Here is a 72,089-nt window from a genome sequence, read left to right on the forward strand (position 1 = left end):
TTTTTGGCATTCCTTTTCAAGTAAATTTTGAAGTGTAAACTTTCAGTTGAATTTTTCATTTAGGCTATGCGAGTGTATTTTTGCAATGGAAAAGCTTCTCATTAGCTCCCCATAAAAAACACATCTGCGGCATAAAACTGTAGGTCCCTTCATTTGTGGAGCAACATCAAAAAGGGTGTAATCGTCAATTATATATATGTATATGTAAGCATATATATTTATAAATCCAAAGGATACCGTAAAATGCAGTAATCTTTATTCAGCAATTGATTGAGATTCGGTACTCGGAAACAAAAGAAAATAAGTTGAGTGGTAATAGAAATGTGACAGAAGCCCTACATATATTATATGTATGAATGCCTTTATTGATTTATTTCATTTCAAAGGCCTCGACTACTTGAACTTAGGCGCATCTTTAGCGCATTTGTAAGGCAACCATGTATGGAAAAAGAGTTGGCCAACTTCACCCAATTTCAACTAACAAACAGGGACCGGAAATAAATAGTGCAGAACAGTCCCGGGCTCTTTATGAATCCCTTACGATTTAAAGATTTTTGGCCGATATCTATACAAAATAAAGGCTATTTCAAAGGACGCGTCTAGATGCTGTTTTAAAATAAAACATTAAAATAAAATTAAAATTCTTTCAGGTTTCACTATTTTTGTTCAAAATACAGCTCTTAATAATTATATGTGAAAAATGACGTAATTTAAAATCCATCAAACAGTGCATTCATGAATGCCTAATTGTTGAGAACGTCGAGATATCGATGTTGAAGGTTGTTCATCAATACTTTGCGCTACAGCAGCAGTATTCTCAACAGAACAACCAGTTTTTTGTCCGTCAGTCCTGTTTCTATCCTCGTTTCAGGAAATTTTTTCACAAGCCTGTGTGTAGTCGACTCATTCAAGCGATTATTTGCACCGAAAAAACTACGAATGTTATTGTTAATGAATGTCCATTTTCATAACAAGCTTCATTAATTTAAACGTGTTTTTCTATCATGTAAACTTGTGCAAATGTCAAAGATGGCATAAAAAAGAAAAAAGTACGGTCTATGAATTATTCACGACTAACATCGAAGCGTCACTTTTGAAAGACTTTTTTATTATTAAGAATCACATACCGATTTTTGATTAATCACCCAGAACATACAATAATTTAGTAATTTCTTACTCAAAAATAAAACTTATTTTTCGAGCGTTATTATCTTGCTCTAAAATAATTATTTTTCTGTGAGTTGCCTTTTTTTTTGAATCAGAAAGGATCATAATTTTTTCAGTTTTAAACTTTTTATCAAAACTAATGATTCTTTTATTATTATACATGAGCAAAGGCGCAAAATTAATTATCCTATTGGAAGATTTATAATTTTTGCAAAGAGCGTCGTAAGTCAATCAAAGGTAAAACTAATGATTTCCAATTATGTATTGAAAATATTTATTTTATTTAGTAATGCAAAACCAAAATTGATTACTATTTTGCGGCACTTTATATTATTCTGTTATTATTATTACATTATTCTGGCCCTACGTTGCAACCGGAGCTGGAGTTATACATATGTATATGTATGTATATGTATTATTTTTTCATTAAAAATAAATACAAATTCATTTTTATTTCTAAGAGAAAAAACAACGCTCTATAAATCAGTATTATTTTCGAAAAAAGTCAGATAATCATTATTTTTTATTAAAAATTGAAAATTCTAAAAATAATGATTATTTCTGAACAAAATAATAAGAGCCCAAAAAAACATTATTTAAGAGCGAAAAAGGATCACTCGAAAAATAAGTTCTATTTTTGAAAAAAAAAGCAACGCGTCCAATGATTACATTTTCAAAACAATTTAAAATCTCAAAATAATGATTAAGTATCAATTACGGTCCCTGCTAGTAAATGTACTAAATTTAATTTAGATTTTACGTGGATTATACCTTGCATAGATTGGCGGAAATTGCACTTTTAAAATCGTGCTTCATAAAGTCAGATAAAGAATTTTCTCAGATATGCATGATGGAAATTTTATCATTCTTGACTCTCGCTGAGTGTGTGCGATGTCGCACTTTTCCAATTTATTCGTGATTTGTTTGTGTAACTGCGTGATTGCGCACTCTCTAATGGGCGCAATCTTGTTTATATCACTCTAGCATGTAGTCACATACCCCTGCTCCAACACCAACAACACACACTTTCTTACTCACTCTCTTCTTACCTCTCCTACTTATATTCTCACATCCCCTCTTCACGTTTCTTAATTTGCTCATCTACTAACTGATATTTTCTTTAATGAGATGACACCTATCGTCGTGCCGTTACTTTGCTCTCAGCGAGTTTGACAATGATTGACGTCATATTAGCACCAGTATAGCCAGATGACCATTTTCGTAACTTGATTTAGCATTTTTGTGTTATTTAGTCTCGGAGTTTTAGCTCTTTCTTCAAGAAATTTTTCTAGACTGTATACATATTTTTAAAATTAGTTCAGTATTTCACTCAGTTTATTTAGCTTTACTTTTTTTTAACATCTGGTCATATTGCCCGCGATTGCGCTTATTGTTGGTGTTCTTCGCTTCCAGCAGTCAAATCTCTCTCTCGCTACTGCAGTGTTGCCTAGCTTTGGATACAAAAACGCAGTAAAATGTCCATTTAAAGAAAATAAAATGCCAAATTTTTATGGAATTACTTAAAGAACTTTGTATTCGTGACAAATTGTCTTCAAAATGTGCGGTTTTTTTAAATAAATGTGCTATGGTTATGTACAATTTAATTTATGAGTTTTTTGTTAAGAGATTCTTTTTTATTAAGAGAACGACTTTTTTGCAATATTTGAGGTTATGTTACAAGATAAGGTACCTTTTTTGTAAAAATACTGTAATGGTTTCTTCACTATCTTCTGGTATTTTTTTTTTTTTTATATTTTTACTATGAATACACCTCTTGATGCCCTATGCCCCACTAAGGATTGAAGACCGGAAGAAACGATTACACCTCTATGGTTTTAGTTCGCGTTCAGTAAATTCAAACGCTTTTTAAAACGTGTAAAAATGTTTTCAATGTGAAGTTTAGTTGAGAGAACAAGATTTAAAATTCTTGCATAACCTTAAAAGGAGCAAAAAATTATTTAAATTTGTACTTTCAAAATATAAAAATTTTATAAGAATCAACAAATTTTCATTAGCACTAAAATCTTCTCAAAGTGACCTTTTTTAACCTGCTTTTGTCTAATAATGCAGTTTTTTTTAACTTACAGTTTCGGTAGCTTTAAATTAAAAAAGAAACAAACACCAAACTTAAAAATTTTGGCATTTTGGGTATACAAAGCACTAAATTTATTGCGAAGAGCAAATGGTCGGCAACACTGCACAACTCAGCTAATGTTACGTCACGCACTCTCTGATGGGCGCAATCTTGTTTCTATCGCTCTTGGGTATTATCTACAACAATATCTTTCTCTTTGTTACAATACAACAACAACAATTCACATTTTGACTCTCTGTTTTAATTTTAAGCTCATATTTGGAATTTATTAAGAAAGCTTGCAAAAGAACGGAATTACTATTATATACCTATACTCTAAGTAGGCGGTATCGCGCCCATTTTACGAATTTTTATCATCAAGTATACAACAGCCGCCGCCGTAGCCGAATGGATTGGTGCGTGACTACCATTTGGAATTCAGACAGAACGTAGGTTCGAATCTCGGTAAAACACCCAAAATTAAGAAAGTTTTTTCTAATAGCGGTCGCCACTCGGCAGGCAATGGCAAGCCAACGAGTGCATTTCTGCCCTGAAAAAGCTCCTTATAAAAATATCTGCCGGTCGACGTCGGCTTGAAACTGTAGGCCCCTCCATTTGTGGATCAACATCAAAACGCACACCAAAAAAAACAGGAGGAGCTCGGCCAAATACCCAAAAAGGTGTACACGCCAATTATAAATATGTATTTATAGAGCAGATTACACCGATTCATTCCATTTACTAATTACGGAAGTATTGATTTTTTGCTGTTTGCAATTTTGAAAATTAGAAGGTAGACGCTCGATTGTTAGTTAGGCGTTCGATTGTGCTCATTTTCACCAGTAGCGTACATTTGCTTTCCATTATACAGTTGTGCACTCGACTATAAAACTGACAGCTCAAACGTTCCTCCTAAAAGTCCCTTTAGTTAAAATGCAAATTTTCAGTAATTACATTACTGTATTGGTTTCGTATTTTGTCGTACTAAATTCCGATTTAGCGGTTATATTTAAATTTAATTGAATGTAATTACTTTTAATGCTCTATCATTTCAATTTGATTTAACTCCTACGTGAAAGGCTAAAGTGCTCACCTGCACAGAGAGAAAATTAATGTGCGCAATTTCTAATGTTGCACAGAATAATTAAATCGTGGTTATTTAATGCATTTTTTTGATGTCCGAAATACTCAGTTAGTTTGCCATATAATTATCACTACCAATAATTAATCGTTACATACGAGTACATACATACGTACATATGCATACATACGTACGTTATGCATTTGCAAACTTAATATGCAATAAGTTAAAGCTTCTCATACTAATTGGTTTATTTATTTACGCACATTGCCCACAAAATCATTTTATGTATAATATTGTACATACATATACACACTATATGTACATATATGAAAGTACTTATTAGTATAAGTGCACTTTGATACTCTCTTCTATAACCACATAATTACCAATTAGTGATTAATGTGAGAAATTTGAGAAATGATTTACTTGTATGTATTTACCTTATGAACGAGTACTCTGCTTAAGTAACGCATAATTGTTCGTTTGTATGTTTGTTAAGTGTTCACTTATTTAATATTCAAATTTAATACTTATTGAACTCAGGCATACACGCTGTCTTGTTCCGTTTTCCTGCAGCAAGTTACAAATATAATTGAATTCATTTGTAAGCTGTCAAAATCGTTTAAGTTGAAATAAAGTCATCAAGTCAAGCAAATTCGGATTGAGGAATTAGAGCTTCATGCGATTTAATTGAAAGTATTTTTTCATGAAAATTTGTCCATGTAGTGCATAATATTTTATTATTCAACTATAATCATTGTATCATAGCAGATATTTGAAGCTTTACCAAAGTCTACCTGCTACTAGCCCAATGAACCATTCAGTTTCTCTACTGTAACAGATGACGATGAGTTGAGAAGCATTTATTCCATAAAAGCGAGAGCTACAGGTGAGGACTACAAGTGCTTAAGGTACTTGACCACCTTGGAAAGCTAAAAAGTACAACATATTCAATAATTTTTTTTTCATGTTCTGTATAATATATTAAAATAAATTTTTTTTTAAATTTTTATTTAGAGCTTATATAATACAAAAAAAAAATGATTTATTAAAATTTCTTTTTTAACATATATCCAGGAGGCGCCAAAGTCGAGGCCTGAAGAAAATCATGTCTTGCGGCGGACAGTTAATCTTAGAAATGGTAATTCTAAAACAAAAGAGAGAAACAAAATTTTCAAAAGGAAGGTTCCTTGCGTGAGAATTTACCACAAACTGACAAAAAAAAAAATAATAAAAAAATGGCGGATGTTTGAAAAAAAGTTAAGAAAACACCCCTGTTTTTCACAATGTTATGCTTAAAAAGCAATACTTTATTAACTTTTTTTTTGCAAAATGTGGTAAATTGGCATACAAAACATCTTAACAAATAAAACAAGACCAAAATCATTAAAATCGGCTAAGCAGTTTCGGAGATAAAGTGTCCGCCATTCGAAAAAAAGTAATTTCTGGAAAAACGCGTTTAAAGTTAAAACTTGCTATTTTCTTTCCGCTGAGTCAGCAAGTAATGAGTGCAGGATGCGCCTGCACATTTTCACTGATTTCACTTTGTTAGAATTCGAATTTAAAAAAACAGTTTCAGGTGATGATTTTTAAAAGTATAAGGATTGAAAAAATGTAAAAAAAAAATTTAATTTTTTGAAACTTATAAGGTACCTTAAAGATCTTAAAAATTACTATTCAATACATACAATTTCTCCTTCACTACTTTAACAGTCCCAAACGCTTGGATGATAGCTAGGATTACTTCAATTTCCAAAAGGCGCGTGGTTATTTTATTATGGAATTTCCGTCCGATGGCCTTTTGTCCAACGTCTTGAAGGAGCTAATGGTAAAACGCATGATCAGTTGTCTAGGCAAGGACAAACTCGTCAGTCTGGATATATCAGGTCAGCCTACAAGTTCGTGCGCTTTTTAAAGGTGGTTTTAAAATTAATAAAAAAAAGATGTTTAAAGTATTTATTAATCAATAATATATTTTCCTTCATTATTTACAATGTCTTCAAAACGTTTAGGCACATTTTTAATTCCCTGCTCAAAAAATTGTTTGTCCTTGGAGCCCAAATACGCTTCGATATCCCTTTTTATAGCTTCTTATGAGGAGTAGTTCTTGTTACTCATATGGGATTGAAGTCCACGGAAAAGGTGATAATCACAAGGTGCAATATCCAGAGAGTATGGTGGATGCGGCATCTGCCGTTCGGAGTCGGCTTAAAGGAGCTCGGCCAAACACCCAAAAAGGGTGTACGCGCCAATTATAGGTATATATATGGTGGATGCAGCTTTAGATCCCATCCGAGCTCGTTCAGCTTGCCTAATGTTTGCCTTGCGGTATGAGGTCTTGCGTTGTCGTGGTGAAACAAAACTTTGCGTCTATTCACTAAAGACGGTCGATTTTTTTTAAGTGCCTCATTCAGGTTTGATAGCTGATGGGAATAATAATCACCAGTTATCGTCTGGTTTGGTTCCAGAAGTTCATAATAAACAATACCGGCCATATCCCACCAAATACAGGTAGGCAGGAGAATCTTCTTGGGATGAAGGCCATCTCTAGGCCTCTCTGTTTCATATTTATCTAACTATTGGCGTTTGCGAACAGAATTATTGTAAAGCACCCATTTTTCATCATCAGTAACGATACGGTTCAAAAAACTTTCATTTTCAAGCCGTTGCAGCAGCTGAGAACAATCATTCACTCTCTGCTGAAGGTTGGCGACGGAAAGTCTATGCGGGAAACCCATTTTCCAAGCTTTGAAACCTTTCCCAATAAAACTAGGTGCCTGTGAACTGTTCCATACGACGAATTTAACCTCTGAGCTATCATATCGACTGTCAAATTTGAGTCAGCTTCCATGAGTTCGAGCAAGGCGTCGGAGTTAAAGACTTCAGGACGACCAGCGCGCGGGGCATCCTCCACGTCGCAGTTACCACTTCGGAATTTTGAAAACCACTTTTGCGCAGTCCTTACGCTCACGGTATCCTCTCCGTGAACAGTGTTAATTTCTGCAGCAGCAGTTGTTGCATTTTCACCACTTCTATAAAAAAATACAAAATATGCCTCTTATACGTGTTCGAAGATTTCATTTTATTTTTGAACAACACGTACTTCTATCCGCGATTAAAATCACTTCTTGAATGCACAATATATCAAAAAAAATATAAATAGTTCCGTTATATTCCGCGAATAATATTTTGTATGCAAAAATCGTATAAAAGTGAAATTATGGGTAAAATACGCCCGAATATATGGACTGACCTGATACTATAGAAGTGGTCACAGTTGTGCTACAGCTATTCTAAAAGTAACCAAAAATATTAGCTCGGCATTTTATAGAGATGAACTGACTATTTCAACACTGTTTGACTAAGCCTTTCAATAAAAAGTTGATCACAAAATACCTTTACTTAAACTAGAAACTATTTGGGATTTTCTGATTGTGCGGTAACCGCAAAGCAAAGTTTTAGCTAAGAATAAAAGCTCTGAGCTAAAGAAAATGTACTCGAGGATGACACAGGGGTCTGTAGTAGGTCCATTTTTGCTGTAAAAACGTATCCATCCATATGCGGATGATGCTCAAATTTACCTCTCTTATTCAATTGGTCTTTAGAAAATGTTCCTTCTATATGTTCATTCTTCATCCTATTTCTGGAACTTGAATTCAACAAAAACCAAAGGTTAATGTATCTGACCCTTTTTAAATAAACAAGAATGCAATCCAACATAAGAAGGCGAGAATCATACATCTATAAAATTTCAGCCAATTCATATATGAAAACTATAAGTCACCTTACGAAAAATATATTTCGTACTAAGAAAGTTACAGCGCACAGCGGACTTTATACATCAAGCCAGCAAACTACGCTTGGTGTGAACTTTTATAGTTCCACTAATTTCAGTCGCCGTAACAGAATGGGTTGATGCGCTATACTGCATATTTTTAAAACTAATTTTATTTACCATTTAGGTGACATTCCGTCATAGTAGCTCTCAGCCAAGTATTTACTCTTTCTAGAGTGATGGAAGAACGTTGTAACTGTAGAGCAAGGCACTGCAAGTAAGATTCCAATCGCTTGACTTATTTTTGAATGAAATTCCGTTCGCTCAAAGGCACTGCTCAGACCTTCATATACATATGTTATACACTATTACCGTGCAAAAAAAGCCTATTCTCCAAATATTCTACAACATAATAAAGTTTCATCAAGTTTAAGAAAGGTTCCAAGTGTTTGAAGAAATGCTTACATATGGAAGATTACTTAAATATTTCGTAGCATCTCCTCTCTTCTCATCTTCGATGTATTGCATTTACTAAATTTGCACATTTATCCGGGAAACTAGAATACCAAGACTTTTGAATTTGGTTCCACATTTCCTCCGTATTTGGGGCTTTGAAAGGCACAATTATAAAAATATTTTTTTTAATGCTCGAAAATGAAATAAAATAATTCGAACTCAGCAGCCCCAAAAACGTATACATACATATTTCATTTTTTGAAAATTTTGCGGTGAATATTTTAGGTTTTTCCTTGAAAAAAAAAATTATTTTTAAGTTTTTACGTAGTTAGAGGATGAGTTCACTTCTTAAGGGGGTTTGGAAATTTGCATACTTGCCGGGATGTATTAGCATTGATTAAAGCTACAAGAAAAAATGCGAAGATGAATTTGAATAGATACAATTTTTTTAATTTTTAAAGTGGGTCTGAATTTTTCAAATACCCCTATTGAGGGATGTGCTTTAATATAATAAAAAATTAAATTGGAATTGTGGCCCAGACAAGTTCTTCCAAAATCATTAAAGAGCATTTAAGAAAAAAATATTGAAATCGGGCAGAAATTGCATTCTCTAGGATTTATGAACAAAATTTGTGAACAAGTACCCATTGTGCGCTGTAGCCGAATGGATGAATAGCCGTGCATGAAACACCAACTGTTAGAAAATGTGTTTTCTAATAGCTTGGCACGCAATGGGAGGCACTGAAAAACCTCCGAATCTATTTCTGCTATGAAAAAGCTCTTCATAAAAAGTATCTGCCGTTCGGAGTCGGCTTAAAATTGCGGGTCCAATTATACACTTAGATGGAAATAAATCTATCGAGTTAAACGATATAATTTAAAATAATATAAATAAATATAAAAGTATAATTCTATATAATAAAAATCTGTTAATAAGTACATTTATTCCTATTAGCATAAAATTAATTAAGAATTGGAAATAAATTACAAAGGTGTTAATTAATTCAAATATGTGTTGCTATTTAATACACCCATACAATTGCACAAATTATTTGTGCATATTTTCTGCTACAATTTTCTCTTTATGCCGAAACCAAACAATACTTAGTTATCAATTGTCTCAATATTTGTAATAAGCATTCGAGTGTCAGATTTCGTCTAATCAAAGTACACAATTCTGCATCCCAAGCTGTAACACGAAAGCTTTAAGATATATTTACACATTTACTGTTCCCTACGACTATCTAACACCTCACTTAGGACGACTGTATAGTATAAGTAAATACATATGTGCTTGTGTAATTCCAATTTATTTTTGCCAATCTGTATTTAAATGAAATGCGTAAATTAGCCACTGCACACAACCGGCATGCCCAGTCTAAGTGCAGACTATAATTCCTTCCTTCTATCATTTCACAGAGATACTTGAAAGAACAAACAATGAATGACGAATAAATGAATAAGTGTTAAAATGTATGAATGAGAGAGCAATACATAAATAACAATATAAGAAATGAACAAATGTCATTCATTTTTAGTGATAAATTGCTAGCAGGGAGTGAAAAGAAGAAAAGAAAAAATGCGTTGCTAGAAGTGTTTCCTTGCAGTCCTTTCTAGTACTAAGCATAACTAAGAACTAAGGAGAAGCAACGCAAAATCGAAGTGGAAGGCGTAGTTGGTGTCTGAAGTAGAGACATAAAGCGAGGTATCATTGATGCTAAATTAAATTTATACCGTCGAACTCAAGAACAAACGTTTTATGTCCGCCCACTGTGGTTAGAACAATAAGAAAACAAGCCGAAGGACGTCGAAAACAAAATCAGCACGCCCGTTCGGAAGTAAACAAAGCAGGCAAATGTAAATGGAACAGTCACTGCCGCTGAGCAGAAAACAACGAGCGGACAATCCACACCGGCATTGGTGGGGGTATTGGTGTTGGCATTATCGTTGTCGGCAACGATAGCATAGGGAGTGGGCGTGGGAGCAGGAGCGACAACCACGTAAAAGCAAATGTGTAATAAATTGCATGAAAAACTCAATCATTACACCAGCAGCTGGGAGTTAATTTAGTTAACGCTACCAGCCAATCTCCAACGGCCCGCTGCCAGCAGCCAGCAACTAAATATCTACTAGGTGCGTAACCAGCGAAGCCAACTTTTCAACTAGAGAACTGCTGGTTAGTAATTTTGGGACTGAGATTGAAGGACTTGCCCACACTGCTGTTCGTCACCAACAACATCATCGCCATCAACATCATCACCAAATAGCATTTGGATTTGCATTTGAACTCACAGCATTGTGCAAACCACGTAAAAGTGAAAGAGGTGGAGGGAAGTGCAAAGAGATACTCTCTCTGTAACACTAAAGCAGTAGTGGTACCAGTAAGAAAGCTTTCACTATAGTCGCCTTTGTATCACTTAAAGTTGCCACCATCGGAATAGCAACAAATCACTGTCAAAGGACTCATTGTCATAGTGCGCATCAGTCGGTTGAAGTTGCGTTCGTTCGGAGAGTGTATTGGTGGTTTGTCGATCTGACGCTTGGCAAGACGTAACATTTTGTGACAGTACGCATCTGGCCGTTTGCCGTTTATCATTCGTAGTTCACAATCCGCAAAGACATTTGTTTGGGCGTTGGGATTGTGGGTGGGTGATGCCAACCCACTGAGAGCGAATTATGAAGCACCAGGGTTCCAGTCATTGCTGTTGCTGGTTCACACTTTTCTTGGTCGCTACGGGCATTGTTCTTGGTAAGTATTGTCTACGCTCGCTTTGTTTTATTTTGTAAGCATTTAATGAATTTGCTAAATAGCCCATTTAATTGCTGCTTTGTTAGTGATAATAATTAAAAGTAATGAAGAACAAATCTTCGAGTAATAAAGTTTGTCGTTGATCTTTAGAAATGTATTTAAGATATACGGCAATAAATAATAGTCGGAAATTGGGAACTGAGAAGATTTCATGAGCATAATTAATTACATAAACATGCAGTATAGTGTAAGACCTAAGGAAATTTTTTTACTACAGCCAAGAAATATCTAGTACAGTAATTAGCATTTGGTGAACGTTGGATCGAGTTCTGCCTTGCATGAAAATAAGGTCCTTTAGGGCCATCTTTACAGTAACACGGCGCAAACCTAAATAATTAACTACAATTTGCTGAATGGATCCATAAGCAATGTTTAAGTCCCCTGCCTGTTCTCTGATGGTTAATTTGCTGTTATTGATCACTTTCACTTTATTGAGATTTTCACCAGTTTTCGATGTCGACAAGATTGTGGCGTGTGAGTGCTAATAATAGCCCATTCTCGCTGTATTGCCACGTTTTGCTCTTTTGGCGTGTACAATTTTTAAATGCTCAAGTAGATAGCACTAAAACTCAAGCCCTCTATTTTGTAAAAATCCGCACTTTTTGCTGCCCAGTGCAATAGTGGTACTTTTCTAGATTCAAAAAACGCTTTACTAAAAGCTGCAATCGGTTGAATTGTCCAATTATTAGCAAAAAGTTGGTCTGCAAATTCTATAAGTTTACTATCAAGCAAGCTAAATTACTTCGATGCATTAATTTTTGTCGATGTGGCGATGACGGCGGCCGCCGTAGCCGAATGGGTTGGAATTCACAGAGAGAACGTGGCTTCGAATCTCGGTTAAACACCAAATTAAGAAAAACATTTTTTTAATAGCGGTCGCCCCTCGGCAGACAATGTCAAACCTCCGAGTGTATTTCTGCCATGAAAAAGCTCCTCATAAAAAATATTTGCCGTTCGGAGTCGGCTTGAAACTGTAGGTCCCTCCATTTGTGGAACAACATCGAGACGCACACCACAAATAGGAGGAGGAGCTCATCCAAACACCCAAAAAGGGTGTACGCGCCAATTATATATATATATAATAAATAGAAGTTATTCCTTTATAACAAAAGGCTGCTCACCTCATTATTGAACTTCCACCGTGAATGGGGCGGAAGCAGGAGCAAGAAACGTTTTGTGTATGGTACCAATACTGCTTTTAACCATAAAAGATCATCGAGGTTAATCTTTTCTCGTCGCGCTTCGCCAGTCCTCATCATAACATTGATACTTGTCGGCAAATGCCAAACGCATGCTTATAGATCGAGGCAAATGGTCTGGTTGTCGTACCATAGAAAGGTATTTTACGTTAAGGTTTTCAGGTGCGAAAAAACTGCCTATGATTATTTAAAGACGGCTCAAAGCTTGACTTCTACTGAAAGAAGCCTCATCCGCACACAACTATCAATTTAAATATGTTTTTGTTAATATTAATTCAAGTATAAAACCAAAGGACTTGCTTTGCTAAATTGGTAGAATTTACAATTTCTGATCTTGTTGAGCAAAAAGTGTCATTCTCTCAATTTCTATACTGCCTGCATTCAAAGAATTACAAAAAAATTACTTTTATTTTGAATGTGTTTTAATTTCAAAACTATTAACCACACACAAGCGCAATTTTTTTAATTTTATATTTTAATATAGTTTTAGTTTTAGTTTCTGGTTTTAACGAGCTTGTAACTAATAGTGCCCAGCACATAAGCGGAATATGTACGAAGATGATCGTTAATTTAATTTTTTTTTAATTTTTAAATCTCAGCCTCACCTAATGAGTGAATTTTTTCCGAAAAGATTTTCCTCGTGTAACACCCGGTTGTTTTTTTAACTGCATTGGAACTATCGATATCGATAACTTTAGTATGACAGCTGAAAATGGCAAACTGTGTTGGTATTTCTGTTCAGTAAGGTTTGGCAAGTCATCATGAATCATTACGTCAGAACCATGCTTTCAAATTGTGGAAATTTAATTAAAAAAAAATAAATCTGTTCGCGAAGTTCATAGAGCACTGGCCGCGTAATTGGTCCTTATTTCTTTCGAAAAGAGGAAGCAACTGCAGTTACAGTGAATGGCGAGCGCTATCGAGCCATACTGACTGAATTTTTGTTTCCAAAAAAATAATGAAAAAACCTCCACGGCAATTGGCTCCAAAAAGACGATGCGACTTGCCACATAGCGCGCGTAACAATCAATTTATTGAAATATGCAAGCCACCTTTGACGCCATACAGCCAAATTTATTGGAAAAATGACACACAGCGCAAAATGTCTGGTCTTTAAAAGAAGTGCTTATCGAGATTCCAGCCTTTATTTATCCATAAAAGTAACAAAATACGTTAAATAGTATTCGTTTTAATACACAAATAGATTTATGAGCATTACCAAGTAATAATAACTATAATAATAATAATGCATTCCATAAGTATGTAAATTCGATTTTCAAAATACGCAGAAGGTTTCATTCGACTCATTCATTTTGCCATTTTCAGAGTGAAGTGATATCTACAGGGTGAACGATATGAAACACCATCACTTTTTCATATATTCACTTAAGCTCGATATGACCACCTTTTGCCTTGACTATAGCCTTCAAACGGTCAAAAAATTAGTTGCATGCTGCACGAATGTGATCTTGAGGTATTTTGGCCCATTCTCGTATAATCGCTTTTTTCAACGCATCCATACTGGCATATTTTTACTCCTCGCGTTGCTCTCCAAAGTGGACCAGATGGAATAGTCCATTGGATTTGCGTCTGGCGAATTCGAAAGTCATTGTGTGGACGAAATGAAGTGTGGAACATGATTTCTTAACCATTCTTGGTTCACACAAGCTTTATGAGACGGTGCCGAGTCCTGTTGGAACGTCCATGGTCGACGACCGAAATGTTTGCGTGTCTACGGCTCTAAAGCAGCTTCTAAAACATTTTCCCGATAATAAGTCGCATTCACTTTGACACCAGGCTCGATAAAAACGATTGGAGAGCGTCCATAAGCGGTCACTGCGGCCCAAACCATTACTTGCGATAGGAAATTGCTTCGAGTGGCCATACGTAGGCTCAAATTCTCGTATGAGCGTTCGGTCAAGTAAACACGATCGTTTTCAGTATTTATGAAGTGCTCAATTGGGAAATTTTATTCATCAGAAAACACAATTTTAGGAAATTCTCCACGTTCGTGCAAGGGCAACAACTCCTTTGCTCTTTCGCACCGAACTTTTTTTTTGCTGGGGTGAAAGATCGTGTGTGTACCAGTATCATTGTAACATTTTATAGTGCGATACACAAACATTTTATTCACTTTGAGGTGACTGAGCTCACGAACAATGGCTGGTTGGGATTTCCAGCCAAATATAACGCAATCACACTATTACGTTTGAATTCCATCACAGAAAAAAAAATTCAAAAAAACTGAGACGCAAATGCTTTTGATGGCTTATAAATAATATATCGAACTGTCAGTAGAATAATTTTGACGTTGATGTCATGAACTGTTTAACAGACACAAGCAGTGTGAAGTTGGCAACACTTCATATCGTTCACCCTGTATAAAAAAATATGTTGAAGGAAACCTGCATCAGAATCATGATTTTCTCGATTTAATATATTTCGTCACGCACTAGCAATTGTTGAGCTGTCCCAATGAATTTTCATCACCTAGAAAATTGCACCAGACATTCTGACTGGTACTGGTGCAAGAGCCAATGACCTGTCATTTTGACTGGTTTGGTAAATCTAGTGTTAAAAATCGATTTATTGCAATATTCAAGCCACCACTGACGCTAAATGGCCGGATCTATTGGAAAAAGCAGTCAAAAATTGGACAATGCAATTCATAGCCGCGGCGAACATATTTCAGTTATTATATTCAAAAAATAAATGCCATGAAATTATCTAACAGATTATAATAAAAACCTTGAATCCAAAAATATTTCTGTTTTATTACATTTTCTGTTTCTTATTAAAGTTTAGATAGAACATATTTTAAATTTTAAAAAATTTGGCCGTAATTATGGGCTTCGAACTTCCTCGGCATTGGCAGATATACATTTTGAAATAAATGCAGGTGGCGCAAAATTAATCTCCCTATCGGAAAATTTATAATTTTTGTAAATGGCATTGTACGTCATTCATATTTGAGTGAACTATACTGAAGCTGTCTACAAAAAGGCAAGCAATACAGCGCGTAAAGGTCGACAACAAAATTGGACGATTAGCTTTGCGCCACCTTGTACAAACGAGTACATAACGAGTTTTAAGTTCCGACTTCTTTTTTTTAAACTAAAGTGAACACATATTTTGATTAAGTATTAATTATGCTTGCTTATTAGCATATAAAGGTCCAGGGTTTACAATTTATGAATATTAAATTATATTTTCCAATTGTTCCCCGCGTGATTTCTCTTACAGCAGCGATATTTTCTATGGAACGAGCGGAAAAAACATTCATTTGAGTTTTTATGTCTTTTACCGAGCCAGTCGACCTTAATAAATAATGCAATATTCCTTGATTTATGTTGCAAGCCTTGTTGTACGATTACACAGTGCAACAAAATGAAAAAAGTCAATCCTTCAGGTCTTATAAGTATAAGTTCTTAAGATTTTTTATTGGAAATAGAGTCTCTTGAAACTTTAAAGTCCTTTAAAAATTTAGATTGCTAAAAGAATTAAAAACTTAGTACGTGGCATTAAAAAATCTATAGTTTCACGTGCAACTCTATTCGAAATAAAAGCAGTGCCATATAGTGGAAATTTCTAGTGAAGAAAAAATGTCTCAGATCGAAATTTCATCTATGATTTTTATGCTTTTTTGCTTTATTTTGCGAATGTTGAAGTTCATAAAAAAAATTTTATCAATGAAAAATACAGCACTCTATTTTTTATAAAGTAATAATAATATGTGAAAATAAGTATTTCGGTTGTGATTCAAAATAGCAGTAGTCAGCGTATAGCATCAAATGAAAAACCTAAAAGAATTAATTCGCTATATAACTTAAAAAAGGAAAGTACAGCTGCGAACCTATGATGTATAGAGTCCACCAAAATCCTACACCTCTTGCCGGAAATGGCCTTCCACGCTTTTCTGACATTCTTGTAGAGCTCCTTGAAATTTTTGGAATTCGCTTTGCTAACAGCGTCTTTGACATCAGCCCAAAGATTTCTAATAAGACTGAGGTCAAGTGACAGAGCCCACTAGCTGAAGATTTCAATGAAATGAACCAATTTCTTGCCAACTTGCTGGATGCTTTGGGTAGATGTTTTGCATATACATTAATTTTAGAGGCATTTTCCATTCTGCATGTGGTAGCATGGTTGACTCCATTATCATCAATGGAATAGGACCAGTACCGTAGCAGCCCACGCGTTGATTTTTGCACCTTCGCGCCTTACTATCCTGGTGACACGATTAAAGTTAAAAGAAGCATTATTTAGCCTTGGTCGAATAGTCTGCGTCCTTTGGAACCAAATAGCAGTATTTTGGTTTCATCTTATTATAAGATGTTCCGCCATTTTTGAACTTGCCAATGCAGGCGCTCTTTAGCTAATTTTATTTGGCCCATGTACAGGGTGTGACTGTTGTAATAATTCCAAAAACTTTACCTGTAATGAGTTTCTTTCTGACTATTGACCAGTTCACATTAAGATTTAGCTTCTCCGAAGGTTTTTGAAATGTGAAAGGGGTTTGTGCCAAAGACTATTATTTTCTCAGTTCTGGGCTCGAACTGACTTCTTTGCCATCTCTTATTTTGTTTTCTGGCGGCGATTTCGTAGCGTTAGTAATCGTTTTCGTTGACTTACAGATAAACTTGTAGGTTTTCCCCTCCTGCAGCGACTTCTGAATGAGTTTTCATTTTTCACCCGAACAATGCTTAGCGTGACCAAAAAATCGTACTATTGTTTTGCAATCAATAGACGCTTCGATTCGCCACTTCTCCGTTCGCTATCTAGGCTCTGCTCACTTGACAAAAAATTTGCATTTGAAAGCAATAACAAAGTTATCGAGCAAGAGTCGCCGCTAGCGAGTACGGTTATGCTTCATAAAATTGATATGAACCACTATTTTTACAAGCAAATGTAATTTTTAGCACCTCTTTTCCCAGATATTCATTTATACCCATTGCTTTATCTATTCGCCATTTGCTAACGCTTGGCGAAAGGAAGAGGCCTAATGTACTGTTATAAAAAACTTATTGAAAACTAAAAATATTAAAAAAAATTTCAATTTCACTCGAGTTCATATAAATGCCTCGACTACTTCGTATGCGCTGCTATTTTTGAGAACAGTAAAAATTAACGGGACTTCTTGAACATGGCAACTGGATCAGAAACTAATGCTGATATTTGCTTACATTGATATTTTTGCTTACACACTTTTTCACACAGCCGCGTTATCAGTTACAATTTTTCATTGTTTAATAAACCAAAGCCAAAAACCAACAAATGCAAATACATAGTTCATTTATCTATAATTAACATTATTCAACCGTGTTTTTAAGTTATTTTAATAAAAATTATATTTTTTTTAAGCTTATTTTGTAAATGATTTCGAAATGTACTGCTTGACAACACTGTGTGCTGAGAGAGCAATGAGCTGACAGGGTTCTACGGGAATTTTCAAAAAATCGTGAAATAAAATCTACGATACTACGATACGAAAGGAAGGAATTTTTCATTTACATGGGGTAATGAGAACCCCATCGTAACAGTTGACAGGGGACTGCGTTTACGTCGGTCACTGTTTTCAGCATAATACATATATACGGTATTCTGTAGTGCGGCATTTAGGGCTACCATGTGGCATTAAAAACAAAAACATTATTCGCAGTTGTGATTTAAATAAAAAAAAATATCGTAAAATTTTTGCTGTAAGCCACTGCACCTTTTTCGAACAGAGTTGTACATAGGACATTTTTCCTATACAATGAAACAAAAACTGAATTTTGTAGCACGGTGTTATCACTTTTACTAGAGGAATGCCACTACCAGAAATTTAATACAATTTATAAACTTTTATTTTAACAAAGGAAGAACTGGAAAATAATAAACGAACTTATTTTTCACTTCTCTTATTGATCACTCCAGTCGCATGTAAATTATAGCAGAGGTCTGCAAAACGTACACTGCCTTTCAATATCCCTTGTAAATTGAGTCATCCCGAACATTTGTATGTGGTCAAAATAAACACAATATTTTCATATATGTTTGTGTGGGTGTGAGGATGTGTATTTAACACAAATATACTTGCATATAGAAAATTGGCCTGCCTCAAACAAAATACAACGTGCCACAAAATATATACTTGTTGGGATAGACGATAAACTACAATGTGCCGGAATAGCCGGAAAACGCCATTGAACGCTTGTTTGCTTACTCACCTGTGTTTCTGTGTGTTTTATTTGTTTATTCTATGTGGTTTTTTTATATGAACGCAATTTTTCAGTGCCTTCAAGTTGTTTACACACTCACTCATTCTCTAACTCTCTTTTTCTTTTTCTCTCTTACCTCTCTCTCTCTCTCTTTCTGCTTTTTGACGGCACCCACATTATCTAGTATCGCCAGATATACACACAACTTTTGCTGACAACTATAAACAAGGGAAAAGCAAAGGAACAACAGCAACAACAGGAACAGCAATCGCATTCAAAACGCTGGGAGCGATGGGTTTTATTGACGCCAACAGGTACAATGCTAATAAAAGGAACAACAATAACGTCAGCAGCTACAAGTCGAGTATGATTGCCAGCAGCAACAAGAACAGGAACAGTGTCAACAGCAACACGACCAGCACAAGAGTACCAATCAATGAGATATGGAGCCAGCTGGAAGAGCGGCAGAAACATATGGTTTCTACACCTCAAACGATGACAATAATAGTCGAAAAACCCACAATGGTAAAACACACAGCAACAACAACAACAAAAGCAATTACTGCACGTAAGCCAACTACTACAATTACAAAAACAAGCACAACACCCAGTGATAGTCCAATAAAGAAGACGCCGCATGACAGTGGAGCCAATATAAATGTCAGCAACATAGAGAAAAGCACAATGATATATAAGCAACAGCTTCAAAATCAACATGAGCAACATCAGCATTGGCAGTATAGACACCGACAACAGAAACAAAAACAGCTAGCCGCACATAGGCCACTAGCAGAGATTGCGAGCAGTGCGGATGGGAGAAAACCACAATTGCACGTTGCCAATACTTTGTTAGATGGCAGAACATCAACATCTCTGAATATAGAGACGCTTGCAAGGGCCGAGGCGGCAGAAGTGGCAGCTACGTCACAAACGCAAATAGCAATCAGCAATAATAGGAACGGCAACAGCAACAGAGATGTTGATAGCATTACAACAGCAATAACTACAACAACAACAACAACAACACCATTAACAACTACACAAAGCCAACAATTTGAGCCAATGCGCATTTCTTATTATATGAACGACGCCAGCCAGTTGGAGCTGGAGCTCGATCAAGCGACGGAAACGGATGTGAAAGTGGCTATGGCAAGGCAAGGGGAAACGGCAATGGAAGTGGAAGTGGGTCGTCAACATCAACACAAATTTTCCTCTTCATATTTAGACGATGACGACGCCGACGCCGACGACAACGATGATAAACACAATTATGCGCCACTCAAACGGTTGCCGACGCAGCGCAGCCGTTGGGCGCGCCAGGCGGAGGAGGAGGAGCCGGTAGATAAATGCCAACGATTTGAAAAAGGTGACAAAGAATTCTACAGTCCCGATTATCCAAACGATTACCCAAAGAACATCAACTGTACACGCGTGATAGAAGGTGAGTTCAAAGTTGAATGTTGAAAATGTTGTTGCTTACATGCATAACTTATGCGCCCCGGAAGGTACAGCACACACGGACGTATAAGCATACATACATATGCACATAGCTAGCAAAATACACACAACACCTGATGCGCGTTTAAATATATTTGCACGAGTGTGTGTAAACTCAATTTTTTATTCATACTCGTGCCACCTATCCAGTTGAAGACTCCTACGAACACTTATATGTGCCTATGTGTGTGTGTATATACAACTGTATGCGCAGCTGAGTATTTGCACGTGTGCCGCTACTATTTACTTCCAATGACTGGCGGCTACATTTTATATTACTTTATCTTATTATATTCTTCCCCCCTTATTCCATTTTTTTTCCTTTGCCTCCTGCAGCGCCGCAAGGACAGATAATCCGTTTAGATTTTCGTAATTCATTCCACATCGAAGCGAAAGAGGAATGCAAATTTGATTTTCTCGAGGTAAGAGCACTCAATTATATGGCTCATTTGCGTGAATAAAGTGTTAAGCTGTAGTGTAAATACTTTATACTTTATCGGAACTGTGTAGATACGCGATGGCCAGTATGGTTTCTCGAATTTGCTTGGTAAATTCTGTGGCACCGATTTTCCGCCTGTAATCACCTCGAAGGAACGTTACCTTTGGTTGCACTTTCATTCGGATGAGAGTATCGAGTACAGTGGCTTTACGGCGGTTTACGAATTTATCGATCGCAGTAGAGAAGGTAAGTCAATACATTGCGTTAAGTTAATATAGTATAAAGCTCTAGGACTTATTGGCAACTTTTGACAATTTCTTTTTTATAATTCTTTATGAAAATATGGTACGAAAACCATTGGAAATCCAAGTTAAGAATTTTCTGAAAATTAAAAAAAGGATTAACAAACTATCATCAAATTTCAAACTTTTTAATCAGAATTATTCAAGGCGAATATATTAAAGGTGGTACCGGTAATCAGCTGATTTGTTTTTATCTTTCGCCGTGTCCATGTGGCTGCCAGCCCAGAATGAAACAAGGCGAAGTCATTCTTGATTTTCTACTTTGCCAATTCTTTGCTTTGACATTCAAACGCACAAAGCATTGTTGTTGGTCTAACGCCATCACCTTTAATGAATGCGCCTTGGAATTTTTAAAAAAAGTTGTATATATTGTATATATATAATTGGCGCGTACACCCATTTTGGGTGTTTGGCCGAGCTCCTCCTCCTATTTTTGGTGTGCGTCTTGATTTTGTTTCACAAATGGAGGGACCTACAGTTTCAAGCCGACTCCGAACGGCAGATATTTTTTTTATGAGGAGCTTTTTCATGGCAGAAATACACTCGGAGGTTTGCCATTGACTGCCGAGGGGCGTCCGCTAGAAAAAACTTGTTCTTAATTTTTGATCTTTCACCGAGATTCGAACCGGGGTTCGCTCTCTGGATTCCGAATGGTAGTCACGCACCAACCCATTCGGCCACAGCGGCCGCCTACAGTTTTATAGCCCATTAAACTTTAATATCATAAAAAGCATGTTTCAAATGGCTCAACGACATTTTTTTTTGTTTTTGCTGACCGCATATAACAAATGCGCGACATTTATACAAGCTTCTGCTGAAGTTAACATTAGTGTTCCCGATATCAGGTGACTTCACGTCGCTGTATCACTTAGAACTATATCTCATGCACAGTTTTCCATTCAAGATGGTGTTAGGGCCTCTGTTCGCTAGCCTGCAACATACATACCGCAGACTTTAGAACACTCTTAGCTGCAGAGCATTTCAAATACAATGCAATTTGGTGACGTAAAAAGTTCTTAGTACTTTCTTCCAGATGTGTATTAGTAAAAACTGTTTCAATCATTTGGTGTTTCATGCCCGAGATGTCGAACCTATGCATTACCGAATGGTAGTCTTCCACCATTCAACATTTGGCTATTTTTTCAAATTTTTAACCAGAATTTTCACAATTCTTCTGGGTATCCAGTTCATAGCCCATTGATTTTTAATGCATATTTCAAGTTACTACAAAATACTGTTAATTTTTCACAATTTTTTTCCGCTGTGCTGACTCGGCTTTTCATTTATACAAAGTGCATGCATACAAAAAAAAGTATATCACGTCAACAAAAAAATTGCTAAGTGACTAAAATGCAATGGGCCATAAAACTGCATATCCAGAAAAATTTTTTAAATTTTGAATAAACAGTTGATAGTTTTGAAGAAATTTTGGAAAAATATTTACAAAGTTTGAAACTTTACATTGTATATTTTTTGTTGTAGTATGAACTATGTTTTAATAAAAAAATTAGTGATGCTTTTATAATTTTGCAACGAGGTGTATATAAAAAGAAACCGTAAAGGTACGAATTAATAGTGGTTTAATGTTTATGTGATTGATTAGGTGATGATAAATGTGATTATTGAATGATTTATGTGGAGCCTTTTCTTCTATCTACTGTTTTATAAGACAATAACTTGCAAAAACTAAATATTAGCCCAATCCAATGATGGAATCTTTTATTACGATTTTAATAAGACCTATCACACTGGATTATAATCACAAGCATATTCGCCAAAAATTCCGAAAATGCTTAATTTTGATTATATTTGCACTCATCCAAAATTAATACATACTGGTCCATTTAGTAATGGTTTCCGCTAGAAACATTGTTGAAGAAAATTAAAGGCATCCAGTCGTCCTACTTGAACCACTTGAACATGGCGACAGTAGGATCATGATCCAGTAAATTGCTGGTTTGAAATATGCTGGAAAGAAACAGGGCATTTTCGCACAAAATGTTATTTTAACATACATTTATCTATTGAACCCTCTTTCTGTCACGGTAACCGCAGATTAGTTTTCCATTACCGCGAAGTTAACACTTACGCACAAGAGCTACTTACTTAACTTTGTGCTTGCTCTTTTTCCCCCAATTTTCATGCTGAAGGCTTCAAAGCCTTAAAATACAAATCGCAATCTAGCTTTATTTTTTCAATTCTTTCAATTCTCGCTTAAGAAAGGTACAAATGTATGAAAATACTTTTCATTTCATGAAAAATCTTTTAAGCGTTCTTATCAATTATTCATGATTAACAACATTTAGAGATTTATGTTTAGCAACCCGAATTTAAATATCTCATAACTTTCTGTTTCGTTTTTGACATACAACACATTTTTTATATTCTCCCGGAATTCAGTACCCACTACTGATTTGAATTGCACATTCGAAAAGGACGGTTTCGAGGGTTTCATTAACTCAACCGATGTGCCCCCTAATCTAAAAGCTATAGCGAATGAGAATAAAATAGCCTTGGACTGTATGTGGCGCATACAGGTACAGGATAATTGGAAGGTAAGACTAAACGGATATATGTGGGTGCATATGTATGTGTTTAAATAAATTTTATTTCGATTCAATCATTTGCAGATACAAGTGAAATTCTTGGAATTCAAATTAAGCAAGCCCAATGACTGTATCGCGAATTTCTTAGATATCTTCCCCGAACAAACCACCATGCCCCTTAGGTGAGTAATACACAGATCTATACTCGTAAATCTATAGATGATTTCATACCAATCATTTTATAGGGCACTAGCCTCATACGCTTGTGGTCAGAAAATCATGTCTGACTCTATTTAACATGCAAACATACGAACGTAAAGACATACACATACACATATACATACATGCATATCTGTACTTCCATCATCAATGCTATGCTTTCACTAGAAAATTACAATATGACAAACTTTCTGACTGACCGTGCAATGATGTGAAATATCGAGACGGTATACATTTCATTTTATCCATTCTTTGTGGCCACACTTACAGCAACTGATATTCTTTATTTCACTTCTACTCTCTTTTTTACATTTGCGCTTCTTTTCGTTTGTAGATTAAAAAACTTTTGCGGATCTGCTGGTGAAGGCATCACATCCGAATCGAATGTATTGCATTTGCGTTTTTTTGCCGAAAAGGCGGCCATCAATTCAACATTTGCCATTTTATATACCGCCTTTCGAGAACGTGGCTCTGGCTGTAGGTTGCGACCAATGAATCAAATAAAATAAAGAATTATAAAAAAATAAAAGTGCTACTGATTGAAAACGAATTTTCTTTTCTCGATTGTCATTAACTACTTGCATTTGTCAATATTTGCAGCTTGCAATGACGATGAGGAATACGATTGCGAGGATGCCACTTGTATTTCAAAGGACCTCCAGTGTAATGGACGAGATAATTGTAAATTTCGCTGGGACGAGGAGGACTGTAAAGTAAGAAAGTTTTCACAATTGATTCTTATTATATGCATGCATACTTACTTCATTTAAAATATACTGCATATACATACATACATTTATTCTTGCATATGCGTGCATATACTCGTACACCTGTATATAGATCTGTATGTAGCTAAGTGCTATGTGGACGTGCTTCTTTATAATGACAGCAATTGTGCAGAGAAATGGTCAAGTTTAGGAGCTTGGGGAGTATCGAATGAACTATCAAGTGATGGCAATCGTTAACGAACAATGAAGCTGTCAAGCTGTCAAAGCTGTCGTACACTCGTATATGAAATGTCGCCGTTAACTGCAGTTTGATGTTTTAGCTTTTATTTAATTTTTTTTAAATGGGATTCAATTGCTTAAGGCATTACCCACAACCACACTTTAATATACTGCGTGCTTTCTTATCAAAGGGATAAATTTGGGAAGCAATAAAGTATTTTAAATTTAAGTGAAATGAGGTATTGTATGCCTCTTAAGCGAAGCGTCCATTAAGTATATTTCTTTTAAGGCAAGTACCTGATTCATGATTGCATTAGCGGACGAGGTAGAAAAACATCTACATGCCGCGTCTATTCAAATCAATTGCATCATTCGCTATGTGATTAAAAATCGTCAAGGACAGCAGTTAATTAGTTAATATTAACCGCCAGGTTTTTACCGTGAGACTTTTTCTTTTGAATGAAGCTCCTCTCGCTTCTGTAATCAGTAGAGATATAGCCCTCATTCTCCTTAGAGTTACTTTTTCGTTTATAAAAAAATAAGGAAAGAAATTATGCAGGGCAAGTCATGCGTTCTCAGCCAAAGCAATGCACCGGCTTATTCCGTATTTTCTATCTAAAGGTATCTAGCCAAGTATTGCATACCATACCATCAGCCTTATTCGTCGGATCTTGCTCCTAGCGGCTTCTATCTTTCATCAGGCGAAAAATGCAGTTCGCGTCCCTTAGTAAGCTGGCATTAGAAGGCCAGGAACGATTCAAACATATAGCATATAGCTTGACTTATATAAGCATAGAGGAGAGGAGTATATAGAAAAAGGTAGCAATCACAGTGTATATAGGGAGCTAAACAGACAAAGTAATAAACTCAACAATGGTTATTTCACAATTTATTTGATTGTGTTAATTTTTTCTGAAAATTGTTATATTTGTAGGCTTGAGTATAAAAAGGAGTAAACTGAAAAAAATTTTCATACGAAATTTATAAATTGGGCTTAAGTCAATGATGACAATTTTGGCATGGTATTTTTTCTAGTCAAATATCAGGCAGTCCATAAGTTCGTGCGTATTTTACCCATAATTTCACTTTTATACGATTTTTGCATACAAATAATTTTTCGCGGAATATAACTATTTATATTTTCTTTGATATATTGTGCATTCAACAAGTGATTTTAATCGCGGATAGAAGCACGTGTTGTTAAAAAATAAAATTGAATCTTTGAACGCGTATAAGAGGCATATTTTGTATTTTTTTATAAAAGTGGTAAAAATGCAACAACTGCTGCTGCAGAAATAAGCACTGTTCACGGAGAGGTTATCGTGAGTGTAAGGACTGCGCAAAAGTGGTTTTCAAAATTCCGAATTCCTAACAGCGACGTGGAGGATGCCCCGCGCGCTGGTCGTCCTGAAGTCTTTAACTCCGACGCCTTGCTCGAACTCGTGGAAGCTAAGCCAAATTTGACAGTCGATATGATAGCTCAGAAGTTAAATTCATCGCATGGAACAGTTCACAGGCACCTGGTTCAGTCGGGAAAGGTTTCAAAGCTGGAAAAATGGGTTCCGCATAGACTTTCCGTCGCCAACCTTCAGCAGAGAGTGAATGTGTGTTCTCAGCTGCTGCAACGGCTTGAAAATTAAAGTTTTTTGAATCGTATCGTTACTGGTGATGGAAAATGGGTCCTTTACAATAATCCTGTTCCCAAACGCCAATGGTTAGATAAAGATGAAACACCAGAACCGACCCCTAAGGCCATCTCCTTCACCCCAAGAACATTCTCCTGTCTATTTGGTGGGATATGGCCGGTATTGTTTATTATGATCTTTTGGAACCAAATCAGACGACAACTGCTGATTATTATTCCCATCAACTATCAAACCTGAATGAGACATTTCACAAAAACTATCGACCGTCTTTAGTGAATAGACGGGTCATTTTTTTTTTGTTTTGCTGTATCTAATGCATAGCCAAATTGGACACTTAGGTTAATATTTTAATATTATTTTAATTAATAAAATTTTATATTCTTAGAATAATATTCTTTGTTGATTTTCAAAAATTTACAAATTTTTTTTTTATTGAACAACAATTTAAGCAGTTCTTTTTATCATTTTCATAACACTTTTTTTTTTACTTTTTACGACAAATTCAAGATAAAACACAAACCTTTGAGACAAAAGTTAAAAACAAAAAAAGAATCACAAATTTATTATTTATTTTTTATTAAAAAATTTGGGAAAAAATTGTTTTAAAATAAGAATTTATTTTTCGTTTGTATCGTGTGCATTTTAATATTTTTATAGTTAACCCTAATCATATGTCGTTCCATTTGGCACTTAGTTCTACTATATAACGCCAACAGAAAATCAGAAAAAATGAATAAGGTGTTTTCTAAGTTTTAACCAAACATATCGGAAAAGATTTTCTTTTAAATTTTTATTTTAATATAATAACATTTTATCATAAAAAAATGGCATGAAATATGCATCGTGCAGTAGTTTCAGAAAAAAAACTTTCTAGTGAAAGTTTTGGGAACAATTCTAGTAAATTCTCTTTTTAAACACAATTTTAATAAATATCTCCAGTTCTTTTTAATATTTGTATAATTATTTTGTTTTTACTTTTTAGGACAATTTTTTTCTTTTAAGTTTTTGTTTTTGAAATTCTTAAAACACAAGAATATATTTTTTGTTGATAATTTTTTTTTTCTAATTTGCATAGCCGCATTGGCTCAAGCTACACTATTCAGCAAATTTTCTAATAGATGGAAAGTTTAAGTAATGTTTTGGCAAAAGAGAGGAAAAGTAGTGAATCACACAGTCTGTTGCAGCAACTTGTCTAGCCAATTTAAATGATTTTTACTTACCAAAGTAACCTGAGATACAGGTAATCATCACACTTTTATTGGAAGCAAGATTGCAAACAATCCTAAAGTAACCCGTATCCGGCAAACGATAGTCACTATTTGTAGAGTTTGTAGTTCAGCCTCCACAATTGATTTTTCTTAGTCTTCATCCAAGATCTTCTGAATCAAACTCTTTTCAAATGTTAAATTCCTGAGTGTGTATCACTACCTCAGGATTCCATGTGCTGGACAGGCATAACATTATGGCTGATCTTTTGACACCGGAGCTCTGAAATTCCCCAAATTGGTTCACATAGCGTTTTTCGCTTCCAAAAGATTCTTCTTCTTAATTGGCGCGATAACCGCTTACGCGATTTTGGCCGAGTTTAACAAAGCTCGCCAGTCGTTTCTTTCTCGTGCTAACCGGCGGCAGTTGGACACATCAAGTAAAGCCAAGTCCTTCTCCACCTGATCTTTCCACCGCAAAGGAGGTCTTCCTCTTCCTCTGTTACCACCAGCTGGTACCGCATCGAATACTTTCAGAGCCGGAGCGTTTGTAGCCATTCGGACGGCATGACTCAGCCAAAGTAGCCGCTGGATCTTTATTCGCTCCGCTATGTCTATGTCGCCGTAAAGCTCATACAGCTCATCGTCGTTCCATCGCCTGTGATATTCGCCGTTGCTAACGTGCAAAGGTCCAAAAATCTTTCGGAGAATCCTTCTTTCAGACAATCCACGCGTCGCTTCATCGGATGTTGTCATCGTCCACGCTTCTGCGTCATACGTTAGGACGGGCATGAGCGTTAGTTTTGTTCGTCGAGAGCGGATTTTACTACTCGCTTGCCTACTTAGTCCAAAGTAGCACTTGTTGGCAAGAAAGATTCTATGTTGGATTTCAAGGCTGACATTGTTATCGGTGTTGATGCTGGTTCCTAAATATACGAAGTCTTGAATTCATAACTGTCAACAGTGACGTGGGTGCCGATACACGAGTGCGCCGACTATTTTTTTGATGACAGGAGGTACTTCGTTTTGGCCTCGTTCACCACCAGATCCATTCGCTTTACCTCTGTATCCTGTTTGAAAAAGGCAGAACTAACACCGCGGTTGTTAAGTCCGATGATGTCAATATCATCGACATACGCCAACAATTGTACGCTCTTATGAAAAATTGTGCCTGAGCGATTAAGTTTTACGGCTCGTACGATGCTGTCCAACATCAAATTAAAGAATTCACACGACAGCGAGTCACCCTGTCTGAAACCTCGTTTGGCTCGGAGAAGTCCTTCCCAATTCTGACGGCGCTGCTGGTGTTGAGCAATGCCATCTTGCTAAGCCGTATTAGTTTTGCGGAGATACCAAATTCAGACATCGCGGCATACAGGTAACTCCTTTTCGTACTGTCGAATGCAGCTTTGAAATCGACGAAAAGATGGTGTGTGTCGATTCTCCTTTCGTGGGTCTTTTCCAAGATTTGGCGTATTGTAAATATTTGGTCGATGCTAGACTTTCCAGGTCTAAAGCCACACTGATAAGGTCCAATCAGTTGGTTGACGGTGGGCTTCAGCCTTTCACATAATACGCTCGCTGGAACCTTATAGGCGATATTTAGAAGGCTAGTCCCGCGGTAATTGGCACAGATTGCAGGATCCCCCTTCTTATGGATTGGACAGAGCACCCTTAAATTCCAATCGGCAGGCTTTCATCCCACCGTATTTTGCGTAGAAGCTGATGCATGCACCTTACCAGCTCATCGCCGCCATGTTTGAATAGCTCAGCCGACAGTCCGTCGACGCCCGCGGCTTTATTGTTCTTTGTAGGCTTTAATACATATTAATTAATGTTGAAATAAAAAAACAAGTAAGACAGTTCAACTTTTTACCAAAAAGGCATATTAGAAAGATTTGAAGAAATTCGCTCGAAATCTACACTCAATGTTCCTATTTTGCTGTGAAAGGAGATTTTTCTGTCTCCATTTCATATACTTCGAAGTAATTACAATTCCCGAAAATCTCGGGATTTTATTCAAGGTCCCGAAAATAACTGAATTATTGACTAAAAAGGCCGAGTTACCGAATTGGCATCCCTAATATATACAAACCCTACGCATACACATACACGTCCATTAACCCAGTGGGCAATGCGCTCATAACTTTTCCATATTTATGTGGTATAAGTGGATGCATAAACATATAAATATTTCAACATTATTTTCTACAATCAAATTACAGAAAGAATCTGCAGAGCAATCGGAACACATGATCATTATAATGGTTGTCTTTGGGCTCATCTTGGGCGGCATGATAATCACATTCCTAGTAAATTGTATACGAAAGATAATGCACGATCAGAAAATCATACGGGTAAGTACAACAACCAAAGTAGACTAACAATAAAAACGCTTATCAACCTGCAACAAATGCTGAGACTTAAAAATATAACGTGTAAATTTGTAAAATTTCTAAAAGAAAGCAATAGTAATAATTAAAGCAAAGCTGCAAACTCACCAACTCATGCATACGCTGGTAGCAAAGTTAGCGTAGAAAGTAATTATGTTATTTTGTAGTAGTTAAGTAATGGCTAGAATTTAAAATTGTAAATATATAAGACGATGTATGTATGTACATATTTTTGCATGCAACGAAATATTGTTTTTTGGTTGTGATAAATTCAATATTTTAAGTTATACAAGCAATAGTTTTGCTTTAAATTTAAATGTAAATTTACATTTTTAGATTAAATTGCACGATTGTTTAAACGTAGTCTGGTTTGGAGGGAAACAACAAAAACACAAGTTATGTTAAACCCCACTTTATTGCACTTTAAGGAAATCTACACTGGGGGCAACGGTAGTGCGTTAATACTTACCTAGATTTCTGAAAAGAAACTCGGTGCTGTGAATATTAATATTCACAAAATGCTGTTTACCCTAACCTTAAAAGCTTACTGAGGTATACTTGAAACTCGCAGTAGTTTCTTAATAGCCTTGTTAGCAATTTTTCAAAACGAAAAGTTGAAGGATGCGAATTCAGCGGTTACGCACCTATTCGCCTAGGTATTACATCTCTTTTCTTTAAGGAAACTAATTTTAGCGTCAATTAACCTTGTGAAATTTTTAATTAACAAACTCTTGCTCGCCTTAATAGAATTTAGTACTTATTTTCCACTCAAAAAGTTGCATATTCTTGATGAATTTTGTGAAATAATTTGAATGTAGGTTAGAAACGACGAACGTTAGAAGGGCTACAATTTAGGAGCTGCATATGCAGAAGTGAACGTATGCATATACTTCAACAATTCAATCAAATAAAGGAAAAGCAATTGACCTTAGAAAATTGCGAAACGCATGAAGGTTTTCGCGGCGTGGCAGTTTTGTTTATTTTTTGTGCTGCGCACAAATTTAGGTAACTTATGGAGGTAGTCAATTACTTAATGGAAAAACTAACTTTTTTGCTTCTAATATTTAAGCCCCTAATAGGCAAATAGGATACATGCTTTTAAATGAAACTCAGCATAATTTGGAGTTTCAGAGCGGGGTATAGTGGGTGTATAGTTAAAATGTTGGATTGAAGATCGCTGAATTGCAACGATCGATTACTTGGAGCCAACACTTGCGCATATGAGCGATTCCATATCAAGTGAACTGAGTTTTTGGATATTGTCGCAAAAAAGTCAAATGAAAAAGGTTAATAATTTTGAAATTTATTCAATGATGGAATTTTTGGTATAGAGTTTTTTAAGGTGGAAACATTTCCTAGCGAACAAAAAGGCTGACATTTACGTATACTGTTTCTCAAAATACTCTCGTTAGAAGTCCATATACTCCTGCATTCACTTAAACCAATTGAATTTTCGAAGCACTTTTGTCAGTTAAAAATGAGGCATCCAAAACGAGTTTTTAAGGTTTCAGTAGCTTCTTCATGCATTGATAAACGTTGACCTCACATTTTATCTATAAATAAAATTCCTTATCTACTAGGAGGCGCACCCACTAGTTCACCCTTTTGAGTGCTCAAAAGCTCTCTCATGAGAGCTCGCATTGTCTTGGTGAAGGATAATTCGCCATCGGCGGTTGGTTTTCCTAAATTTTCCGAAAAAACCTGTCTGGCAAACAAATGGTTGGTGTACCACACAAAATCGACTCTTTTAAGTTTCTCTGCAATTGCGACATGAGCAGGTACCAGATTTTTTGAAAAATCAGGCGACCATTTGCTGCGAGATGTGTCAAACAACTTTTGTTTGATTAAGCGTCGTCTTCGTCTTGCTGTTTGGTTAACGGCTCATATGCACAGATCCAAGATTCGTTACCCGTTGCGATGTCATAGCCGTACTTTGAACCACCGTGGCTGAATGTCTTCAACATTCCTTTACGCTAATTGACTCCAGTCGACTTTTTTAAGCACTTGTCTAATTATGCGGTATCCAACGAGAACAAATCCTACTGACAAACAAATTTCCATGCAGTATTGGCCCCTCTAATGCCCGATAATACCTCTATCTCACGATATGTCCCATCACCATCGATTTCTTCTGGTATAACAACCATTTTTGGACGGTGTTGCCGAAATTCATCCTGCAAGGATCGATGGCCACGTTGGAACTCTTTGTACCAGCGTTTCACAGTGGCTAAGTGTGGTGCTTCAATGCCAAAAGTTCAAATATTATATATTGATCAATGCACTACTGTCACGATAATCCACGTTGAAGATCGTAATAAATCACCGCACGGTAATAGCTAGCAGAAGAGCAGGTGCGGTCAATTCATGGATGACTGTTTTGGAGACTTATCTACATCTTGTGAACATAATAGCAGCGCGACAAAAGTTTCTAAGTTTTGATTATTTATATATTTTTTACTTAATCTTTTTCTTGCCTTTTTATATGAAGAAGTTCATTCGTCTACAAAACCCACATAAATCCAAACTTGAAACTTTGTGCAGTTTTAAAAAATCGAAATAATTTTTATCAAAATTTCACACCTTTTAATTAAAATTTTTAGAAAAATTTGGACGATGCAGTGTTATAGCTTACTAAATTTTAGTACACCAGAGTGGTAGTATAATTTGAAGTGGCTCGAAAATCGCGTTGAGTTAAATTTTTTTTTCTTGTGGCAGTTTTTTACAACCAGGTCATAAATATCTTACACTAAATATCACGTGATATTATATTGTACCGCTCCTAAATTCTACATGAAAAGTCGTTCATGAAGTAACTTCTAAATCAGTGCGTTGAAATTATGATTAAACGGCGTATTTACGTTGATTACCCCAAGCCTTAAACGTAATCAAAGTAAAAAAGCAAATTTTCTGCACTGAACAACGAATTCTCTTCAACGCCTTTGCATTCAAATTTAGCTTTCCGACACCTATGGGTGAGCAATCCCCTTGCGCAACATGTCATCAGGTGTTGACGTGAAAAGGACAAACCATTCAGGGCATTGAATGTGTTGCCTTTTATTATTTCACACTTGCCCTTGCCTGTCAGTCATCAGCTGTGTGGCTTGTGGCGTGCGCTGCCAACACCAGCTGACTGAATGTCTATCTGTAAAACAGTTTCAGTGAATATACTCTGACTGCTCAGTCAACCCGTGTGAACGTTGGCAATCTAATATCATTAGTTGCTTTAGCTTAACCCCCGTCTCCGCTTCGCTTGCTTTTCACACATGTCCTTGCATTGCATTTCACCGTACTTCGCACACATTACCCTATGTACTATGCATATGTATTTGTAGAGCTACTTGAAACACCTATTTTCATAATTTCTTCCACACGTTTTGCCAGGCAATTTTTTCTCATACACATCTAATGAATGTTGTCATAACTTATGCAATTTACTTAAGGATGAGTAGTAGTTAAAGATAAAAACGCGTGCGACATTCCCAACTTCCATTACCCCCAACTTAGTACACGTAACTCAGCAACACTCACACATGCATACGTACACATGTAGACTACACACCTTGAATCACCGAACCTATGTACATCAACGCAAAACCGTATTTCTGTGGAATCTTTATTTTTTCCTTTACTCCCATTTTTCTTTGTTTTCCTTACTTCCTCCGACGACGGCGGCCGGCAACACGGCCGTCCATGCAAATGCACACACACACACACACATAGCCCCACTTTTTATAAATTCCTAATCTAACTAGAATAGTCGTATAAATTCAGAATTCATACTCTATAACGAAATACAAGCATTCAGCATACACACATACACACACACACACAGATGTGCATACCTAAGTACCTAGTATTATAATGAATTCCTTTTGCTCCTCCTACTCTCATGCCCCATTGTGTTGTTGTTGATGTGTGATGATGTTCGCTGCTCTCTCGTCGCATTTGCTCTTCTGTCTCTGCTCTGCTTTATCCGCAGGAGGTACCATTGCCGCATGCCAGCGATATTTATCACATCGATTCATTCATCTGGGATGCACCCAAGACGGCAATATTCGTTGGTTTGCAAAACGATTACATGTCTGAACACAATTGGCAAATGCACCAACATCAGCAGCAGCAGCAACAGCAACAACAACAACAGCAGCAACAACAGCAGCAGCAGCAGCAACGACAACAACAAGCATATATGCTGCAGCAATCGCACCAGTCACACCCACATGGCAGTCAACTCGATGACAATGGCAATTGTAACGGTCAAAGCCAGAGCCAAAGCCAAAGTAACGGCAATGGCAGCGACGGTGGCAGCGGTAGTGTTAGCGCCTTAAGCAGCCATTACAGCAATCATAGAGGCATTGGCAGCTTTAGTGGCTGCCATATAATCAACAAGCAGGATGGCAATGATAATTTATATATTCATGGCTTGAATTGTGATAGCGCAAATGGTTCCTGTTCCGCATATGCTTACCCTCCGAATGTCGTCAATTTCAACGACGACGAATTCGTTATTGTAACTAATCGAAATGGCATAGAATATCCGTTTGACAGCAGTTATCAGCGAGAGGCCGCTGCGAATGGCTATGGATATGTTGCAACACCGGTTTCAACGGATTCAATTACTTCCTCTAAATCATCACCGACAACTGCCACAAATTAAGTAAGCCGCACAAGACAAATCAAGCGTTGTAAGTGACGCAAAACGGATGTTTAAAGCGTGAAAGAAGTAATAGAATTAAAACAAATTTAAATTAATTGAATAATAATATAATTTAATATAATATACAATTACTATAAAAATAAAAAACTAAAGAAAAGCGTAAACAGAAAGCTTTGTTCCCAGTCTCTCGATTTGTAAGCGAAAAACGTCTTTTAGAAAAAATTAATTGAAAAATCAAGGGCGTGCAAAAATATTTTGCCTAATAAAAAATAAAAACAATTCGTCGTATTCATATCAAAAAATAACACTACCAACTGAGTTTTTATTTTTTGCAATGTTAGGGCGCAAAATTCCTAGCTGGAGCAGCAGTAAACATTAAATTACTCATACGCACTGACGAACTAATTTATTCCTTTAACACTTGCTTACATTTATGATTCTAAGCATACAAACTAACATAAAAACCTATATGTATCTACTATTTCTATTATCTAATTGTATCTAATTTTAATACGTTTTATCCTAATTACGCCTTTTTATACTATTTAACATTTTGAATTTATTACACTAAAAAATATCGCACGTTTGCCGGAAGAGCTTCATAACTCAAAAACTAAAAAATTTTAGAAAAACGGTTTCAAAGTTTTCAATTTATTTATTTATTTTATTTCATTTGTTTATTTAAGCTAGAAAATTAAAAAATTTAAATTTAACAAATTTCTCAGAGACTAACTTTCTGAAAATTAAAAATACTAAAAATTAAAATAAATTACAATTAATTAAAAGTTTCATGCAATAAAAGCGTAAACTTAAATTTTGATAGAGTAAAATAGAATTCTAACGGATTGGGTAGCAAACTAAATTATTTGAGCGTCCTTGAAATTGGATGCATATAATTAGCACAATCAATCAATCGCACCTCGTATGATGTCAAAAACAAATGTCAGCGAAAGGATAGTTCTTCTTCGCCTGAAGACATCAGTTCAATTAAAGTGCACCCGGCACTGTAAGAGGGAATTGGGTCTGTGAAATGCAAAAAACACAGAGCAAAGCGTAGTGCAATGAAACTTAGTGGCATACGCCAACGCTGCTTTGTGGGTAATTGAAAAAGTAACACGTAAAAATTTTTTTGGTTTTTGAAATTATTATCATAATAATTTGTTTTTAACTATACACATTCAACTTTCATTCAAATTATTTAGGGGAACACATTATTCATTCTAAATCACACCATTTAGCTAATAAATAAAAGATTCTCCTTGAAACGCAAAAATGGCAAATTCCAAATATCTACGCTCATCTATAAAACATTTAAAATATTCAAAAACTCTAAAAAAATATACACGTTTTCCGCACCAACAACATTTTAACACTACTCCAAGTCTCTATTGGTATAGAGTTTACCAATCTTATAGTCTCTTGGGCAGTAATCTCCTCCCACTCCTCCTTCAAATTCTCTTTCCCTCTAATTTGGTATATCTTTCTTTTCAGAAGCGCCCATAGGTAGGTAGGTAGGGTGGTTGTCGCAAGACACACTTAGACCTTCAGCAGGTCCATTGTGATACCACTGGAGCTTATCCTTACTCTACGTGTTCCTTTTCAAACCATCCGGTTGCTTTAATAAACGAGCAGAGCTTCGTTAGTTTTAGATGGGCTATGTCCGCTACATCGGTTAGAAATGCTGTATCGAGAGTGCGCAGCCTTCTCATAGCTAGGCTTTCACACTCACATAAAAGGTGTCTGACTGTTTCTTCTTCTTCTGTATTAAGACAGCTTCTACAGAAATCGAAGTAAGGGAGTCCTAACCTTCTAGCGTGGCTGCCTATTAAGCAATGACCAGTTAAAACACCTATCATTTTTCTTATATATTCTCTGTTGAATCGTAGCAAGATCTTCGATCGACCGCTGTTCCAGTTCGGCCATGTCTGTCTGCTTAGTTCGCATGTTGTGAGGTTTTGCCAGATTGTATTTACCTTTTTGATGGTTTCCCTGTCTATAAGTAATTTACAAGTGGCTATGGGCATGGGTATCAGCGCCTTATCCGGTTCGAGACCGAGCGTTGTACCGGTTCTTGCGAGTTCATCCGCCTTACAATTTCCTGCAATGTTTCTGTGGCCTGGTACCCAGATAAGGTGCACCTTGTAGCGCTTAGATACGTCATCTAGTAGTTTAAAACATTCTAGAACTGTTTTTGACGAGTGTGTTTTTGATTCCAGCGCTTTTATTGCTGCTTGACTGTCCGAGTAAATGAAGACTTCATTTGCGGATAATACTCTCGTTTTTATCTCTTTAAGCCCTTCTTTTATGGCAGTGACTTCCGCCTGAAATACACTGCAATGATCAGGCAAGCGAAATGATTGGCATACTCCGAGTTTGTCGGAGTAGACCCCTCCGCCTACTTGGTTGTCTAGTTTTGAGCCATCTGTGTAGATGTTTAAGTCATTTATCTTGACAATGAGCCCGTTATCCCATTCCTCTTTGGAAGGAAATACTGTGACAAAGGATTTATCGAAATTGATGTCCTTGGTCTTACAGAAATCCGTTGTGCTGGGAATGCAGGGGAATTGTTCCAAAATTGAGGAGTGCCCTCTTTGGTACGTTCTGAGTAGGCCGATTTCTCTTAGTCTGAGAGTTGCTTTGGCAGCTGTTTGCTTACCGTACTGCTCTATTGGTAAAATGCTAAGAATAATATTTAGTGCATCTGTGGGTGTGGTTCTGAGGGCCCCGCAGATGCAAAGACTGGCCATTCTTTGTACGTGTGCCATGGTTCTTTTGACGTACAATTTATCTAAAGCTGGCCACCATACTAATATGCCGTATGTTAGGATTGGTCTGACAATTGCCGTGTAAAGCCAGTATACGATAGATGGGGAGAGACCCCAACTTAGTCCTATTAGCTGTTTACAAGAGTATAGTGCTATTGTCGCCCTTTTTACTCTATCTTCGACATTTGCCTTCCATGTTAGCTTTCGGTCTAGTATTAGACCTAGGTAGCGGGCCTCATCACTGAATGACAGTGCCGTTCCACCTAGAGTCGGAGGAATTATATTTGGAATTTTGAGTTTCCTGGTAAATAGGATGAGTTCAGTTTTATTGGGGTTGACGCTTAGCCCGTTTGCTTTTGACCAGTTTTCAACCATGTTTAGTAAATCCTGCATGACTTCTATGAGTGTATTGGGGAATTTCCCCCTTACTACCAATGCAACATCGTCCGCATAGGCTACAACGTGTTGTCCTCTCTCCTCTAGGCTCTTTAGCAATGAGTTTAGTGCCAGCACCCATAGGAGAGGGGACAGCACACCGCCTTGAGGTGTTCCTCTGCTAACTTTTTTCTTGATCTCTGAGTCCCCTAGGGTTGCGATCACCAATCTGCTCAAGAGCATGTTTTTGATGAACTCAACCAGAGCGCCAGAGATCCCGAAGTCCGTCAGTGCCTTTATTATGGTATCCGGTAGGATGTTGTTGAATGCGCCCTCGATATCTAGGAAAGCTACCAGTGTGAATTCTTTATTATACATTGACTTCTCGATTTCTGTAACAAGTGAGTTAAGTGCTGTTTCGGTTGATTTCCCTTTACAGTACGCATGTTGTGAGATGCTGAGCTTATAAGGGCTGATGTTAGCCCTAATATGCTCTTCTAAAATTCTTTCTAATGTTTTTAGCAGAAAGGAGGATAGGCTTATTGGCCTGAAATCCTTAGGTGTCGTGTGTGAACTTTTTCCCGCTTTAGGGATAAAGACCACTTTTACCTCTTTCCATGTTGATGGGACACTTTTCAGTTTCAGAGCGGCCTTAAATATGGCCGTCAACCACTCCATGATGTAGTTTAGTGAATGTTGTATTTGGGCCGGGAATAATCCATCTGGGCCCGGTGATTTAAATGGTTTGAACGTGTTCACTGCCCAGGTTATCCTAGTTTCAGTGATTATTTCTTCAATGTCAGAGTTTGGTCTTTCTGTACCATTGTTGATTAACACGTTAGATGATTCGTTGCTGGGAAAGTGTGTGTCCACTAGCAACTTCAGAGTTTCGTCACTCGAAGTAGTCCAACTCCTGTCCGGTTTTTGGAGGTATCCGGTGGTATAGTGTTTTTTTGAAAGGATTTTACGCAGTCTGGAGGCCTCTGTGGTTCCTTCGATTTCTCCACAGAACGTTCTCCAACCAGACCTTTTCGCTTTCCTAACTTCTTTTTTGTAAATTTTTAGCTTAGTGTAGTAGCAGTCCCAGTCTTTACTCTCTCGTGTCGCTTTCGCTCTGTTAAACTGTCTTCTGCTGTCGTTTCTTAGTGTAGACAGGTCTTCTGACCACCAGGGCGGCTTTTTCTTCCCCTTATACTTAATTAAGGGGCAAGCCTTGTTTAGCGCAGTTCTACAGACCTCCGTAAGGATTTGTACGTGTTCGTTCAATGATTCTCTGTCTTCAATATTAATATTTTGGGAGTTTGGAAGTCTTTCCTTAAGTTCCCGTTTATATATATGCCAGTTGGTCTTTTTCAAGTTCCTGCTGGCGGGCGGGGCCCGTGAGTTTTTTCCCCCAAATTTTATTTCTATGTAACGATGATCGGAGTAAGAGTGTTCATTCAGAACCCTCCACTGCGTCATCTTTTCGTAGAGGGTTTGACAAACTAGCGTAATATCAAGAACTTCTTGTCTATTGCGCGTAATAAATGTAGGTTCGTTGCCTTTGTTACACACTAAAAGCTTACTACATATAATATAATTAAAGAGAGACTCACCTCGTTCGTTTGTATCCGAGCTCCCCCATACGGTATGGTGGGCATTGGCATCACCTCCTAGGGCTAGTTTGCGGTTGTGTGCTTTACAGTCTTCCACAAGGCTTCTTATTAGCGGCGACGGCAGTGGACCTGTGTCGTCTCCGGCAAAGTAGAACGAAGTTAGCCAGATGTTGCTTCCGCTCACTTCCCAGCTAACCGTCGTAGTATCTGCGTTACTGAAATTTTGAATCATAAATATATTAAGATGTGCTTTTGCCATTATGCATGCTCTTTTAGTACCTTCACCATTGGTCTTGTATACTTTATACCCTGATGTCCTCAGACCGCAGATTTCGCCATTCCGTACCCAGGGTTCCTGGATGAGGACTACGTCCGGCTGATCTTCTGCCAGACGCTCCAGGAGGGCAAGGCAGGCTTCTTTACAGTGATGAAGGTTTATCTGTAGAAGATGCATCAGCTGTTAGCGTAATGTCTGGGTCTTCTTTGCTTTCGCATAAAAGTTCCCTTTCGGAATACTTACGCTGTTGTGTGTGGTACTTACCCTCCCGTTCGAAGTACAGCCTCCTTAAGCCCATTTCTGAGCCTGAAGAGGCGTATTCTTCTTCGGTGGGCCGGTCGTCTTCGCTCATTGGCTCGGTTTCGCTCATGGGTTCTGGTTCGCCCATGTGCTTTTCACCTTCCTTAGTGGCGAGGAACTCAATTGCATCTGTGTCTGTTTTGTAAATGTGAAGCTTCACCTTTACAAAACCGTATCTCAGATGCCCATCGCATTTCGCTAATGGTTCGATTGAATTCTCTGTGAGGAGCAGGAGAGCCTGCATGGTGGCGCGCTTCTGCTCTTTCGATTCTTCCGCGCTATTTTTGCTGGTGAGAGTTTTGACATACCTCCATTCCTGCGTTGGGATGTCCGGATTGCAGACCCGAATGAGCTTCATAATCTCATCCGGGTCTTCGACGGTTGAAGGTAACCAAACCCTTGCTCGCGGCCTGGACGGAATATCCTTCCTGTCCACGACCACTAGCTTGGCATTTGGGTACACTTCGCCGACTTTGGAGATGGCCTCTTTATACAGTTGAACCGATCTCTCATCGTCGCAAGCTATAATTTTTATCTGGCCTTGGTGCCAGCCTAAGTCTTCGCACGCAGGCGGGGGACCGGGGTTCTCCAGAATAACTTTCAGTGCCACTTTCGTCAGCTCGGCCTCGATCCATTTCCACTGGGCCCTGGGGATCATACCTTCTGGGTGGTTCTCGTCCAGGACTCCTATGATCAGGCGGTCTTTTGCAACCTCCGCAAATGATCTTCTGGGCGTCACGCCCATTGATTTGTGCCTTTTTGCGTTTGGCTTATTTTCCTCCGAGGACCGCTGTCGTTTCGGAGCCGATTGTGTTGGCTTGAAGTCAGGGTTGAAATCAGGGATGATCGCTTTCGCTCTATCAATCGCCTCTTTCAACTCCTGTGTCATTTCACTTTCCTTTGGGTGAGTTTCGTGCACCCTCCTTAGGAGCCTAGCCGCGTTTCTGCGATCCTGGTAGCTCGCTTTCGCTGGGTCTACCACCCTCACAAGCGGCCATCCTTCGGTACCGGAGCTAGCAGTAGCATTGCTTCCGGTCGGGACCGTTTTTGGGGGCTGAATCGCAGTTGACTGCCGGGCCAGTGCCCCCCTACTTGTACTTGGACCTGTGTCCAGTCCTGAGTACGTGTCAGCTGTCCTCGCTTTCGCTGAGGCTGTCGTTGCGTGTTTTGATCGACTTATTAAGCCGATGGATGGCGTTTTCTTTGAGCTCGGTGCAACCGTTGCTCTTGTTGCGGAACTGTTAGTTCCTGTCGGTCTATTAGAGGGAGGACCGATCTCCTTTTTTTTATTTATTTTTTTAAAGTCTGCTTGCATTTTGGACCCACGAGTGTCGGAGAAAGGATGTCCGCCCGTGCATAGCTCCGAACTACACGGGTAAGGCTAATTATTACGGAGGGCGCCAGTTATCCGTAAGCTCCGTTCGAGACTTGGTTATTTTATAGAAGGGCCCCAAGCCTGACAGATTCTCGGCACGGGTCGCATCACACCTTAATCCAGCCCTTCACCCCCGACCACGTTAAAGGTACTTTGAGTAGTGCTGTACTATTGAGGAGTATCGAACCCTACCCATAGTACCCTTAACTTAGCTAAGTACCTCCTGAAAATAGGAAAACTGTGGTACTTATTACCAGCTGGCACCCTCGGGGAGGGTTCAGTGGAGGATTTTCGCCAGCATAAGTGTTCAATAGGGTTTAAATCCGGTGATTGGGAAGATTTTGGCAATAGCGTGAGGACATTTTAGAGAAACCGTAACTTTACTTATGATCCGTCTTGGGGTCTTGTTAAAAACATTATTCATTTGATAGCTCCAGCATCCAACGCCTGGCTTTAAATTTTGTTTTAAAATATCCACATAAGCAAACTTATCCATATTTTAATCAACATACTGCAATTTTGCCACGCTGCCAGCTCCCATATATCTCCAGACCACCACCTCCATGTTTCACTATTGTTAATCAATATTTTTTATTCAGGTCCAAAAATGAAAAAATAAACTATCTCCAAAATTTCGGTTTGCAAAACTAATGAATGTTTTAGGGAAATAAATGGCTTCTTTCTAGCAGCCCTTCCATGATAGCTGACATTTTTCAAGACTCTTCTGGCAGTTGAAGTTCTAATATTTATTTTATTTAATTTTTGTTTTTTTAAGCAACGAAGGTTGTCAGTTCTAATATATTTTTGAAACATAATCGTTACCTCATGTTTCATTTTTGTAGCAGTTATCTTTGTATCTTTCTTCTTAATACTGCGCTTTCCCTTTCTGTTAATTTACAAGGACGCCCTCGTCTTGACCTTCGAGTCATAATTTCGTTATTTCCGTAGTTTTCAATTACTATCCGAACCGATGTGCATAATCTGTCTGTTGTTTGTCCTATTTGTCAATAGGTTTGTCCTACTTTCCACAATTTTATGAAGATGTTCCACTCACCAACGTCAATTTATCATATTTTTGCTTTCATTATAAGGCTCCGCCGCCACCGTAGACGAATGGGTTGGTGCGTGACTACCATTCGGAATTCACAGAGAGAACGTAGGTTCGAGTCTCGGTGAAACACCAAAATTAAGTTTTTCCTAATAGCGGTCGCCCCTCGGCAGACAATGGCAAACCTCCGAGTGTATTTCTGCCATGAAAAAGCTCCTCATAAAAATATCTCCCGTTCGGAGTCGGTTTGAAACTGTAGGTCCCTCCATTTGTGGAGCAACATCAAGACGCACGCCACAAATAGGAGGAGGAGCTCGGCCAAACACCCAAAAAAGGGAAATACTCCTCATAAAAATATCTGCCGTTCGGAGTCGGCTTGAAACTGTAGGTCCCTCCATTTGTGGAGCAACATCAAGACGCACGCCACAAATAGGAGGAGGAGCTCGGCCAAACACCCAAAAAAGGGAAATACTCCTCATAAAAATATCTGCCGTTCGGAGTCGGCTTGAAACTGTATGTCCCTCCATTTGTGGAACAACATCAAAACGCACGCCACAAATAGGAGGAGGAGCTCGGCCAAACACCCAAAAAGGGTGTACGCGCCAATTGTATATATATTTTATATAAACACTGTTCTCGCATGGCATGGAGGATGGCTCCAGGAGGCAGCACGGCTCCGCCTCTGGTATCTACGTAGAATCCAGTGGGGCAAAACTACACTTTGCTTTTGGAATGTACGCATCTGTGTTTCAAGCGGAGGTGTATACAATTCAAGAAACAATGAACTTGGTGTGGAAAACTGATAGAGAGGCAGATCTGTATGTGTCTGCAGCGAGAGCAAAGCTACGCTTATGGCTTAGACAGACACTTCAAGGATAGTTGAGTCCTGTAAATCGAAGCTGAAATTTTTTCAGTGCATTAAAGATGAGCACTTGATTCTGGCTCTATACGCCCAGTGATCAGCGCGTTAGCAATTAAACATCATGATTATTAAAAAATAGCCTGGTTTTTATTTTAGCAAACTTATCCAAAAAAATTGAAGACAGCGGTGCCCACGTATTTCGAACAAAGAAGTGTCCCAAAAATCTGAATATTTACTCAAAATCGGGTAGAGCCATGAAAGGACTAGTAGTCGGTAGCTCTCCGTTTTAGTTTACAGCTACTCAAACGCAAGATAATGAAAACTTGGGGAAACCTTCAAATTGAGATTGATTAAATTTATACAGTATTTCAATCTACGAACCAAAGCAGTTTATAGTTTAGACCTCATTTGGGGCAAAAGAAATATGTTTTGGTAAAATTTAAACTAAGAAAGTTCACATTTTAAAATAAAATTTGTATACTTATACATAAATTTATACTAGTTCCGCGCTGTGGATATGCACAAGAAATGAAATTTTCTGAAATATTTTCGTCATATAAAAGTCAAAATATCGATCATTTTTACCTATAAAAACTTGTCTTAGCGTTCATAAAAACTTAAAGTTGTTAAAAAGTTGTTGCTGTATTGCTGTACTGATGCTACCAGGAAATTGCGAAATTTCAACTCTACATACCTATATTCTCGAAGCTGAAACGTCAAGCCAACTGTATGTAAATACACAAAACAAGTGCAAACACTGAGCACAACCATTGGCTTCGTTTTTATACCCACAATGGTATAATAAATTTATAATGGTAAGCAGCATAAAGAATTCGAGATTGGTACGTGCCAAATTTCCCTAGTCCTTCCGCCCGTCTGTTTGCACGACAACTCGAGCAAAAATTAATATATTTCAATGGAATTTGGTTCAGAATTAATACTTTCTTCTAGACTTTTTGGTATTGAAAATGGTTGAAATCGGCCAGTAACCACACCCACCTGCCATATAATGTAATAAAATAAAATATAATATTATATAATTTTCAAAAAAGCAAAAACCGTCATATCTTTTTTATAAAATAAAAAAAATGATTTTGCCTGAGGGAATTTTTTATTTTCACTTTTACGCGCTCGACTGCCTGTTTGCTTTTATACTGCAACTATCTGCTCACAAGTATTAAATATGATTGACTTATGACACCATTTGAAAAAACTATAAATCTTCTGAGAGGGTGAAACAATGAAAAATTATTAAAATATGGCACAAAATGATGAACTCCAAAAAAAAAAATACAACGGAAGTATTACTCTCCACCTCATTTTGATCCGCAATAAATAATAGGGATATCATATAAAAACAACGCCCACTCTTTATATGTTAATACTAAATTTACGTCCGTTCGTTCCTCTGATATTCCAAATTATAACTGTACTTGTCTATGATTTTTTTGTATCCAAAAATTATCAGCCAGCCCAAATTAAAGTTTAGTAAAATGTGCGCCTATATTACCAGGTTTTGCACTACCTTACTTGCTCCTTTTCCGAACCAGGTTTTTTACTACCTTACTTCCTTCTTTTGGGTTACCTGAATATATTACTTCATCTGCTGTGATGTTCCTTGTCCCATCTTTTTTTAATTTTTAAAAAGGTTCACTATGCTATTATTCTCACTTAAATAAAACCATCCTTTGCAGGCTTCGAAATATTGCAGCAGAAAATCAAGCGGAAATATGCAGGCAGCAGCAGAATCTAAAGATAAACAAGAAATAAAATAAAACAAAAAAATGAGTGTACTGTCGAATAAACAATGATTTTTAGTCAGAGAGAATCTAAATTTTATAAGCTAAAGTACCAGTTTCAATTTTAATACAAAAAAGTTTAACATTGTACTTTAAGTATTTTAACTTGAGTGAAAAAAAGATTTAAAATTTTGAAAAAAAATTTACTATTAAATTAAAAATAAAGTAAAGTATTAAAATAAGTACTTGTCTGTTGAAGAACAAAATCAAAAAGAAACGGTTTGGCTGCAGAGGCGTAGTAACAAGTAGACGATCCGTATTTTAATTACCAAAATTCTATCTTAAAAGTTTTTTTCTAGCGATTAAACTATGCAATTAAACGCGTAATATATGCCCCAAAAATACTTTCAAAATCCTTATAAGCTTGAAAATATGCCTTTAAATTTCAAATACTGTACGTTTAATAACTATAGCAAAGGGACTTATTGAGAAATGTTTACAATTTATTTGTTTCTTATTTAATTTGAGGGAAGTCTCACCATTTATAGGCCCATAGCCACTTTGTGGCCTATGCAAACGTAACTTCTCTCAGTCAGGAGGTAGAGGAAAGACAAAGAAGGTTTTACTGGGACAAGCTACAGGGTTTATCGCAATCAAAATCTAAATTTCAAATCAAAATTGTAATATTGCATGGAATTCAATTTTAGAATCATGACAGGAACTCTAACAGGGCATTAAAGATTCAAACAACATATTACTAACCTGGAAATATGCTCCAGTGGAACGTCAAACACGTGCTAGCATCGCACCCAGCATAAGCAACACAAACGTCTGGGTAAACAAATTTTACCAGAGGAGAAAATAAAACGCAAAATATTAGTAATAATAATACTATATTTAATTTTCATAATTTATTACGAAAATATGCATAGTTAATTCTCCTGCAAAAGCCATATAAATCCCGGTTTCAAACATTGATAAATTTGATTGATCTTAATCAAAATTTCTAACTTTTTAATCAGAATTTTTTGACAGCTTTTGAGTACCCAGAGTTACAGACCATTAGATTTTGTGGATTTTGGTATAATAAAGTGCAAGCTTCAAATGTCTCAGAAATCGCGTTGACTTTTGAATTTTTTTTTTGGCGTCGAAACATGCATTTCGCGCTTTCTCGTGCAAAACCATTTTTATATAAATACGTTGTTATTGCGAACTTTTATATTCATTTAAATTTCGGCACAGTGATACCATATTACTATCCGTACTGATGCCTAATGAATATTTATAGCTAATATACAATTTTATAGAATATTTTTTTATGAAACGTGTAAAAACTTCAGCTAGCAACAAGCTGGAATATATGGTATTTAGATGGCCCTGATACCTAATTTACATTTTTCCATTTTCTTACCTGATCTCCAAAAATATCAAAACAAAAATATAATTTGAATATATTTACTTACGTGGGATCAAAGTACTTCCATTTTACTCATATGGAAGAGACCCCAACTCTCGACCGTTTTATTCCAATATTTCCTTATCTCCAGAACAGTTCAAGTTGACTATCCGCATTAATAATTTATTTATTTTTTCTCTCTCCCAACTTTGAACACACAAAGTTTAGAGCTGTGGGTTGAAGTTAAAGTCAATCATAGAAAAACCGTTTTCTCAATCAAGGATCTAAATTAGTAGTTGTAATTGTTGGCAGATTATTATAAAATATTCAAATTCGAGGGGTGGCTATTAAGGAGCAAGAGAGCTGTAGCTGTAGTTGTAGCTGTAGAAAAAGTACGCAGTCGAGAAACCGCACTAACCACCCACTATTTAGCGTTAAGGCTTCTGAACGAAACATGAAAAAATTAATTTAGCCATAGCATTCGTTTGCATTAGAGTTGCTTTTTATTTCGCCCGAAAAATATTAAATGTAAGGCAATAAAGCAAAATTCAAAGCAATAATAATTTTTTTCCATATTTATGGGATTTTACACACTACTACAAGTTAACATTACTACCTTGACGTGTTTGCTGAAATGGAAATAATAAGGAAAATACTACCTGAAGTATGAAAGGAACCAGTCAAGAGAACTTCATCAAAGTGTGCACCGACTCATGTCGCCTTTTCATTCAAGAGGCTTCTAACCAAGTATCGCATAGCAATTCTAACTGATATTCTAATTCTTTCTAAGGTGAAATCTACATCAAAAGGAAGCTTTTAAAGGAGCTGATAGAAGAAGACTCCCAGCACTGGCTTGAACAATGAAATTAATAATTAATTTTGAATAATGAGAATAAGAAATTGTTTGGCATTCATCATCATCATAGCATCGGGGTGAACCATTGCTTCCGTTGCAATTAGCCTCCACGACACTCGGTAGCCAGCTTTTCGTTTTATATCAGATATGCTCATTGCGCCAAAGCCGCCTTCAATGTTATCCCTTCATCGCGTTGTAGATTTGTTTCCGCTTTGATGTGCCTCATTACATTTGCACCCCTGATAAGTGTTTCTAACACGTCGTTGTACGGAATTCGCGAAGTACAGTGTCTCAGGTTGTACAAGTTCACATATTTTGACGTGATAACGTCTTATAATTCGATTTAGCCGGCTGCACGCACGAAAAAATGTGTCGTTACCTTACATTAGTGTTACCTTGCTCATTTGTCGTTACCTTGCTCATTTGTCGTTACCTTGCTCATTGCCGTTACCTTGAATGAACTGCAAGCGAAAGCGCGGAACGAACAAAGCAAACGAACGGCAACGTTCGACATCCTGCTCTCTCCTACTTAAGTGAGCGTGTATATGTATGTATATGCGCATATGTACATATATAAATTCACGTATTTGTATTTGCATATGCCTTCTTATTGATTATTATTAAATTGATTTACTTGAATAATTTAAAATAAAACCAAGTTTGTTAATAATACCTGTTGTTTTAATGTTATTATTATTAATTTTTTTATTATATATGAAGGAAAAAATGTATGGTAATATTTACCACATACCTTATAAGATATGTTGTATACTATATTAATATATGTATATAAGCATGCATATACATATACAATTTCGCGCAATTTTCAAAAAGAACAAATCTATATGTAAAGATGCATACAAGTCATATGGACATATCAAATATACGAATCTATTCCGTACGCAAGCAAATGTAAGCTAATGTGCTTGCACTGCAAGCGAGAGCGCGGAACGAACGACAAAGAGCACAATCGGCCCCCGCGTTCGGCAACGTTCGACATCTGGCTCTGTCCTACTTGAGTGAGCATATATAATATATGTATGTATATGCTCATATGTAGGTATATAAATTCACATACTTGTATTTGCATATGCCTTCTTCCTGTGTGCATGGTAATGAACCATTTCTCTGTTGAGAATAGGACGATGATAGAAAAAGTAGGAAATGAAAGGGAGTGTTTCGAGTGTACTGTGTCTTGAAAAAGGCAAATCGATGATGGTGCCTCTTAGTGTTGTTGACTTATTAACGTCTGATGCACAATCGAAATTGAAGATATCTTTCATGAATATGATAAATGTTTCGTCATTTTTCACGTTTGTGTAAATGTAACTTGACATATTCCATTGCAATTCCATTTACCTCCTCCTCTATATCCATACAAAATATCTATCAAACAAATAAAATTAAAATTTTGTTTTGAAAATTGCAACCATTCCATCAATATTTTCTTATGACGTTGTCACGTTACACTATCGTCAGTAAACCGACTTTACAGACAACCTCTTTTTTCTTAGAATCTTTCTTTCAAAACAATTAACTGCTCGGTTTTATTGCATTGAAGGTCTTTTGCCAGTTTTGTAAATTCGTAGTTATTCGTTTCTAGAAAGTAATCTCGACTGCATTCTTTGTAGGCGCGAAGTAGGACTTATTTGCAGCTTGTAACCTGTCTTGTATAACAATATATGTATCTTTCTGAGCACTCAGTATAACTCCAAGATAGTTAAATTCTTTGACGTGTTGCGTTGCGTCCTACCTTACAGATCCGTCATCCGCATTGGTACAAATTTGTGTAGATTTGCAAAAAATTGTGCTTCTAAAACATAACCTTTGCTAATTAAGGATAATGACAATGTTTTAAAATTGAAAATTAAAAATTGTAATTTATCGACAACGACTTCTCTTTTTTTATGCCTTACATCTTGCCTCGCCGGGCTACCTTACGGGTAGGGCTACCACCCTTCCCATACATGAAAATTAAATGTTTAGCTGCATAAGTCCACATTTCGTATTCTGAGTAGACACCAAATCGAACCATAAATGCTAGTTTTCGAAACATATTGACCAAGTCAAACCTTAAATTCTAAATATTTCTACATCACCGTCCCTTAATGGAACAATAACGAACCAATTGACCGAAACTATAACTTCAAATTATATTTTTAACATGGCGATGTTCTACGAAATGTCATTTGCCAGTCTATGCAACGGCATTATACTCGTACCAGTTAACGAATTACTCGGCTCTACAACAGTTAACGAACCCACGCACCAATCTTATTCCAGTTAGTTAATTAGTACATAATGGTAAAAAAACGTAGATGCATTCTAACATTTAAAGCATTCTTATTGAAGAGTATTTGACTCTCATATACTTCTAATTGGTAATTTTGCAACTGGTTCAGTTCTAGTTATTCTCGAACTAGAACGACACTTAGGGAATGGAAGAATATAATGTTTGTAGCGTTTAAAGCATTCTTATCTATAGTAACTGAAGAGTATTTGTTTTCTATACACCTCTAATTAACCATTGCAACTGGTGCAGTTCTACTCATTCTCGAAGTAGTACGATTCCTTCCATCAAATACCAGTTCAGAAAGTAATAGAGTGGTATAAAGGTTTCTTATTTATAATAATTGAAGAGTATTTGTTTTCTATACACCTTTAATTGGTCATTTCGGAACTGGTATAGTTCTAGTCCATATATAGCTAGTATGACTTCTTACACCTAATTCCCGTTCAGAACTAATAGAATGTTTAACATTTTTAAAGCAATTTTATCTATACTAACTGAAAAGTATTTATTTTTTATGCACCTCTAATTGGTCATTTTGCAACTAGTACAGTTCCAGTCATTATGGAAGTACTGTCACTTCCTCCATCACATACCAGTTCAGGAACTAAGAGAATATTTGCACTTTTAAAGCATTCTTATTAAATTAACTGAAGAATATTTGCTTTGCTTACACCTCAAATTTATCATTTTGGAACTGGTTCAGTTATGGTCATTCTCAAACTAGCTGGACTCCTTCCACTAAATACCAGTTTCATTAACTTTTAGATTATTTGAAACTCTAATGCATTCTTATTTAAAGCAATTAAAGAATATTTGTTTTGCTTATAACTCAAATTGGTAATTTTGCAACTGGTCCGGTTCTAGTCATAATGGAACTAGTTTGGTCTCATCCATCATATACCAGAATGATTTTTCTCTGCAGGTAAATTTTACAAATATTTACAAATGTACTCTAATTTTTATCCTCATATGATATTAAGCTATTCCGACCATGTTTAAGGAGTGTACGGAATTCATACAATCATATAATTTATATATATATATATATATATATTTATTGTACGGATAAGTAGTTTTACTGGACACAAATAGGCTACATAAAATATTACATTTTGCGCATAAGTAGGTATACATAGTAATGGAAGCCACAGATATGAACGCATACTTACTAACAAAAACATTCAATATTTTATATTTCTACTCAAATATGAAGTTTACTATTATTAACAAAAAAACTGTATTGGCAAATATTTCCAATTGTTAATTTTAAATAACTAAACTAAGTAAATTTAGTATAAATATATTTGTTTGGAGATCCTAAAATTGTTTGTCCCCCACATACTGTTCTATAACCAAATATGACTATGTAACTGGTATACAAATACCGGTCTTTATTACAAAATGAAATTTATCCCTAACAAACTACTTACATATATACAATACATAATCTTCTATGTACATATTTATATGTATGTATACTGTACAATAATTTTAATGTAATTTATATAATCTTTTAACAAATTGTATTGAAGTAACTATCAGTAGGTGCTATTTGCATTGGGTTACTTTATATTTATTTTCTTCTTTTCCTCATTTCTAACAAATATTCGATTGTTAACAATGTCCAATAATACAGTTATTTTACCCAACAAGATAACAGCAAAGCAAAGATTATTGCCTCTCCACAATACATCACATATCTAGTTTCCTTGATTTGAATTAAATTTTCAGGAACACATACGCCAATCGAAGGAGAGTAAGCTGGATGAATTGGGCCGCAGTTCAAAGGCGCGCTCAAGGGACAACTTATCCAGCACAATGCCGAGGTAAGTAAGGCGCCGCAGCAAGCGAGTGTGTCAACACAATTTGTATAATGCAATAACTTGTAATCATTGTTGAATGCAACGGAATTGTTTGTGTGTGCGTTGTGTTTGTAACTATCATTTGTGTTTTTGCTCTACTCTACAGACCCAAACACTCGCAGGCATCCTTGCAAATTCTTGACGACACATCCAATCGCTATTATCGTGAATTGGTGCCTATGACGCGCAGCGATAGTAAACCTGACCTCAAAGAGCGTGAACATAGCATTCTTAGGCATCGCAATGACATGGTTGTACAGACGAGCTTCTGCGGCGATGATGGCGATGACAACAGTTCCGAAACGACTGCGGAGGCACAAGCGGCGGCAAATGCTTGTGATATGGGCTGTCAAACGCGGTAAAACAACAAAACAGCACCTAACACATTATTTACAAAAACAAACATACATGCATTCATATGTACATATTCATATTCGTATCACCATATTTGCATAGATGCACACTTGTCCCTAATGTTTGTAGAGCAATCAATGAGGCTCCCATGTCTCTGTTTACAGTGAATCGCTCTTTGCCACGCCGTTGATGCACCAAAGCTCAATGGGTTCGCTGAAGGATAAGGCTAGCCTACATTCACGTTCACGTTTCTCTACATTCGGCTATGAAGCCTCACAACCGACGCCACCCCCACTTCCAGCAGGCGGACGCAGCCAACTAACGGGTCTCAATGTACGCGATGCACAGGGCTATATCGAGATGAGGGAACGACACCCTGCGCCGAAACCTTCCATGCCACATATGCATCGCATGAATGCTTTGCCACCTACTCCGCCCACGCCAGCGATGCCGCCGGAGATATGTCACCATCATCATCAACATGCGCACACGCACGTACACCCTCAACAACAGCAACAGCTACAACAACAACAACAATTACGGCAGCAACAACAACAATCAATGCCACAGCAAGAGCAACAGCAACAGTTGTCAACGCAGCACTCCAAAGAAAGTGCAGCGGGTGGCAGGTCAACTGCGACATCGACAGCGACGCCAGCTCAGGGAAAAGCCAAGCCAAAGCTGAGTCAATCGACAGCTTACATAGACATTAGGAATTCTGCGCCGGATGTCATCATAATGACATCGCATTGACATTTAAGTAACTCGACGAAAATCACGCCATATCCACATGGGCGCACGCAACAGCAAAAACACATTAACACACTTAACAGACTGCTACAATGTGCTGGTGGTTCGGAAAATGCAAGAGAGCAGCCATTTAAGTGAAATATTCCGACAAATAAGAAAATCAGTTGGGTAAGTAATGCTAGTAAGCGCACGGATGCGGCATCAAATCAATTACGCTAACTTTTTTCTCTTATCTCAAAAACTTCGTATTACGGGAGAAAATTTGTAGAAAGTTTTTGTTTCGCAGTGGCGGCCATTGTAGTCCCTACTAGGGACATAAAAAATTAAAAAATGAGATATTTTTTCTTAACAACGTTCGCCCCACTTTAGGCGTTTCAGCCCCAAAAAAGCTGCTCATAAAACCCATACGACACTGCATTGGAGGAATAACAACCAAATTGGGAAGAAAAACTCTACAAAATGCCTAACAGTGCATATACATATGTATGTACGTGTCAATTACGTATAGAAGAGTACACATTAATTGTGGTTGGGACAAGTCCGTTTATTGCGTTTTGTTCCAATCCATCCCGCATGGCTACAAAATGGATTGACAGTAGGCCAATGAAGCAAAAAGATCCCAGAATGGTTCTTCCCTTTTGTTGAGACTTTTTAGACTCTACACTGAGAGCACTTCACAATTTGTTCCAAGATGTAATTTCACTCAATAGAATGCGCGCTGTGTGAAGGCACAAAAATGAGCTAAGGAGCCTTGATGACTCCCAGAGTTTTTTCTCACCATATTCACTAAAAACTTTGGTATTTGAATTGATAGCAATAATTCGCAACAAATTTCGGTCCCTTAGTAACTCATATTTTTTTCTCAGCCAACTGACTTCCTTAATTTTTATTTAGTCGTTCGTGTATCAAAAAGGCTCTACACGTCGTAGTCCTTATTCATTTTGCTATATAATTCGTAATTGGCAACATAGGAAGACATTGTTTTTTCAAAGAAAAAAATAAGTAAATTGGGATTGTGACGATCTGCTCACCTACCTTTATCGTCATTTATACTAGCACCCATGACCGAAAAATTATTTGGCTTTGTAATATGTGAAACCGAGGAACGAATACAAGGCCGCCTGCCCTTTCTAAAGTGCGTCTTGAGTTTCCCGTACAATTAGAAAATCCTAGATTTGAGGCCCTCGCCTCATTTGGAATGGTGTTTTTTGGGTGTTTCTTAAAAAGCGTATAAAGTGGAAACGAAAAAAGATGTTTTCTTTTTGTTTTGAGTATTTTATTTCTTGATCAATTGTTATTAAATAACATTTTTTTGCCATACGAGGTTCGTTTAAAAAGTTGTCAGCCTTCAAAAAATGGTCTTCACATGGACAATGGACACAGATTTAGACGGTTGTACTGAACCGATTTTGATGAAATAAAATTTAAATGACGTAGAATTATTGTCGCTATCGTGTGAACTACGATCATTCAGAACAAAATTTTTAGTATTTTTTTTGGGCCTTTAAATTAAAAAAACGGGTCAAAAACCGTTTTCATCTTTGAACGTCCGTCATTTTGTCAAATTTTATTTTTTGTAAAAGTCGTAAGCCACACGATAACAACATTCACACGGAAGAAGAACATTTTTCCCTTTTTGATTTCAGACACCTGTGAGTCCCAGAACCCGTGTCGCCTGCGACTTACCTTTTTTGGAAGACCATTTTTTAAGGCTGACAACTTTTTTAACGAACCTCGTATGGCAAAAAAAAATGTTAGTTTTTAACAATCGATCAAGAAATAAAATACTGAAAACAAAAATAAAAAATCATTTTTCGTTTCCGTTTACCACACTTTTAAAGAAACACCCAAAATACAGCATTTCGAATGAGGCGCACGCCTTAAGCCAATCGGCTTTTATGATTACTCGAACTATCGATTTTTTCTTCTTAATACGCGTACCCCGTTTTATAAGATTGACTCCAGTTCTCGAGATAACGGTTTTTAAAAATTGGTCCAGAACCGCTGTGCTCATTTAGAAACAACCTGACAAAAAATGCATACATTTCCAAAACAAAAAAACATCTTCTTTTAAATTCTGTTGAATTTATTCCAAACGTGTTTTTGTCCTAATCAAATTCTAATCGACTGTTTGATGCCTGCGTACGGAAATTTAAAAAGTCGTAATTTTTAAATGGGTTATCTCGGCAAATAAAATGTTGGTCTCAGCATGTCGAAAACTTGATTTTTTTGAGCTAATTACAAATCAAAACTAAATTTTTCGAGGTTGGCTATTTATATTTCTAGCCTAGAAATGGAAGAATTAACATTAGAGGTTTTAAACGGTTATATTGTTTTTCAGAATATCCTCGAGGAGGATTAATTTAGCATTCATTTGAACCACTTTGTCCACTCGTTTTTTTTAAATTGCTTGGGATCCAACCTTTTTTACCACAGGGTTATCATACAAAATCTTATTTATGCTCGTTATCCTAATACCGAAAGATGCCTCAATATCACGGTTTGTGACTTAATGACCTTGCTCAGTAGTTACGCGCACAGCTTCGATATTTTCTTGTGCAAAAACTGATATGATATTTTTAGATTATCTTTGTCTGAATTCTGAAAAATAATCGCACGAAATCGTTTAATTCCATTTTCATGCGGAGTTGATTTTTAAAGCCACTGCAAGCAGCACTAATATGGCTCACACATCAAAAAGTTCTGAGTGCGTTTATGGCAAAATATTTATAACTTTCCATTGGAAACGATGGAGGGGTCTAAGGCCAGAAATATATAACATAATATATATATAGCAACCCTCGTATTGGCTCTTATACCCTTTATTGGGCATTTGACCGAGCTCCATTTCTTATTTGTGGTGCTGATCTTGATGTTTTCTCACAAATGGAGGGACGTACAGTTTAATGCAGTCTCCGAACGGCAGATGATTTTTATGAGGTGCTTTTTCTTGGCAGAAATACACTCGAAGGCCGTGACATAACCTGTTGAGGGGCGACCGCAATTAGAAAATACATTTTCTATCATTTTGTTGTTTCGTGCCCATAGCGGATTTCGAACCCGAGCATTACCGAATGGTAGTCACGCACCAACCCATTAAGCTGCGGCAGCTTTATTATATTAATTGCTTTTGAATTGATTAACTTGTTTTCTCAGACTCTTGATCAATTGAAACAAATATATGGGAAGAATTTCCCTGAAGTAAGTAACTTGCAGTTCATTTCTTCTATATACTCAAGGGAGACTGTTCATATAATCTGTTTTTGTAATCTTTTTTTTCGGTAGCTTCAATTTGTTGCTTCACAATATCCAATGGAAAGTGGAGAAGATTTTAGAAATGTGCCCGCCCGCCTCTGTCCATTCCACTTTTTCAACCTATTTGCCACATTGATTGCATCTGTGTACGAGCATAGAACGGGAATTAAGTTTTCAGCTTCCTTGTCATGCACGTAGGGATTTGCATATTCTCCATTAGTACTGCAAACAACGCTGAAAAAAACTCTCCAAAACCATTCAGAAAACTTTAGTCATATCTTAAGAATTATAAATTTAAATAAAGAAAGCCAAATACATACCTACATATGATACTTGTATAAAGGGTGGTTAAGTTTCAAAGGTCGGTGTTAATTTTGAATAAAATACAATTTTTGTAGGAAATTATTGTCATTTCTCTTTATTATGATAATACTAGTACAGCTCAATTACGTCTGAAACAAAATATTGGCCAAATGGCCGCCGCGACCTCGATGACGCTGAGGCAGAATTGAGGTTCCATACCGTTAATGTGCCGAATTATCTCATCCTTTAGCTCTTGATTTGTTGCTGGCTTATCGACGTGCACCTTTTCTTTCAAATAACCCCAAAGTATGAAGTCCAACGGTGTTTAATCACATGATCTTGGCGGCCAATTGACACCGCCGCGACGTGAGGTTATTCGGCCATCAAACTTTTCGCGCAAAAGAGCCATTGTTTCGTTAGCTGTGTGACAAGTGGCACCGTCCTGTTGAAACCACATATCGTCCACATCCATATCTTCCAATTCGGGCCATAAAAAGTTCGTTATCATCTCACGATAGCGAACACTATTCACAGTAACTGCCTGACCGGCCTCATTTTTCGACAATTACTCTTGGATTATCATTCGCCCAAATGCGGCAATTCTGCTTATTGACGAATCCACTGAGGTGAAAATGTGTCTCATCACTGAAGTTGATTTTCTTCGAAAATGCGCGATATGCATTTTGTTTCGAACGCCCGTTTTCATAATAAGCCTCAATAACTTTAACGAGTTGCTTGATTGTGTATCTTCCTATAATTCAAATTGAGTTAGTCTTAAATTGAAAAATGTCAAATGAAATACAGAAAAAAACTTAACGTTTAGGTGTGGTTTACATTCATCATCGGCCCTTAAAATTTAACCACCCTTTATATACCAAAAAGCTTCAATAACCTTTTATTGAGTATTGAAGACTAAAGCAAGCCTTTTTAATAAAACAGTTCAAAACCCTTTTACATACATATGGAAAGAAAACTAAATTCATGCATTTTCTTTTTCAGACCTACGCACACAAAACCATATTTGTATGTACTTATACATACACACGTATAACCGTCATTGTGGATGCAACGTTTGAGAGACCAATGTAATCTGTATAAAATTATTTAAAGTAAATTTTTATCTAAAGTAAGTGATTAAATACTTGAAACGGGCGGGTAGTGAAAATAGACAAAGCTTTAAGCACGCATAATTAAGAACTTTCATACTGATTCAACATAATGAAATATATTAAATAGCATAAAATCTACATAGATACTCGTATAAAGTTAACCAATAGCGAATTTTTGAAGAGATTTTTGAAAGTACTTTTTGTGAGAAAAACAAACATTTTATATATGTACAAACATAGCTAATCAAAGCTCTGATGTAAGCGCAGAAATGAAACACAAAACTTTTGCCGGCACTTTTTCATAATGAACGTTTTGATATAAACTTGAAGATGTCAGTTTAAATCTAGCAAAAATATAAAATTATACGATAATTGACGCATATATGCGAAGCTTTAATAGAAACCCCAGTAAACATTGCATAAATTACTTGGGGCATTTCAAAGGTAAACTCTTTTTTTTAATTTTTCCAAATTTCATTAGCCACTTATAAATTATACATCTGTACAGTCTGTGTCAGAAAAAAGGAATCGCTATTATTCATGAAGTATAAAAGATATATATTTAAAATTTTGTATGTACAAAACAGTGTGAAAAGTATGTACAAAACTACGTCTCGCAATTACTAAATAAGCCGTGTAGTCTCCATCGTTGTCGAGTATAGCCTGGCCTCTTCTCGGCAAGCTTTAAACCAGCTTTTCTGCGTAGCTCGTCGACAACGAGAACCGGATTTTGCGAACTTGACGCACGAGTTGATTTAAATCGTGGACTGGCTTTCCGGCAAAATGCGTTTTCATAATTCCTCACACACTTTCAATGGGGTTTGGCGTCTGAGGACTGGGAAGGCCAGTCAATTACTGTGACGCCTTTTCTTGTTTCTGAATGGGTTTTCTGAGAGCACAAAAAACTTGCAGCCGCGGTGTAAGATAAAAATACCGCTTCGAAACACTTCGCGTACTTCTCACTTCTCATTTTTATTTGATTGCGTTTACGGCAAAGTTTCGAATGACACTGACCCGAGTTAGCACTGAGGTCGTAGTTCTTGAGTGGGAGTATTACGCAGAAAAGCAGAACGAAATATACCTTGAAGTTACCGGTTATTTTCTTCTGACACAGACTGTATGTCAAGCTAAAAAATGATATTATACATGTATGCAAGTATGGCAAGCCAAAATATGCAGAGTTACGAAATTGTAAGTTTTTCTCTTAGGGAACTATTGGCCCCGTAGTTATAAAGAAGTTAAAAGCAGGCGTTAACTATTAAAACCGGGTTAAGAATTAATCACCATTTTACCTTTGTTCTAGTCAAATGAGTACGGGTTTTACCTCTTAAAGGCGATTTTAAGTTTGGAAAGAGTGGCCCACAGTTATAGACTAGTTAGAGATAGGTTTTAACATTCACTACATTAATTGTATTTTCATATAAGCACTATTTTTAGCGCTAAAATAGTCAACTTGAAAGACGTTCTATCTTTAAATCAATGTTAGTTTAAATTTTTTAACATCGAAATTGAAAAAAGTGCTTTTAATCTGAAAAGTTTAAAACAAAATTGAAAAAAATACTTTGCAATCAGAGAATAATTTGCGATCTTGCGGTTTTGAATGATGCAATCGTGTCTTGAAAGAGACAAACACACAAGGGGCGCTACCACACTTTTCAAGTGAAAGAGGAGAATGTTTACTAAATTCTTATTCGTCTTAATTTCGGTACGTCTCAATCAGAGCCTTTTGCCCTTATCGTCATTCTTTCTAGCATCCAAGCTTATTTTTTCTTGGTTATCATTACTGCATCATTTAATTTGTTTTCAATTTATATATTCCCGTAGACAAACTTTATCCAAGGTTGCTAGATTACAAGATTTGGTCATCCGAAATTAAATTGTAAGAGTAACTTCGGTTACGACGTCTTTGGGGATTCGGCCGCAGAATTGTGCCCACTCATGTCACAGGTATTCTTACGCTCATCCAATCAACCCTAACTCAGACGTCATTGGGGATTCGGCAGCAGAATTGTGTCCACTCATTTCACATGTATTCTTACACTCATCCAATCAACCATTGTTCAGACGGCAACAAAGTAAAGTTGCATGAGCGTTGACCGCATTGACTATTTCGTATATCACCCAATCTCAGTTCTTTCCTACCCCTGTCGTAAACAAGCCAGTATCAAATCATCCTTCAAAATTGCTGATAGGCCGCTAGCATGTATTGTGTAGAACGTCGTCATCACATATCAGCTTGTGCCTCAAAAAATGTTCTATACAATTTGATGATATATGTATTAAAAGGTCATTCACTCTGTTTCACAAGGTCATTAACTTTCGTGAGTCCAAAAAGCTTGTCAAACGGTTTCAATTAACTAGATCAGCCTGATCAGCCCGGTTGCCTTGTATGTGAACGTCGGTTCTTCGTTTTTACCGTTCGTTTTTAGAACGCTCTGCCAAAAAAGTTCAAAATCTTCCGAAGTACATTGCGTTTTAAAAATGAACTCCTAAATTATTTTGCCTACTGAGTTGCTAATGTTCTTTTATTGCTTCCTTGGCTCTTATCCTTCTACATCCACTTTTTTACAGCCTACTAATTCCGTTTCCCCAAAACACCTCTATTTCTAAAGTTATTTTTAAGCTTTTAGAATTAAGCTCAAATATTGTAATATAAATTAGGGTTGTGTGTTTTATTAATAAATAAATATGTATATAAATAAAAATAAAAATAACAGTGTTAAGCAGACCTTCTTAATTATTTTCACTATTTACGTGACGTGTTCCTCTTGATCGAAACGATTTACGTTCATGCAATAAATTTTACAATAAATTTACAAAATTAAAATTTTACAAAAATCAGTTGTCACAGAATGAACTTGTTAAAATACCCATTATTACTTGTACTTACTTTTTTTCAATTTCGTATGAATAATACTTTTTTTGTTTCTTGTTTTGGTGAGTGAAGTAGTGATCAAAATGCCTTCGCACTTACAGCGACTGATGTTTACTGCGTTCAGTGGGGCGACCACTAAAATAATCCCTCCTCCTCTTCTGGGGAGACTACCTTCATGGGACTACTTTTTGCAGTACTTCGGGAGGGGTTTTAAAACCCTGTTTTGTCCTAATCTAGCAAACACCTGCCTATAGTATAATATATCTATGATTGACTAAAACTTAAAGTCTACTCTAAACTTAGGTATTCTAGTAGCTAATAGTAGCTTAGTAGCTTTTTTAACTTAGCCACGGGTCAATGAATTTAATTAATAACAGTTTTTGAGATGATGTTTTGATGTGCGAAATGTAAAATATTGCATCTTATTTTTAAGGAAGTTTTAAGTTGACTTGTTCTATTTTCCGAAAACTTCGCAAAATCTATAATAATTTGCCAGAGCTATCATGCCGGAGCTATCATGCCATCAATTAAAAGCTTTCATCGTGAATACTACCACGTTTCCTGTTGCTGTGGCAGCTTTTCGGTATGATCGAACGGACTTCTTTGACGCCAATTTCATCCTTTTTTACTATTATCTTAATTTAGATATGTATGTTCTTCTAGATACGTGGTATCCTGCTGCCATCATGCATTCCCACATGCAGATATTTTCTGTAGTAGACCAGTTCACCTTACGGAATCGTGTTTACTTAGTTTTTGATACTCCATTTCCATATATGTAATCAAAAATCACGGGAATTATAGAAAAAAGATTGCGCAGAAGAACAGGGAACGTTCTGCGCATGTACGTTACAAAGCGAAGGAAAAAATTCAAAATGTCAATATTGAAATATATATTTTAGTCCCTTCCAATATATGAAATAATTACTTAAATTCTAAATTATTTAAATATTTTATCATATTTTCTTTTACTAGACCTGATATTTCTCTATTTAACCTACAGTAACAATATGTATTCGGAACCTAAATAATGAATTTTTCATTTCAAGATCGCCGTATATGTATTTTACTAGCATCGTCAATATGTTTCTTTAAAAAATCGTTAGTTATATTGAAATCATTACCTATATTAAAAACGCTTTCCAATTGCTCTCTCATAAGTGCACTGGGGACAGATAATCCAACTTCGCATAAATGGTTAACCCAAGAGTATGTTTGGTCAAATTCACTTTCACTATAGCTGAACAAACAATGATGAAACTGAACTAACGAAATGATAATGATCTAGCCAGACTTGGCTCCAAGTTTTCTGATGAGTACACAGACATTGACTTGTAAGCTACTTATTTACTTTAAGAAAATTGCAATAGCATGCAAGATGGCGTAATGAACGCTTCTGCAGAATAGTCCAACATATGTTACCGACTCTCAATGCCAAAAACACAGAATCTCTGCTAAGCCAAAATAAACATAGCACACTAATTTTCTAATGGACAGACACGCCCAGAAGATGGGCGTGCAGGAACATGACTTCTGCAGAATCTGTCTAAATGAAGAAAAAGAAGAGACGATCTCGCATCTTCTGTTCCCTTTCCTGCTCTAACCAGACTCTAATGAGTTGGAAGATATCAGTACTATGGAAATCAGGGATATTCTAATACTTTTGAAATATTCACATTAGTTTTAGGAGAAAAAATTATAAGTTCCGCACGCGACATCACACTGAGCTATGAGCCTAAGTGTGTCCCAAGGTGGCCAACCGCTACAATCTAGCCTAACCTAACCTGTGACAAACATACTCGATCAGATTTTCCAAACCATCGCACTGCATTTCATCCAGATCAGACTTCTGTTGGTTTCGGAGTTATTGTTGGAGCTTTTATGGATTTTAAATTCAACCCAGTAAATTTTGGAGTATATATACGCATTAAGTTTAAATAATTTTAATAATATACCAGTGGGAGGCGGTTGAGAAATTCCCAAATCCAGAGTACCAACATCAATGAAACCTTATGAAACTGCAAACTGAGCCCTATTTCGATTGGTTTTGCCACAACTTGCTACAGCACACTAAATTTTTTGTATCGTCAATATTTAACAAAATTCAAGAATAAATATATTTTTTTTTAATTATTATTAAAATTTTTAATCAAAAAACGCATTCGCAAAAGTAAAATCGATTTATTCCTCGTATACACAGTATGGAGTTTGTTATTTATGTTAGATGTACTAAAGGCACGCGAGCAGTAATTGAGAAAGGAAAAAATAACGGATCTTTGTAATGTACAATCTCGTTTTCCATCATTCTTTCAGCCAGAGAACGTAAATTCTCTGTTTAACCCAGAGGTCATTGTCGTTAAAAGCTGATTGATGAGATGTTTGTTATTGACCAAAATATAAAATCCGCTCTTAAGATAAAGGTTTATTTGAACTAAAAGATGTTTTAATTTACTACTATAACTACGGGCCATTGAATTTACACTATTATAAAATCTGTTATATACATACATACATACATACACAAAATCTTAAGTTAATGTGTAAACCAAAATAATACTAATTCATAATAAAATACGTATGTATGTAGTCAATAATAAATGAGTTGTAAACATTTAAATAAATATGAAAATGCACATTCTTAAACGTACATAAAAAGCGTATCATAATCATGTATATAAATACACATACATACCACATGCATAAATATAAAATGTGTATATTGAGCGTTTGTTGAAGTACGATTTTATTTTGAATAAAAAATAATTCGAAAAAACAAAGATCGTTTCATTTTAATTACTAAAAAATCTACAGGTTTAGTTAGTTTAGGCGTGCGAAATATCTCTGCCATCGCGTTAAGGCATCTACTGCATACAGCCACCTGGCTGTAAGCGAAAATGCGGATTCCACGGTTATCAACTGGTTATGGAATAGAGCCTTTAGGGCTGCCTAAGTCACGCTATATCACTCAAACAAGCGAAAACAGAACGATATACCTACATATGCTGAGTAGAAAATACACCCCACTTGCTCAATCTACCGCACGCGACCAATCTGTGGAGAATACGGTATTTATAGGGAGTCAATAAGTTCAGCTTCATGACAAAGGCATTTGTCCGCAACGTCCTTCAGCTTTAGCACGAAAATTAGTTGCTGGAGATTTTAGTTCCTTTTTATGGTACACCCCTTCACACTATTACTTCGTGGAATTGTTATAAGCCCACCATCGTCCTTTAAATCCACACAGTGATCTAGAGCAAAAAGCATACGAGTTTATGTGGAAGTATTGTAAATTCTTTCTGTTTCTGAAAATAATAAAAACATTTTCCGATTTTAGTATACCGAAAAATAAAGGAAAATCGTAGGAGCACAAAAAATACAAATCCAATATTGAAGTATAGTATTACTGTACTCAAGATGGCTAGTGTGAGGCTTGTAACGTGCGCCGATGAGCGCTCAGTCAAGCTTTACTAAGAAGTTATCGCCTCTGCGGTACAACTGTGCCCAAGGGTAGATCTTGTGACTAATTATAGGACCGACGTCCCTAACGGGCCAAGGGAATGGGCTTGAGTGTCAGCTGAACCATCCAAGCCGCAAGGACTTTTCGAGCTTATCCAACTGGCGGTGATGGCAACTCCGGCCTCTGGTGAGACCAGAATTTGTATTCTTATTAAGAAGAAATTTTCCAGTCTCTAAAGGAGACCCATCTGGCTAGTGTCAACATGTATGATATCCCACAGCATCCACAGCAGTCCACATTTTCTCTCCGTCACACTGCAAGGCCTGGTAGAGGAGGCTAACCGCTTGAATATTCCCATTGATATCGGCGCTATCTCCCATCTATCACTACGGGGCTCAAAGAATACCAACAATCGAGGTGAGCTACTTCTCAGTTTTACATTAGCTTATAATTAATCTATAAACAACCATCGAAATACACCCACTTTTGTCACATCTAACTGAGAGGAAGTCCTGGATCTAACGCTGGTCTGGAGTGCTCTCGCAGACAGATCAATAACTGGTATGTTCCCAGGGGAGGCCCTCCCTTCTTCTGAACTCTCTTTGAGAGTTGGACAAATAGCATGTCTTCAAGTCCATCCGAAAGGTAAGAGGGGCTCCGGAGATTACCGTCTAGAGGAGGGACAGTAGGAACATTTTTAATTTAGTAAACAAAACGGGGTCTTGGCCAGCATATGAGGATGTCCTCAAAAACTTCATTAGAAGGGATCAAAAAGAATCCTGAAAAGACTTCTGCGAAATATTGAAAAAAGCTCTGAAAGAAATATATTACGGAAAATGTAACCGAAAAATCTGAGAGCCTCTTCACGCAACGAAATGCTACACGTCCTACTAACTTTCATTTTTTTCATGAATGTTGCATCTTGCTGGTCGCACAGAGGAGCCTAGCGTGAAACTCTCAACTGAAGGACCTGGGGTTTCTCCGGGAACATCATAAGTCATAAAATAGTAGAATTGGCAATTAGGTCTTTCTAAATGTACAATTCTCTAGGACTCGATGGTATAGAATTATAAGCGGCCGGTTACCTTGTAAGTGTCCTTCTCAAAAAGGCAATGACCTCTCCACTTTCTTAAAGTATCACAAGATATTTCACGGTAAAGAAGAAATGGAGTTTACTAAAATTGATGCAAAACCTAATAAGAAAAAACACCTACCAAGAAAACCTCACCTTAATTCGAAGTAAGTATGTACATTAAATTTTATATTTATCTATTTTATTGTCGGCTTTAATTAAAATTTAATTGCCAACGCTTCCTTGATTCTCAAGTTTCAGTTCACATTTTCAAATCGGTACAAAGTGGCACAAATGTGAAAGCATTCCGATTTCTAAAAATATTCTCAGGCACTAAATAAGTTATGACTGATCGCAAAGCCATAAATTTCAATTCGGTTAACGAAACTTTTTAAACTCCCACATTAAAAGCCTCTAAAATCAATTACAAACATTATGAAGCGTCGCATTAAAGGGTAATTAAATAACAATACAACCACTCATGCGATGAACAGAAAATATGTTTTAATACATCGAAACTGTCATGAGTATGCCTAAAATTAGACGTTATGGAAAAAAATGAATGTTTCAAATTTAATTGCTCAAAGCCTTAAAATTTGACAGTTGTGCATCCCAGCACTCACAAAGGCCTTATCGACATATTTCATATATATTTATACATATGTACGTTCACAAACATAAGGGTGGACATTTATTCCAGTACTAATTTTTATGAGATTTAGTTAAACGCGCTCAAAGAAATTTACAAATTTAGCATTTTACATAAGGAGCTAATAAAATCGTGATGAATACATTTTAGTGTAACCGGAAAAGTTGCATAGCTCCAAAATCAACTGACAATCTTATTAAAGGGTGAGAAGATAGCAGAGATAGTTTTTCTAATTATTATGTTTTAGCAGCTATCAAAGTTCTTTCTTCACACATACATAGTTTCACTTCCGTTGAGTGCGTGGAAGTGAAAAAAATAACATCCAAATAACAGCTTAGTTGTACAAGTAAACATATAAAAAATATTTAGAATTTGTATTTTTATTTTGTGAGTTCAAGACTGGTTTAAAATCCAGCAACGAATTTATAGTATTTATATTATATTTATTTATTTGTTGATACTTTGACCTCCATTAAAAGACAGGTTTAGAAACTTTTGGCGGACGAGAGCAATTTTTGACTAAGCAAAATTCTTTCATGAGAGCCAATAAAACCGTCAAGTGTTCGACCGAACATCATTGCTTCTACAAAACGTGACTATGTGGTACTCTTTATAGATTGGCGGCATCATCGGACCTTACTTTTTCGAAATGAAGAAGGAGACACCATTACAGACAATAGTCTTCGGTATAGACCGACGTTAATTGTCGCCAATGCTCGACAATATCGGTATATCTGAGCTGTGATTCCAAAAGACGGTGCGACAGGCCATGCAAGCAACACAATAAAGTTCTGGAGGAGAAATTTTACGATTGGCTCCTCTCACGCGGCCGATCATCTATTTGACACCGCGATCAAGCATTAGTCTACGCTCACAAGTCAGCGACTTTGCATGAGCTTGAGGGCAAGGTGTTAATGAATATATTCAACAGAAATGCTCATAAAAAATATTAATTATGAGTAGTATTTGATTAGGAAATGGAGCATATCTACATAATAATAATAATAGGCTTGATGAGAAACTAGTTCCGCGATATCACTCTAGACTTAGGCTAGATCAGAAACTGGAATAAATTTTATTTATTCAGTCTATGATATTTTATTCTTAGCAGGATAAGATTAGCTACAGGGTAATTAAAATACTTTTATAATAAACTAAACACAGTTCCTTTTGTAAGGGATGACCCAAACCCGAAATATTATTTAATTCAGAAAGAGTTCTCATTAAAGGGGCATTTTTAATTCGAACTGGGTATTCCCACATAAAACATTGAACAGTTTTTAAGGTTACGGGTCGATATTAACAAACTTAGAACGGGATTCATAAGGGAATAGGAGTTTAATGAAATTTAATAAATGAGGCTAGCCATTGTCACTTGAGGGACAACCGCTATTAGAAAAAAGTTTGTCCATCAATTGGTATTTCGTGTCCGAAGTTTCGAACTTCGAACACACCCACGCACTAGATTATGACTACGATAGAATGCTTTAGCGACGATATACATGGCTTGCGGCAAAGGATTAAATTTTATGTCAAAATAAGGGCGTAAGTCTTTAGTAACTTGCTTGAGCCTCGCATTCGATATGAAATAACTTGAAAGTATGGGATTGTGCTTTCTACTAAAAGAATAACGCGAAGACTTTACAATATTCAAGAATAAACGGTATACCAAGAGTTCAATTTTTGAAGCTCAGACGGAAGCGCTTGCGAGTCTCCACAATTCCTTATTACCCAGTATATCTTAAGGCAAATTTAGAAGAGCAAAATAAGGTGTAAAAGCCCTAAAGTGCTAGTTTGCGGTGCCCCCGATATCGCCACAAAAGGTGAGAAAATGCTAGCACAGAGCATCTGCTACAAGGACGGGATTTGATCTATCCAAGAAAACTGGAATGAAAGCCTAAAAGAGATGATTTGTACAATCGAATTTTGGGCGAGAATTTATCGAATGCCATTGAAAAATCGGTCTGGGCCGTGTCAATTTGACAGCCACCTTCAAAAGCCAAAAAAATTCTTCGGAGAAATCAGCGATATTGGACATTGTTGATTTGCGCTTGACAAATCCGCACTGGTTAGGGGAAATGAAACCTTTTATGTTAGATTATCTTTATTGATGGCCTAAAAATTGTTTGCAAGAGTAGACCGTTTTGATATAGATTCGTAGTTGACATCATTCGTATTGCCACTTTTGAAAATTTGTGTTGTTGGTGAAATTTTCCAGTTATTAATAAACTCTCCTGAAGAGAGAAGTATTTCCTAAAAAGTTTCGCTGAGACACTATGCTGTTTCAGCATTTATGAAATTTAATCGTTTCATATATACGATGCCTCTCAAAACGTCTTCTTCCGTTATAATATAGTTGAAGACCAAATCTATAGCTGAGTCTGAGAATGATCAAGGAGTGCACCTAAGACAAAATTAGCACAAAGAACACCGCAAATATATTATATTAACTGTATTTCCCAGAAAACTAGCGAATTTGTCATTTAAAGTAAACGAGGAAGGTGTATTCGAGCAATATTGCCTGGATTTGATATAGCTTTAGAAAACTTTTGGATTGTTTTTAATATCAGATTCTTATATAAAGGATCTTTAGAAAGTGACGGCTAGATGTCAGTAGTGAATAATTCCTAGGCGGTACCTTTCATTTCATCTTTGACATTTGTCAAGTAGACAGATGTACACGTTCAAATTATTGAAACTTATTCTGAAATTGGTCGATCTTTAAGAACACCATATCGCAAAATTTATAAGTTTTTTGGAGGAAAAAATCATCCAAATAAGTCGAAAGTTCCAAGGTTAGTGAAAAAATTTCAAGTAATTGGTTCTGTCGAGGTTCGAAAAAGGGCTGACAGACCAAAAACTGGACGTTCTGTTGAGAATATTGTTGATATACTACAAAGTGTTGCTGAACAACATTCAACATCGATATCTCGACATTCTCCGCAATTAGGTATCCATGGATTGACTATATGGCAGATTTTACCTGTGGCATTGTGGACATTTAAAAGATGTAATTTTTCACATATAATTGTTATGAGCCTTATTTTAAATAAAAGTAGTGAAACCTAAAAGAATCTAAATTTTTATATATTTTATTTTAAATACATCTAGGCGCGTCTTTCGAAAATCCTTTAACATGCATTAGAAATCCCTAAAAGTTCTTTCTTTCTCTGTTTTAAGTATCTGAATTGACGAACAAATTAACATCGCCTCTTTATCTTCTTCGCAGCCTTTGCGTCAACTGCAGAAAGCTTGAGACAGACTATGCCACCCTAATGTGCATACAATAAATAAAAGTCTAGTAAAAATATATTTACATAAAAAGCATTTTTTAGAATGCGAATGACTCCTCACACATACATATATACATATAGGAACAAACAATGAGATGCTGTCGACGCCATCAAATGCTAACAAAAAGAGCTGCCAAAAATATGGAAAACCTTTATACGCATATTATAAATTTATGTGGAAATATATGCGATGGCAAACATAAATTTCAACAATTCCAAATTTTGCGAACTGTGGCAAAGAAAGAAATCAAATGAAAAAAAGTTTCACAAATTTGTTCACGCTAAGTGCTGGGTGCATACAAAAGTGAGTGGACAATTTGAAGATGACTACGTTGTTTTTATAATAATTTATTACCGCGAATCCAGCGCAACCGACCAACTCCTTCACCCAATTCGTACTCGCACATGCTCGCACACTTGTATACGAACTTACTTAAGCACTACGTACTTACATACAAACACGCGTTCAGTGGCTGAATTGTTTGACTTTCTGTGGAGCTGCTCACTTGCGCCATTTAAATTTAATACTTAAGTAGGTGCATACGTTTGACTGTGTTCGAGTGGATATGTATGCACATGCATGCACTATTGTGTGAACGAAATTCCACAAAATGAAAGAAAAAAAGTATGGTTACAATCCCGCTAAAATTCATTTAATATGGCTTAAATGCGGCAAAGCCGTTAGGCGCGAATTTTTAAGACAAAGAATAATTGCTGCGCGCAGGAGGCAGTAAAGGAAACGAAGATGAAACAAAAACAAAAGCAAAACAATGTTACATAAAATCTTTTTTATTATTATTATACTTATACTTTACTGTGGCCGTTACGCTGCTGTAGAACCTTCTGAACGAGAAGAAACTGAAGCACCGATTTGTAATTTCAAAACAAAAAAAACACAACCCTTGAAAGAAAGTGGGGAATCGAAATAAAAATACGAATACGCGCAAAAAACATACATTTTTGGAACGTACCCTGTAGACCAAAAATATGGTCAGCAAGTTAGGTTAGGTTAGTTTCGTTTCAATTGGATCCTCTTAAAAAGACACTTTTAGGCCATGAAATCTGAACAAGACATTGCTAATTTTTCTCTAAATAAGTACAAGTTTTTGCAGAAAAGCGATAATGAATAGATCTCTAAACTTGTATACACCCGGAAGAGTAGTCACTTTGAAATCCTGGATGCATTCTTGGAAGTGCTGTAGATTCGCACAGAATGTGTTGAACGTAATCTGGTTGCAGTTCATGGCTACAGAAAGTTCTGAGCGCTGCTTCGAATCTGATTGATATAAGACTATTGCGGTAGTTCAAGAAAAAGGCGACTTTGGCGACATTTATTCAGCTTAGGAGCTGAAAAGGCCCCACGTCTGGGTAAGATGTGACGGGATTAATTACTGAACCGAAGAAAGGTGCAAAAAAACGCAAACGATGGCATCTCTAAACTTAACTGTACTTTTGTAAATACATATGCATACAAAGTTTACTCGTATTCTAGAAACTGAAATGACTGGTATGACTAAGATTTATATGCCGCTATTGCAACGAAAAATCACAGCACACAGAATAACTTTGTAGTGGGATGGAAAAAGAAGCACCGAGAGATCTATTTCAAATGAAAGCAGAGAAAGATAGAAAAAAATGAATGCAAAGACCTTGAAATCCTAACGATGATTTTGTTGCTAGCCAAAGATCCAATCAAATAATAAGAAAACAAGGAAATGGTTTGTTGTCCTGGTCTAGCAGGTGAAACACATACCTATATCGAGTTGAACCTGAATATACTCTACATACATATACTATGTCATTCATACATATATTCCGGCAAGAGAGCGTACCCCACATGACACTAACCATCTCTTCTCATAGCCGCTCTGGTTTTACCATGTTGAAACAGCCCATTTCCAGGATATACTGACGACTGCTGGGGTTCGTTAGCTGCTATAACAGAAAAAATATATCTTGAACTAATTCTTGTAACAGATAAATATAGAAATCTGGTCTTAGCTTTCTAAGATGGCAAACTAGAAATGTCCTCTAAATGTCCAACTCTACTGTGTAGGGATAGCAGCAACGAGTCGAACAGTCGCACGAAATTTTCCTCCGCTACTTGATGAAGATAAAGTGCGAATAGTCTACCAAATAAAATGGCTGACCGGGCAGCTCTTTCAAAACGATGACTCGCATACCTGAGTGGTGTATCTGTAGATCTATTGATAATCATCATCATCATAGCATCGCAGTTCGGGGTGAACCACTGCTTCCGTTACAATTCGCCTCCACGTCACTCGGTCTTCAGCTTTTCTTTTCACATCAGATCTTCTCCTATGTCATTATCTTTTGATAAAATGGGACAAAAATCCGGAGAAAGTGCTCAAATTCATTGGAAGCCTTCAATTTTAGCCTCGCGGTCACGGACAATAGACCACACTAGAGGTGGAAGTATAGTATGGCTCGAAACGCATCAACTAAATAACCCCGATTAAGTCTGATGAATGACCGCCTAATGGTTAAAGTCTAGCACAGAATCCAGCACATCAACAGTTTTCATATCGCTTACAAAGTTCTATCGGTAGTATTGTATGCAGTCTGGGCTCAATTGTCACCCAACGAATGGGGCTTATACCACAAAATAAACCGTTTAATTTAAAAAATGTCGAACATTCACTTTCCGGGAAAAAATGTTAAATCACTTAATTCTCTTGTATTATAATTAAGTGTGCGCATTATACAGGGTGTCCCAACTTGATTGATTAACTTTATGAAATTCCAACCGATCGGCGTTGATTTTGAAATGCCGGTTTAGTACAATTTCAAACATTATTGCTATATACTGCAAGCACGCGCCGAAATAGTGTCACTTTAGATTGGAAATATTCTATTAATTAGCGACAATTCTCACACCATTCACGAAACAGTCCTCTATGACCAGAAAGTGACTATATGGATTGCTGTTTGCTCGAAAACAATCATTGGGGCAGTCAATGTCAATCGGTAATGGGCGAGTCGTGACAAAGGTGGTGACAAAAAGTTCCCGGATTGTGTGATGTCAAAAAATGCACAATTGGCTACTCATCAACTGGGATTTTTAAGTAGTAAAGTTTATGCCGATATTGATAGTTCTGCCTTTTCCAAACTAGATAAAGAATCAAAGCGAAAGGGTCTGGTAGTGAACGAGGACGAAACGAAGTACCTCCTGTCACCAAACCAACTGTCGGCGCACTCGCGTAACAGCACCCACGTCACTGTCGACAGTTATGAGTTCGAGGTTGTAAAAGACTTTGTTTATCTGGGAACCAGCATTAACACCGATAATAATCTCAGCCTTGAAATCCAACGTAGAATCTCTCTTGCCAACAAGTGCTACTTTGGACTAAGTAGGCAATAGAGTAGTAAAGCCCTCTCTCGACGAACAAAAATCCCACTTTATAAGGCTCGCGTCATTCCCTTCTTTTTGTATGGCGCAGAAACTTGGACGATGACAATATCCGATGAAGCGACGTTTGGAGTGTTTGAGAGAAACATTCTGCGGAAGATTTTTGGACCTTTGCCCCTTGGCAACGGCGAATTTCGCAGGCGATGCAACGATGAGCTGTATAAGCTTTACGATGACCTAGGCA

At 36.7% G+C, this 72,089-nt stretch overlaps 1 protein-coding gene across 1 annotated transcript; it reads left to right on the plus strand.

The window, feature by feature from the left end:
* Positions 1-10,019: 10,019 nt before the first annotated feature.
* On the plus strand, positions 10,020-58,015 carry LOC129239328 (uncharacterized). The gene is made up of 13 exons (XM_054874762.1): positions 10,020-11,305; positions 18,949-20,205; positions 20,598-20,683; positions 20,772-20,946; positions 23,403-23,557; positions 23,633-23,730; positions 24,102-24,244; positions 24,368-24,480; positions 29,791-29,922; positions 51,228-51,322; positions 51,465-51,716; positions 51,877-52,630; positions 57,020-58,015. The coding sequence occupies exons 1-12, from the start codon at positions 11,233-11,235 to the stop codon at positions 52,463-52,465; spliced, it is 3,168 nt and encodes a 1,055-aa protein (XP_054730737.1). The 5' UTR covers positions 10,020-11,232; the 3' UTR covers positions 52,466-52,630; positions 57,020-58,015.
* The last annotated feature ends 14,074 nt before the right edge of the window (positions 58,016-72,089 follow it).

Source organism: Anastrepha obliqua, chromosome 2 (assembly GCF_027943255.1).
Source record: "Anastrepha obliqua isolate idAnaObli1 chromosome 2, idAnaObli1_1.0, whole genome shotgun sequence".
In the NCBI taxonomy this organism is placed as follows: domain Eukaryota; kingdom Metazoa; phylum Arthropoda; class Insecta; order Diptera; family Tephritidae; genus Anastrepha; species Anastrepha obliqua.

What these genes read in the sequence shown, in the direction of transcription:
- LOC129239328 (XM_054874762.1), top strand. Translation starts at nt 11,233, where the DNA reads ATGAAGCACCAGGGTTCCAGTCATTGCTGTTGCTGGTTCACACTTTTC. An exon ending in GCAAATTTGATTTTCTCGAG is followed by an intron (nt 20,684 to 20,771) that starts GTAAGAGCACTC and finishes GGAACTGTGTAG; the next exon opens with ATACGCGATGGCCAGTATGG. An exon ending in GGGACGAGGAGGACTGTAAA is followed by an intron (nt 24,481 to 29,790) that starts GTAAGAAAGTTT and finishes ATCAAATTACAG; the next exon opens with AAAGAATCTGCAGAGCAATC.